The sequence below is a fragment of the Leptodactylus fuscus genome, chromosome 11 (genome assembly GCF_031893055.1).
Source record: "Leptodactylus fuscus isolate aLepFus1 chromosome 11, aLepFus1.hap2, whole genome shotgun sequence".
Classification (NCBI taxonomy): domain Eukaryota; kingdom Metazoa; phylum Chordata; class Amphibia; order Anura; family Leptodactylidae; genus Leptodactylus; species Leptodactylus fuscus.
Genome location: NC_134275.1, coordinates 75,300,158 through 75,372,246, shown reverse-complemented (window position 1 = coordinate 75,372,246; position 72,089 = coordinate 75,300,158). Strand labels below are relative to the sequence as shown.

Sequence of the window (72,089 nt, the reverse complement as noted above, 5' to 3'; positions counted from 1 at the left end):
ACGTACAGTGGCCACTTCTCTGCTCCCTCCCATGCAGTGGCTATGTCACTTGTCCCCCCTCCCCCCACACACAATGGTCCCTTCACTGGTTCCCTATATAGTATGGGGACTAGGGATTGGGGGCCATTGTATTGTGTGGGGGCAGTGATGGTGAATATCCTGTAGGGGAACATTAAAGTCTGTGGCATTAAATGGGAATGTTAAAGGGGTTGTCCAGTCTTAGCAGCTGCAGCAATGATGTAACACATATGATGTACATGATACATGTGTATCAGTTATATGTGCACCAGCTGATACATACAAAGAATACATAGCTGATATATACATGTTAGTAGACGTATGTATGAGAAATCAGTTAGACATAAGTAATCTGACATATGTAAGTTAGTATACAATAACACTTGCAAACTCTTGCTTTGTCAGGTCCGGAATCCGGTTTTTATACCGCATACTGCATTATCTTCCATAGTGGCACCACTACGGGACTTCTGTGCATCACTGCGATAAGGATATCTCGAGATACATGTCCCATATCGTCAAGTTATTCCACGCATATTGCATTCTGTTTCAAAGTGTTGCGAGAATAGTATCCCATACACCACAAATGCACATACTGAACGATATATATTGCCACATCGCTGTTCTCCTATACACCTTGCACTTGTCAGGTAATTGATCTGTAGGATTCTGGTATGTGATACACTGGGCAACACAGATTTTGTTTCCTGAACCCTTTTGAGTGTTTGTTATGTAATTTTAGCTGCTGATCATGAAAATCTCCTCAAAATTTTCCTGTCACGTACCGTTTTTCAGATATCTTCTATTTTAGCAATTTTTTTTCCATATTTTCAGGCTGTTTAAGTATTATTCACAATATATGTGCTGTGCTGTTGTGTAATTTATAGGCAAGCAAAGGCATGAATTCCTTGCATGGAACTGTTATAGACTACGCACCCCTACACATGTCTGGTTGCTGCCTGCAGAGGCTGTAATATCTGCTTGCAGAGATTCTGCAAGTTATTTCAAATATAAGCAGTTATAAACTACTCCAGTACAATCTGGTATAGCTAATATGTCTTGACAGTGTCAGAACAGTCACAGTAGTTTCTGTTACATTTGTGGTGAGTACAAGTTTAATCCTCAAAGACGCACAATGACGGCTGTTATCATGAAAGCCTATGAGCTGTACTTTGGATGCGAGATTGGTGATCAAGAAAAATCCTGGGCTCCTCACATCTGTTGTGCAAGATATTCTGTTGATCTGGCTGAGAAGTTCTCACAAGTCAATGCTGTTTGCTGTCTCAATGATTTGGCGAGAACTGAAGGATCATGAGACCGGCAGTTGCTTCTGTCTCACCAATGTCTCTGGTTTCTCTGCTAAAAATAAAAAATGCATTGACTATCCCAATCTGCCTTCAGCTATGAGCCCAGTGCCACATGATGACATTCTTCCAGTACCAAGGCCACCAGAAACATGGAGCCTCAAGACTGTCTTGTTACACAAGTGTTCATCCTTCACTACATGTTGGCTACAGTGCACACATAAAAGAAACATACAAGAACTTGGAACTGTTGTTGAAACATCAAGTATAAGCAATTACAGGAACATCTGTGGAGATTTGAAAGTAGTGGCACTGCTGTGTTTTGTTCTTTTTAAATCATAATGGCAACCAAAAACATCAAAATAATCCTGTCCAAAAGTTCACTTCCCCCAGTTCTTAATACCGTGTATTGCCCCCTCTAACATCAATGACAGCTTGAAGTCTTTTGTGGTAGTTGTGGATGAGGCTCTTTATTTTCTCAGATGGTAAAGCTGCCCATTCTTCTTGGCAAAAAGTCTCCAGTTCCTGTAGTAGTGCCACTACTTGTTCCGGCATTTCAGCAGCTCTCTGAGAAGCCATATAATGAGCGTGTTGTTGGCGTCGATGATCCCCCTGAGCTCCACTTGAGGAGAAGTCTGTTGACTTCTGGATACTTTCATAGCTGTCGTTGTTTTAAAATTTTGCGACAAAGTAGTTTTTCTTTTTCCAGGCATGTTTAAAATTGGCAGTTGCCGAAACGCCAGAGCAGACTGCCAACAAAACGCTCATTATATGGCATCCCAGCGAGCTTCTGAGATGCCAGAACAATCACGGGCATGGCGAGAGGAACGAATTCAACATCAGGACAGCTTTTGAGCTGCAGAAATGCCGAAGCAGGCGAACCATAGACGGCAGCAATTTGCTGAATATAGGTGGATCATCAACGCCAACAACATGCATACTAAGTTGTGGGCAGAGGCTAGTACTAAATAAGTATATACAGTGTATATACAGTGTATATATATATATATAATACATTATACAAAAACACAAAGTGAATCAAATATTAATATGTGGATATTGGCAACAAATGAAATATATATGTATGTAAAGTAGTGACATAGTGCACATATACTAAATGAACTAGAGGGTTAGTTATCCTGAAAATAGACCACAAAAGATAAGACAAACAACTGCTTTAGTATTACCTCTCCCTAATGTTCCGCACACTTTAATATCCCCCCACCCACAGGATATTAGACCCCATCCCTGCCCCCCCCCCACAATATAATGGCCCCATCACTGCCATACAGTATGAGGGAACAGTGAGGGGGCCCTTAAAAAAAAAAATAGGCAAAGACAACCCCCTTAACCTCTTCCCACTGGTGGTATTTTTTGATTTATGACTTTCATTTTTGATGCACCGCCTCCCAAACCCCATAACTTTTTTATTTTGCCTCTCGCAGAGCCATATGAGGGCTTATTGTTTGCAGGACAAATTATTCTTCATAATGATACCATTTATTATTCTGTACAATGTACTGGGAAGCTGAAAATAATTCAGAATTGGGTCGAATGGGTGACAAACTGCATTTGTGCACAGTCCAGCCCCAATAGTAATATTCCCATGACAAGCTTGGGAGCCTTCATAAGGTTCTAGGCTGCTATAGGAATATTTTGGCTCCTGCCTTCTTGCCAGGTCAGAGCTGGCATGCAACATCAAAGGTACAGGACCAGCCCTGGGGGCTTTTTTCTTTTTTTTTACTCTGGGGGGGCCACAGTACAGTACCCACGATCAGAGTTCACTCATGATCGTAGGCATTAGCTCTGGGTTTCCACTGTAATAGTACAGTGGATGTCCGGAAAGGGTTAAAGAGGTTGTCCATAAATTGAAGTGACTCCTGTGCTGTTACTCACCTGTCCCCCGCCTGTGTCTGTTCAGTCTCATGGTGGCGCCTCATTTCTAGAAATCTTATATCTAACTGGTCTCAGAGGTCACATGAGGTACAGGAATCCCAAAAAGAAGGCTCCAGGGACAGATGAGTGTTTCTTTTTTAAAAATATTTTTTCTTACACCCGCCACACAGGTTGCTCTAGTTTATCCACCTTTCTAATATTACATCAATCTTATATCAATGGGGGTCAGACGGCCAGGTCCCCTGTAGATCAGGGCCCTGGAGTATTATACAGTTTGTAACTCAGGATCAGTACAGGGTAAGTAATGTAATGTATGTACACAGTGACTGCACCAGCAGAATAGTGAGCACAGCTCTGGAGTATAATACAGATAAGTAATGTAATGTATGTACACAGTGACTGCACCAGCAGAATAGTGAGCGCGGCTCTGGAGTATAATACAGGAAAAGTAATGTAATGTATGTACACAGTGACTGCACCAGCAGAATAGTGAGCGCAGCTCTGGGGTATAATACAGGATAAGTAATGTAATGTATGTACACAGTGACTGCACCAGCAGAATAGTGAGCGCAGCTCTGGAGTATAATACAGGATAAGTAATGTAATGTATGTACACAGTGACTGTACCAGCAGAATAGTGAGCGCAGCTCTGGAGTATAATACAGGATAAGTAATGTAATGTATGTACACAGTGACTGCACCAGCAGAATAGTGAGTGCAGCTCTGGAGTATAATACAGGATAAGTAATGTAATGTATGTACACAGTGACTGTACCAGCAGAATAGTGAGTGCAGCTCTGGAGTATAATACAGGATGGAACTCTGGATCAGTACAATATATGAACACACTTACGGTGGTTTCATGGTAGTTGGCTGTTCATACAGCATTCTGTGATAAAGTAAGAAAATATAATTATGAAGTTAATAATAGATTTGCAAAGTAATTTTAGTGTAACTTGACTATCGACTAGGAGGTTGTTAGTAGATATGGGTGGATCAGTTTGGACTGAGCTGGGTTTCACCCGGTTAAGACTAGTTCACGCGGCGTTTTCTGGCAGCGGATTTTGACGCCGGCGCCAGAGCGTGCGCAGTAGCGATCCAGTGGAATCACTACTGCACATGTGTGGGATTTAAACACAACCCGCCGGTGAAAAGAAGAAAAAGGCGTGGAAGGAGGACATTGTTGGAAGAAGACACCAGAGGAGGGTGGGACCGAAGATGATGACCACCAGTGCAGAGCCCCTTTAATAGAAATAGAAACTCCAGCATGTACCTGTGTATTTTTTTTACTTTCACTTTGCTGGCAGGTGCTTTCTTCCTTCTCCTTGTCCTCAGGGAGCCATTGCAGGATGTAGACAGTAGGAGCTCATTTCTGTAGCAGGCAGGGTCTTTGTGCTGTACAGTCATAAGTTCCATCTTCTTGGCTTCATTCACCCCTCTCATTTGTGGGCAGAGAGGGCATCCAGAGAAGGGGGAGGATCCTAGACCAGTGTCTTCTTTTAATACTTGCAGGTACCAAGCTGGCTGCCGTCCCAGCAAAATATGCCTCGTTTGTCACTCTTAGCACGTGTCAGCGATTGTCAACCATGCCTTAGAGTATTCTACACTATGTTTTATAGATAGGTTCCTAGGAATCCTAAGAGTGTTCTACACTATCCATAAAACTCTTAGGGTTCCTAGGAACTTATGCTTTCAAGATGCGTTCTTAGGAGCCCTAAGAGTGTTCTAGGCTATGTTTTATAGATAGGTTCCTAGGAGGCCTAAAAGTGATATACTGTGTTTTTTTTAGGTAGGTTACAAGGAGCCCTAAGAGTGTTCTACGCTATGTTTTATAGATGGGTTCGTAGGAGATTTACTTTTTTGACCTGAAACTAATCAGGAACCTAAGTCAGCGAACCCCAACACAAAACAAATCATGAGAGGTTCGCCCATCTCTTCTTCTTAGTTTCACAAGAAATGGAAAGGAATATCAGTAGCTGCCGCTTGGGGTCAATCACTGCATTATATTCTTGTACTAACAAATACAGTATGTTAGTGTTATGGGGGTGCTCTGCTGCTCTTGATGTTCTGCAAAATCTTACCTTTTGAGAGAAATTTCCTGTAACAGATCCAGCCGGGAGGTGTTTGTTCTAGTCCTGAGTATAGAAAAGAGAGCATTAAAGATGGGGCTAAACAAGTAAATAAGTTTGAGCTGCAATACCAACAATAGCCATAGGCAGGAGTGGCGCTGTTCTGGAAAAAAGCAGGTCTTTATCTTCAGTGTATTTCAGTGTTATCCTCCTTACTTCCCATAGATAGATAGATAGATAGATAGATAGATAGATAGATAGATAGGAGATAGATAGATAGATAGATAGATAGATAGATAGATAGATAAATAGGTTTTCCACCTTCACCCTCAGTCAGTAGTCTGCAGAACAACAACTAATAGGGCATGATGGGAGTTGTAGTTTCAAAAAATCTAGAGAGACTCTCTTCACAAACTTAGAATACCCATGTAATGGAGAGGTGGTAAATATATGTGCTATACGTTGTGTAGAGAGGGCATTATGTGGGTGGTAGGGCATCTACAAGTGGATTCCAGGAACATTATTTAAACCAAATACTCACTGAGGATTGCAGAAAATGGCCACGTGAGAATGTATGCTGCGCCCCTTGACACTGAACCTAAAACAGCAAATGTCACACATAAAGAAAAAATATGGAAGAACATGGCTGATAATAGGGAGCCATAGATTGTATTCATCTGTCCTACAGTCGGCCTCTCCTCTCCTGACATGGCTGATAACAGATAGTAATAGATGGTACTTACTATGTCCTACAGTCGGCCTCTCCTCTCCTGACGTGGTTGATTACAGGGAATAATAGATTTTATCAGGTGGACGGTCTTCGGCTGGAACAGGTAATCTAGGACCACCTACCTGACAGCAGAGAATATACTTGTACAGAAATGAACAGCAACGATTGCTCAGGAATGGTGGGGAACAGAGAAAAACATTACAAATGTGCCAGAATCAGCAGAGGGGCGGCTGTTGTACGATGACAAGAGCTGGAGAAGAGGAAAGGTCCCCTTTAACCCCTTCACGCATTATAACGTACATCCACATGGGAGAATATGGTTACCACATCCCCATGTGCTGGTGATCGCAGGGGCTCAGAAGCAGAGCCCGTGTGATCACCATGGGAGCCCGGCTGTATCTGACAGCCAGGCTCCTGCTGCAACATTTTAGCCCCAAATGAAAAATTTGGGGCTAAAATGATGTTTTATTGGTAAAAAAGTAATTTTTCATTTTCATGTCCCAATGTTAATAAAATTTGTGAAACAGCTGTAGGGTCAATATGCTCACTAAACCCCTTGATATGTTTTGTGAGGGGTGTAGTTTCCAAAACGGTGTCACTTTTAGGGGTTTCCATTGTACAGCTACTTTAGGGGCTCTGCAAATGCAACATGGCGCCTGAAAACTATTCCAACAAAATCTGCCCTCCAAAACTAAATAGCGCTCTTTCCATATCAAGCTCTGACATGTACCAATACAGCAGATTACAACCACATATGGGGTATTTACGCGTTCATGAATAATTGTTTAACCACTGTGGGGGGCTTTTTCTCCTTTAACCCCTTGTAAAAATGAAAACTTTGGGGATAAAGTGACATTTCAGTAATTTTTTCGCGTACACATCCCAATGTTAGTAAGATCTGTGAAACAGCTATAGGGTCAAAATGCTCACTATACCCCTTGATGAATTCTGTGAGAGGTGTACTTTGCAAAATGTGGTCACTTTTGGGGGATTCCCATTGTTTTGGTACTCAAGGGCTCTGCAAATGAGACATGGCGCCTGAAAACTATTCCAGCACAATCTGCTTTTCAAATGCCCAGTGTCGCTCCTTCCCTTCCGTGTGCTGCCAACTGCCCAAACATCAGTTTACACCCACATGTGGGGGATTTCTGTGCCTGGGAGAAATTGCATGATAGACTGCCAAATGCAATTTCTCATTTAACCCTTTGTGAATGTGTTAAGTTTAGGTCTAAATGAATGCATTATTATTAAATGTTTAAATTCCACCTCCATATTATATTTATTCTTATGAAATGCTTAAAGGGTTAACAAACATCCCAAATGCTGTTTTGAATAATTTGAGGGGTGCCGTTTTGAAAAATGGGGTGATGGGGGGGGGGGGGGTTCGCCCTCTACCCCACTGTGCCAGTTGGTCATTGTTAGCATTATATCTACCTGTATATTCTGTGTATTGTATGTAACCCCCAAATTGTAAGTAACCCCCAAATGTAAAGCACCATGGAATTGATGATGCTATATAAATAATAATAATAATAATAATAATAATAATAATAATAATAATCATCTTATAGGCCTTTATAATTCCTTTCAGAACTGAAGTCGTCCCTAAAAAATTAGTTTGGGGAATTTTCTTGTAAATCTGGAAAATCGCTGTTACACTTGTCAGCCTTCTAATATCCAAAATAAATTAAAATACAATCAAAAGATGATGCCAATATAAAGCAGAGATATGGGAGATAATATTTATCAATGCAGTTAATATGACTATCTCTTTGAAAGCCAGGGCATTTCACATTTTGAAAATTGCATTTTTTTCCCAAAATTCTATCAAATTTCCGATTTTTTTTAAATAAATACAGAAATATTGATTTGTGTTTTCCACTGACATAAAGTATAATGTGTCACGAAAAAACAATTTCAAAATCACTTCTGTAAGTTAAAGTGTCTCAAACTTATTGCCATATAAAGTGACAAATGTCAGTTTTGAAAAACTAGACCTGGTCCGGTCCTGTCCGGGTTAATTAAGACATTGGTGGTCACACTGGTCATCAGATGTCTTGTGTTTGCGATCACCAATGATATCTACTCCTCTACAGACTCATCCAGGCCTGTATTCTGTTTATCTTTCCCACATCGGCCATCACCCGGACATGGCAGCCACCCCTAATGTGCAAATACAATTGTCTTATTGTACTGACAAGATGAGCTATTGATTCAGCAAAATGCATCAGGTCATTCCACCCTCCGGTCCAAGGTGAAGATGATATCTGGGATCTTTTATCTTGACAATAGTTTCATACCTGTGTAAGGGTTTCTGTTTGTGAGGTTTGCTTGGGGAACGGAAACCTAATTCATTTAAGAAAGCGGTTACCCGCGGATCCCATAGACTATAATGGGATCCTCTGGGTTTCTACCTGCAAAATACGGAGAGAAAAGCCCTGCTTTGTCTATAACCGGCCCTAGTTGTTGATGGATGGCTTTTGAACCCTGTTCCGTCTCCATCCAAAAACTTCTTTCTTTTGTATTCTGCATGGTCCAAAAAATCTGCATCTTTTGTAAAACTTCAGTGAATTCTTCTATTGTGCCCGCCAGGTATAATACTGACATCTGCTTTGTAGAAATATTTCTATCTGTAGGTCTCACATTCTTTAGTATTTACACGCCTTTCTTCAAACTCACGGGCAAAAGAATGTAAAGGAGATCTGACGTGTGAAGGTGATGGGGGATAAAGGAATACTTATAGGAGGTTTCCATAAGGGCTGAAGGGCAGAGCCTCCAATGCACAGCAGTTTTAGGAATTGGGTTGTAAAATGCTGATCTGTAGAGCTCTTGTGAGTTCAGTAAAACCTTTCTGGTTGTCCATTATTACAAGGTGACTGCAGCGGGCAGGTGTATTGTATGTTGGCGGGTGTATTGTATGTTATCATAGGGTCTGAGGGGGAGGAGTGTGACACAGGGACATTGTTTTGTGGATCCCTGAATTATGCTCCGCCCCCTTTAGGACCACAGTGTATTAGTTTTGCCTGGAGTGCGCCTTTAAGTAAATAGCTCCACTCTCACAGCTCCTTGCCGCATGAACTCACCAGCAGTAGAGCACCAGGACCACAGCACACATATAGGTGAGAAAGTAGAAACATTTCATCTTCCTGCTGCTTTTACCATCTGGAAGGAAAGAAAAACATTTGTGAGGATGATGGGAGTTGTGAGTGAGATCTTCACGTTCAACTGCTGCTCATGTACAACATTGTAGTCTACTGAGGTCTTCTGATGTCTGATTTCTCTGATGCCTACTGAAGTCCACTGATGTCTGCTGATATCTACTGATGTCTGATGTATACTGATGTCCACTGATGTCCGCTGATGTCCGGTTATGTCTGCTGATGTCTCTGTCAGGTGCTCTGGCAGGGTTTAGCCTCCTTATGGTTACTATGTTGCAATGTAAAGCATGGAGGAGAAACAGTGCAGCAGCTGAACCTCTGCTGAGACAGAAGGGGAATTTCAGATTAGATAAAACCCCAGTAGACAATAGAGCTATGATGAAGTCACTGACCATAGCTGTGTCCTATTGTAGCAGTGCTAACAACCAGCCAAACATCTTATTTTTAGGAATTCCACTTGGTGGGTGGGGTCTGACCTCTGGTAACCCCAATCATTCTGAGGACCATTTGGAAGTTAGGAAAAATCTCATTTCTAGTTTACTGTATTTGTACTGGTTTTGTCTTTGACTCCATTCTGCTAAGACTAGTAAAGTTATTATATAACCCACTATACCACCAGAGATTATCCTATCCTACTAATCCTATCCTACTAATATTATAAATGTTTGTTCCCTAATCACACCTAAACTACTGAACAGATATGTGTGAAATTTTGCACATATGTACCTTGGGTCCCAGAATGAAAGATAGGCTACTTTGTACATCCCTCGCTGCTGGTCTTCACGGCAAATTACGCCGATGTTCGGTCCGGTGTCTGCTTCAGGACCTGAGATGACGTCATCCCAGGCCCTTGAGAAGTAAGCCGATTGGCTCGTGATGCAGTGTGGGCGGAGCTATCGGTCCTGCAGCAATGTAAAGTACATGTTGTCAGGACTCCTAGGACTATAGAAATCTGACACACACATAGATAGGAACCCCGAGTAGCATAAAGGGTACTTTTTATCCCGGTAAATGACGTCACTACATGACTGTTAAACACGAATTTACACACACACACTACGTTTGAGGACCTTTGATGACATCACAGGCCCTTTAGCTGTCCCATTGGATCACGCTATGTGGTGGGCGGAGCTACACGCTAATTTGGGGGTGGAGCTAAACAGGAGGTAGTCGGACAGTGTGAAAGCATACACTGTATGTACTCTATATACTCTATATACCACTGTATACACTGTATGCACTCTATATACCACTATATACTACTGTATACACTGTATGTACTCTATATACCACTATATACTGCTGTATACACTGTATGTACTCTATATACCACTATATACTGCTGTCTACACTGTATGTACTCTATATTCCACTATATACACTGTATGTACTCTATATACCACTATATACTGCTGTATACACTGTATGTACTCTATATACCACTATATACTGCTGTCTACACTGTATGTACTCTATATTCCACTATATACACTGTATGTACTCTATATACCACTATATACTATTGTATACACTGTATGTACTCTATATTCCACTATATACACTGTATGTACTCTATATACCACTATATACTACTGTATAAGCATCTGCCACAGTTATTTTTGTGTTAATTTTAGTTGTGTTGTGCAAACCTGGATTATTAAACATTCTCTACATTCTGCTCTACAATACTGGTGGCCAATAATACAATGATGGTAACATTTCTATACTAAACTAAATATATATTTGATTTATCTATATTAGAATTTATAAATAGGGAAAGGTAATTTTTCCTATAAAAAAAAAAAAATTAAAATAAATGCTTATATACAAAAGACGAATCCTGCTGCTGTAGTGACTTTACATAGTGATCATATTCTGTTTGTATCATATAGTGGTTTTATCTGTAATCCAATGTAATCTCCTCAATGTGTAACAACCTCAGCTCTGCTACATCTGTGAGCTCCTCTAGTTCTGTATTTACTAGATATAGTAGATATAATAGATTTATTACATGTAATAGATATAACACATATAATAGATGTACTACATGTACTAGATATACTAGATGTACTTACATTTCTCCTTCATCATTCTGGCAGGCTTGAGGCTCTGTAGTTGTGACTGCACTGCTGTGAGAACATGTACTGAGACACATCAGGTGTGGGGCCGTCTCCAGTTTCTGGCACAGGGTAACCCTACACCTGCAGTCTGATGCATAAGCTTCTATTCACCTTTACTACAAGTGTTCTATGGGACTGGACACAATACTCACAAACATCTTTTTGCTTTATTCTGTGTAGAAATGGGTTTCGCTTGAATTGGCATCTTTTATTAAAACACCGGAAAACTTTTATTCCAGTCCAAATTGTTCCTATGATGGAGGAGTCATGTCAGAGGTCACTGACCCCTCCCTGGTCTCTGGTGTGTTTGTCACTCCATTGCCCCCCTTCCCATCCACTATGCATTCCCAAGACACAGGCATACCTTAAAGAAACAGGTGCTATATAGAAGACTAAAATTATAGCCTTAGCATACACTTATATTTCCACTCCACTCCCCTTTATCTAGTAAAATAGGGGGTAGAGGCTCCCTATAGACACCGTATCGTAAACCCTTCAGACTGAACACCATCTACATTTATACTGCATCATATAATACATTTGTTAATGAAATAGTTGCCCGCAGCTGGTGCATAAGAGTCCCCTGCATGGATCCTCTTACTAATGTGCAGGTAAATGCTTGGAATATCAATTTGGCATTAAATGAAGTTATAAAGAGCTGCTGTCCTGGGATAGCTCAATGAAAATAATGATGTATCTAGGCTGGACATGGGTAATGCGATGGACGTGATGTATCTAGACTGGACAGGGATAATGCGGTGGACATGATGACTGTTCATTGGTAATGCGGTGGAGGTATTGTAACTAGTCTGAACATGAATAATGCAGTGTACTTGGTGTATTTAGAGTGGACATGGGTAATGTGGTGGACATGATGTATCTAGGCTGGAAATGGGTAATACAGTGGATGTATTGTATCTAGACTGGACATGGGTAATGCAGTGGATGCAATGTATCTAGACTGGACATGGGTAATGTGGTGTATCTAGACTGGACATGGGTAATGCAGTGGATGTAATGTATCTAGACTGGACATGTGTAATGTGGTGGATCTAGACTGGATATGGGTAATGCGGTGGACGTGATGTATCTAGATTGGACATGGGTAATGCGGTGGTCATAGTGTATCTAAACTGGACATGTGTAATATGGTGTATTTAGACTGGACATGGGTAATGCGGTGGACGTGATGACTGTTCATAGGTGATGTGGTGGACGTGAGATATCTAGACTGGACATAGGTAATGCGGTGGACGTAATGTAACTAGACTGGACATGGGTAATGCGGTGGACATGATGTATCTAGACTGGACATGGGTAATGCGATGGACATGATGTATCTAGACTGGACATGGGTAATGCGGTGGACATGATATAACTAGACTGGACATAGGTAATGCGGTGGACATGATATAACTAGACTGGACATAGGTAATGCGGTGGACATGATATAACTTGACTGGACATGGGTAATGCGGTGGACATGATATAACTTGACTGGACATGGGTAATGCGGTTGACGTGATGTAAACTATGGAAGAACCCTGTAACTGATTGTGATGATGTCATATTCTATGGGAGGAGCCTGCACTTGTCTGTGAACAGTTTGCAGAGGTAATAATTCTTAAGACATGAATGAAGGACATTTATTGTGTATTCTTATGGGCTCGCTGACATTAGGGTCAGTTTCTGTAGAAACTCCTCCATCTCCATTTTGTAACATTGACTGGCAACTGAACTGTCTTTTCAGGTAAATTCTTAAAGAGGTTCTCTGGGATACATAATATAATGACCCAAAAAAGAATAAAATAACAGGGTGGCACTACTATTGTTCCTTGTATCCTTCTAGCACAAAAGATTGCAAAAAATGGCAGCAAACATATATGGACCAAACCTCTTCAGGCAAAGCCTAATAATAGTGGTGCTCAACATCCCAGAAAAAAATCCACAGTAACAGGCATGTATAGAGAGTAAAAAGGAGGCACTCACCGGGTGTGGGGTATCAGGTATGGTATATTATATTAAGAACTTTATCAATTGCAACCCTTTTTATGTTTTTAATGGATTGTATGGATTACTGTTTGGCATATGCATACCTTCCAACTTTCAAAGGACAGAAAGAGGGACAAAATGTCTGGTGTGCTATGCAGATGTAGCTCCACCCATTTCTATGTTGACTCCACCTATTCTCACCAATTTTTCTATGTGTACCCACATAGTATTATGCCCCCTTCATCTGCCACCAGCTTAATGCCCCCCTTTATCTCTCCACAGTCTAATGTCCCCCCCAAAGTTTAACATAATAAAATCACTGATACTCACCTTTCCTCGCTCCCCTGCTGCACAGTCTGCAGTCTCTTTAAGTGGACAGGCAGCTGCAGGAGCGATGTCAGTGACGTCACCACATTGTGCCTACAGCTCTTGGGGACGGACCATAGGGAGGAGAACAGAGATGAAGCAAGAGTTCTCTGAGGACGGCTCCTGCTTCACCATTGTACTTAACTCATCTGCCTCCTCTCCGGACGCAGATGAGTTGAATCTGGGACATGCCTCCTGCCGATCGGGACTGCAGGACTGGACCCACAATCCGGGACTGTCTCACAGAATTTTTTATAATGTATAATTTTATATATATTGTCAGGGTCTGGGGTTGCTAGGTGGGGTGGCATAGACACAAAAGTCCAGTTTCCTTTAGTCCAAAACAAAAGTAGAGTTTATTTTCACTGAAAAAGGTAGTGCAGCAAGAAAAGGAAACAATACAAGAATAAATCCCTGCCCGGCTAGGCTCTAACTAAACATAGAATAGGTTACCTCACCTAGAATAACAGAAATCAAAAAGCCAGTAGAATCATTCAGGACACAGCTCCAAAAATATGACCTCTCTGTCAGCTCTCCAGCCAAACTCTGCCCAGAGTCTGCTGCTGGAGCTGGCTTCTTAAGCCTCCTTGACGAGGAGACTCTCTGCAGCTGAGTCGCTGCCGGAACATCCCCAAAGTGTGGACTGGAGGGGGTTGGAATGACAGGTCCCACTACCAACCTACCTGCCATTCCTAAAAATCCAGCCCAGTACTGAACGTCTACCAAAATGCTCAGCAGACAAAAGTTGTCTGCTGAGAACAAACATTCCTTCTGGAGTTTTCTCATCTCACCCTCCTTAGTAGTCTGGGTGAGATGTACACCCCCTCCATTACCTGACCAGCCATGGGCTTACAATATATATATATATATATATATATATATATATATATATATATATACAAAAATGCAGGGCACGCTTCACACGGCACAAGAACATATGGAAACCCTAAAGGGCAACACTAATATGAATAAAAACACCAACTATGATATAAATTTAGAGGTTCTTTGTTATACACATTTGATCAAACAGTAAGAAGCCCACCTGCCATGACAAGGCGACCTCATTTAGATGGAGCGTGTGGAAAGAGACGACACGGCTGTGCTGCTTGCTAGACCTGGTGCTACTCACACACCCCAAACCCTCCATGAGGCTGTGCAGAAAAAGGGGTCCTGCAGAACTACCTGTTGTATGCGGGAGAGTCCTTGTTCTCTCCCCCGGGGCACTCCTTGTTGGAGAGGGGATCTCTCTATACTAAGGTGGTATGGATGTTGTTCAGGAGGCCCTTATGATGATGCAGGCAACGACTCAGGAGTCCAGAGTTTGAAGGGTAAACCAAATAACTTTTGTTGAACAATTTCAACAGAGGCTCCAGCAGCTTGGCAAGATGGTTACAGCGTAAAGTTCAATGCACCAAGTCTTAAGTGTTTAGCCAAGGCAAAATAGACACTGAAGTACTTGACGTACTTATCTCCTCTCCTCCACTCCCTAACTCAGCAGATAGAGGACTGTAACGGGCTATGGGCCCTGCCTGTCAGGTACCTCTGTAGCTCCTATTGGCACGGACACAAGTGCCTCTTGGGAATCCCAAAGTTCTCTCATTAACTCTGGGCAGCCTCTGCTCGAACCTTGGAATAAAGTGACTTCTTTCCTGAAGAGAGTCAGTTGACTGATGCTGGAATACTGCTCTCTGCAACTAGGTCTGTACTTCCAAATCACTGGACTTCTAGACCTCTTGACCGCTAACTACTGGAATAACTTTCCTACAGCTGCTAGAGAATATAAACCCTTTCCTAAAATCCTGCCCAGTGCTCTGTGATTGGTCATGAGGTAATATGTATCATTCAAACAGCAAAAGGTGCAAAGATAAGTGCGTATGTACAGTAAAATGGCAGACATATTGCTTTCACCATAGACACATAGACAGACCAGACAAATAAGACAACGCCAGAGTACATGTAACAAACACAAAACATATAACAGCATTGCTCTGGGATGCTGCATCTACAGTCATCTAAAGTTTTGAGAATGACCCAAATCTTCTATTGTCACATGATCTGATGCCCTCTGGTTTTTCTGTGTATTTGTCAGATGTTTTTATCACATACAGAAATATAATTGCAATCATATTATGAGTAACAAAAGCTTATATTGACAGTTAGAATGAGTTACTGCAGCGTTGCAATATTTGCAGTGTTGACCCTTCTTCTTCAGGACCTCTGCAATTCTCCCTGGCATGCTCTCAATCAACTTCTGGACCAAATCCTGACTGATAGCCGTCCATTCTTGCACAATCAATGCTTGCATTTTGTCAGAATTTGTAGGTTTTTGTTTGTCCACCCGTCTCTTGATGATTGACCACAAGTTCTCAATGGGATTAAGATCTGGGGAGTTTCCAGGCCATGGACCCAAAATCTCTCTGTTTTGTTCCCTGAGCCATTTAGTTATCACCTTTGCTTTATGGCAAGGTGCTCCATCATGCTGGAAAAGGCATTGTTGATCACCAAACTGCTCTTGGACGGTTGGGAGAAGTTGATCTTGGAGGAAATTCTGGTCCCATTCTTTATTCATGGCTGTGTTTTTAGGCAAGACTGTGAGAGAGCCGATTCCCTTGGCTGAGAAGCAACCCCACACATGAATGGTTTCAGGATGCTTTACAGTTGGCATGAGACAAGACTGGTGGTAGCGCTCACCTCGTCTTCTCCGAATAAGCTGTTTTCCAGATGTCCCAAACAATCAAAAAGGGGATTCATCAGAGAAAATGACTTTACCCCAGTCCTCAGCAGTCCACTCCCTGTACCTTTTGCAGAATATCAGTCTGTCCCTGATGTTTTTTCTGAAGAGAAGTGGCTTCTTTGCTGCCCTCCTTGAGACTAGGCCTTGCTCCAAGAGTCTCCGCCTCACAGTGCATGCAGATGCACTCACACCTGCCTGCTGCCATTCCTGAGCAAGCTCTGCACTGCTGGTAGCCTGATCCTGCAGCTGAAACACTTATAAGAGATGGTCCTGGCGCTTGCTGGTCTTTCTTGGGTGCCCTGGAGCCTTTTTGCCAACAATGGAACCTCTCTCCTTGAAGTTCTTGATGATGCGATAGATTGTTGACTGAGGTGCAATCTTTCTAGCTGTGATACTCTTCCCTGTTAGGCCATTTTTGTGCAGTGCAATGATGACTGCACGTGTTTCTTTAGAGATAACCATAGTTAACAGAAGAGAAACAATGATGCCAAGCACCAGCCTCCTTTTAAAGTGTCCAGTGGTGTCATTGTTACTTAATCATGACAGATTGATCTCCAGCCCTGTCCTCATCAACACCCACACCTGTGTTACTGGAGCAATCACTGAAACCATGTTAGCTGGTCCTTTTAAGGCAGGGCTGCAATGATGTTGAAATGTGTTTTGGGGGATAAAGTTCATTTTCTAGGCAAATATTGACTTTGCAATTAATTGCTGTTAAGCTGATCACTCTTTATAACATTCTGGAGTATATGCAAATTGCCATTAGAAAAACTGAAGCAGTAGACTTTGTAAAAATTAATATTTGTATCATTCTCAAAACTTTTAGCCATGACTGTACACTAAACAAAATACTTCCCAACCGTTCCGATTTCAGCAGGACACTCACGCTTTCCTACCCCAGTCCCGCAGTCCCGCACAGCTCCCTACATGTCCCGCTATGTCCCTTTAATGATTTACTGATCAATTAATCCTCCGATCACCGCCTGCTCTTATAACAGATAAGAGGCTGCGGTGATCGGAGGAACGCTTTACTATGGTTCAAGGAACTTGTGTGACATCACACGGTCACGTGACTAGGTGGGCGTGTCAGTGTCCCGTGCAGTGAAGAGATGAAGAGATCTGTGAAAGGTACTGAGAAGGGAGGGGGAAGGGGGGATGTGAGATGCAGGATGGGGAGAGAGAGTGTGTGTGTGTGTGTGTGTGTGTGTGTCTGTATGTGTCTGTCTGTTTGTGTTTGTCATTATATTGGGGTAGTGATGGAGGGGGGGCATGAAACTGGGGGCAGATGAAAGGGGATATGAAACTGAGGGAGAAATGGAGGGGGGGAGATGAAACCGGGGCAGAGATGGAGGAGGGGACATGAAATGAAGCAGATGAAGGGGGCACTTAAACTGGGGTACATTAAACTGGGGACAACTGGAGGGGAGTATTAAACTGTGGGAGTAGCTGGAGGGGGACCTCTCTGCCTCTAGTTGCCCCCAGCTTAATGTCACCCTCCAGCTACCCCTACGGTTTAATGTCTGCTTCTAGTTGCTCCCTGTTGAATGTCCCACTTCATCCGCCATTTATTTATGGCTCCTTCCAACTACTCTCATTGCTAATGTCCCCCTCCAGCTGCTCCAGTTTCATGTTTAAACTTGGGCACCAGGAGAGGGACTTAATACTGGGGGCAGTTAAGGGAACATTATAATGTGGGGACATATAATATACAGGTGACTGTAGGAGGATTATACTTTGTCAAGGGACATGAAAAATGAATGAGAATGGGCAGAGTCAATATAAAAGTGGGCAGAGCTAAATTTGCAGTGGCGCGCCTCTCATTTTGTCCCTCTTTCTGTGGTTCAAAAGTTGGGAGGTATGATATATATACTATATATTATGTATCTATGAAGCAGCTCTCAAAATTGCAGGTATCAGAAAAGGCCACAGGATGTCACTAGAGAACCTTGAGATGCAGATGAAGAGTGAAGAGAAGAACAACAGCCTTTTACCTGCCAAATCTTGGTGTGTCGGACTGCTCTGCATCCATGAGGGTTATACCCTAGGGGTTTGTGCTTCAATACGTATTCAGCAGCCTTGTGGTTATCAACCAGTCCAGGGGAGAGGGTCTATGTTTCAGGGTCCCTTAGAAGTATTCCATTCTGCGACCTGTATTTCTTAGAGTCCCTGGTCCTTAATAAGGGGCCTTGTCGCCTCCCAGGCCAGTAAAGGAGCTTTGGAGCAGGGTGGTTATGGCTAAGGGAGGCCTGGCCTACCTCCTTACATGACACCATGCAGCCCCAGCTCAGTTTCCTAAGATGGGTGCCTGGTAAAGATGAGCGAATAGTATTCGCTCGAATACCTCCCTTTGCATAGTTATTGGTGTACTCGGTCGAATACCACGCGGTAACTATTCGATTCCCCTCCCGCCTTCGCTGGCGCTTTTGTTTTACAACAATATCCTTTGCAGGGGAGGTATTCGATCAAATATACTCGCTTATCTCTAGTGCTTGACTATGGTGCATCATGCATCCGACCTCCAGAGCCCCACAGAAATGCAAACTATGTGGATCGGGTGTGCTGAGGACAAGACCCGTGAGCACTCTGATGGGTGCCTAGCCGCTTGCTTCAGCTGGTGATATGATGGGAATGGGGGAAAAACAGAACTTGAGATGTATGAGGCCAAAGCTAATATGGTGGAACAACAAAGTATTAGAGGTGTTATGGGGGAAAAGGTCTAAAACCAAATTAGCTGTGTGGAACAATATGGGTTGTCACATAATTTAGCATAATCTTTAGAAACATTGACAAATCTCTTTTTATCTGCCATGGCCGTGTCTCCATAGTAGAAGTTCTACGAATACTCTGTAGATGGCACCATGCCTCCAAAATAGGACCCCATGTAATAAAAATCACTCTTGTCCTTGAGGATGTAACCCACAAACTGAGCTCTTCTATTGGTAGATTCCTTTCTGGATGCTAAAAAAAATCCCCCAAAACATCAGTAAGGATCTGAACTCTGGTTTGGTCTCTAAACTTCATGTCTACACAGATGTAATCTGGAATGGAATCTCCTCATGGTGATGTCCTGCCATGTTCTGTAGGTCAAGATGTTCAGGAAAACTTTATTTACCCACTGTAAAGTTGGGGACGGTGCTGGCAGGGCCGCTATAACATCGGGTCAACGGTGAACTTGCATCGGGTCCTATGGTAGTGGGGCCCTTTTAGACAGCAGGACAGTCCTGCATTTGTTGTCCTGCTGTCCAGGGAAATGGGCACTTGCTGCACCAACTCCTCAGCATCCGGAGGGCACTGATGAGTTGAAGCCAATGATGAAGTAGGGAATTGTCCGCTCCCTGCTTCACCACTGGCCGCTGTCTTTGCTCTAGTTATGACGATGATGGAGGCGCGATGTAGTGACGTCACTTACATAGCGCCTGTTACTCCTTAAAGACTCCAGAGAGGAGTGAACAGGGGAATGAGGAAAGGTGAGTAGAGATGAGCGAACACTAATCGAAACAGCCGTTTCCAATAGCACGCTCACATGGAAATGAATGGAAGCAGCCGCTTAACCCCCACGTGCCAGCTACGTCCATTCATTTCTATGTGAGCGTGCTATTCGACACTTTTCGAATAGTGTTCGCTCATCTCTAAAGGTAAGTATTAAGGTTTGTTTTTCTACTTGATATATACAGTTGGGGACATGAAACTGTGGGGGCAACCTGAGTGGTAGGGGAACATGATACTGTGGGTGAAACTTGAGGGGTGGGGGGACATGACAACATGGGGGCCACATGGGGAGGACATGACAGCGTTGGGGTAACTTGGGGAGGACACATGACACTGTGAGGACAACCAAGGGGGTGAGGGAAAATGATTCTGGGGAGAGTACCTTGGAGAGGGACATGAAAATGTGGGAGCAACCTGCGTGGGGAATATGACACTGAACGAGCAACTTGATGGGGACATGAAACTGTGGGGGAAACCTGGGGGAGCATGACACTGAGGGGCAACCTAGCAGGGACATTACACTGTGGGGGCAAGCTCAAAGGGACATGAAACTGTGGAGGCAACCGGAGGGGGACCTCATCAGTGTAGGGGAACATGATACTGTCAGGTCAACCTGAGGGGTAGGGGCACATGGTACTGTCATGTTTGGGGAAACAAAATACAGTGGGGGCAACCTGACGGGTGGGGAAACATGATATTGTGGAGACAACGTGAGAGGGACATGACAGTGTGTGGGAAACCTGGAAGAGAACATTATGAGAGGCATTGTATTGTATGGGGCCACTATGGAGACATTATTCTGTGTGAGAGCCACTAAGGGGTTTTATACTATGTGGGGGCCATTGAGGGGGAATTATAATTTGTGCAGGTCAAGTATTTCTAAGTGGTGGTGTTGGAGGACCCAGCAATGTGATAAAACGGCTTTGGGCGCTGGGCTGGTCAGTCATTACATTGTAAGATTCCTGGCACCAGATCATGCAAAACATCTCCATTTTATGGGGATATTGTCATTCCTTAGGGAGAGACCACCTTGTAGGTGTGTGGAGTCTTACAAAGTCATTTTCGCTCCACTGTGGGGGATTATGGGAAGAATATGCAAATATGTTTCCCAAGATGTAAATAGGGAAACCGGTACTCTGTATGCTGTAATCTTGCATCATTGCAGCAAAGGCTTGTGGGAAAGTCGGGCATGATGTTCAAGGGAGCTTCCTATAGAGGGCAGCATACAGAGGAACTGTTTCCCTATTTACATCTTGGGAAACATATTTGCATATTCTTCCCATAATCTCAATTTTAGTTTCACAAGTATTTATTTATTGAACTATTGCAGTATCGTAAAACTAAGTGAGCAATAAAACCATAAAAAAGCGTAGAAATGTGATGAAATTCAAGTACAAAGCTTCGAAACTGCTGCACATACAAGGTCAGCAACAGCATAAAATAAGGGAAGGGTGAAAAGATAAAACTAAAACCAACTTAGGAAAGGGCATGTGAGTGGTGTGTAGCGTTACGTGCATATGGATAGGGAGTTGGTATAGGAATAAGTGTTCCACCTGGAAAAGTGTGAGAGAATCCACTCAATCCAGTTTCCCAATCAGAGTTGAAGACACTATGGCAGACCTGGGCTGCTAGACCTGTTAACCCAAAGCACCCAGACCCTATCATAGAGTGGGCGAGTATCACAGATAGTGGCATTCATTTTTTAACATCTCAAATTTATTGAGAAACTTAAAATTCCAAAAAAATCCCAGGATATATCCCAGGATGGTGCCGATGAAAACTGAAACACACAGCACAAAAAATAAACCTCCATACAGTACTGATTAAAAAAAATATAAAATTTATGGCTTCTGGAATTTAAGACGTGAAAAATATATATATTTTAAGAGTAGTGTTTATGTGCAAAATAGTAAAACAAAAAATACCTCACTATTCAATTTTAGGGTTGAGCGATCAGAATTGGAAATGTTCGGATTCCGATCGGTGATCGAGTAAATTTTATGATCGCAATTGAAATTCCGTTCCCGATCTTTTCCGGCGGGATCGAGGTCGGAGGTTATTTCTCACAATGCTTGGCTACTGGCCAGTCATTGTGGGAAAAGCTATAGTATCAGATGAGCGAGTACTATTCGAAACTCCCGTTTCGAATAGCACGCATCCATAGGAATGAATGGAAGCGGCTGTCTCGCAGACTTTGCCGGCGTCCGGCTGCTTAACTCCTTGCATGCCGGCTGTGTCCATTCATTCCTATGGATTTACCGCAGCCTGCCACTCTTCTGCTTCGTCCCTGTTTTACCGTATACTCAGCTCTGCTACATCTGAGATGTAACAGGGCTGAGTATACGGCACAGCAGAGAGGAACCGTCACTTCCTGCCTGCTGTGCCGTATACTCGGCCCTGTTACATCTCAGATGTAGCAGAGCTGAGTATACGGTAAAACAGGGACGAAGCAGAGGAGTGGCAGGCTGCGGTAAACCACTCTGCGCTTTTGTGAGGACGAGGAGGAGCTCACCATATAAGCCATGGCTGAAGTTCGCGAGTAGATAGACAAGTCAATGTACAGTAGTATCTATCTACTCGCGAACTTCAGCCATGGCTTATTATATGGCGAGTTCCTCGTCATCCTCACAGCAGTGCAGAGTGGTTTACTGCAGCCTGCCACTCTTCTGCTTCCTCCTTGCTGTGCCATATACTGGACTCTGCTACATCTCCATAAATGTAGTACATTGCATTGTAGTATCTATCTACTCCTTTGCTTCATCCCTGCTTTACTATATACTCAGCTCAGCTACATCTGAGATGTAGCAGAGCTGAGTATATAGTAAAGCAGGGATGAAACAAAAGAGTAGATAGATACTACAATGCAATGTACAGTTATGAAGATGTAGCAGAGTCCAGTATATGGCACAGCAAGGAGGAAGCAGAAGAGTAGATAGATACTATGTACTCGCGAACTTTGCTCTACTTACCTGCACAGATCTGCTGCCGCTCCCCTTGTCTCTCATTGACATGGCTTCAGAGCACCCTGCGCGCCCCTGCCTCCCTAGACTAGTGTTAGAGATGCTGAGAGAAGGCGGGGTTTGTGGCTTAGGAAAGTGTGGGTGGATACTGGGAGGGGAGATGTGAGTGATGCACTCACGTCTCCCTGCCCACATTCTACTAAGCCACAACAAGCCCCGCCTACTCCCATCATCTCTAACACTAGCCTAGGGACGTGGGGACGCGCACGGTGCTCTGAAGGCATGTCAATGAGAGAGGACCTGACTGAGAAGAACGGGGAGCGGCAGTGGAACTGTGCAGGTAAGCAGACACCAGGGGAGCTAAATAGCTGAGGGATTTTTTTTTTTTTTTAAAATCACTATTCAGCGTGGAATCCAAAAATTTAAACAATTTTTGGACTCCATGCTGTGTAGTGAATAGGATCGTTTAAAATCCAATCTTCGATTATTAAAAAAAATCCCATTGACTTGCATTAGGATCGGAATTGGAATTGGGTTTGAATGGAAAATGATCGGAAATCAGCTCAACCCTATTCACGTTATTAAAATCAATATTGTTTTCTTTATTTATATGTAATAGTATATCACATATATTAGACACTCTGTATAGGTACACTGTTATATGTACACTGCTCAGTACACAACATTCCTGTAGACAAACTGTAAATATTAACACATCTAATACAATAAAAAATAAAAATATTTCTCAATATTTTCAAAAGTTCTAATCATAATAAAAGGTGTCAAAATTATCTCTGTATAAAAGACACACACACTTATGGAAATACGGAACAAAAATGTTCTTGAAAACTTAATTTATAGTATACAGTATAAGGTTGTGTGGTTTTTGTAATAAGCTCTTGGTGCTTCAAGCTGGAGTAAACTAGTCAGTAATATAAAGTGGCTTGAGTGGAAGAGTTTGTAAGAGCTTCTTGTGAGGCTCAGAAACCCCAGTCTTGGGGCAATATATAATAGCTTGGTGGTTGTTACCCCCTTACCTGGGTTGGCGGCTGCCAGATCAAATGATCATGTGTATATTCAGTCCCCATCATTGCACAGTGATCAGTGGAGAATTGGGACAATGCATCCCTTTGTGGGATGTGCTGCTGACAATGACATTGAAGGGCTTGTCCAGCTGAGGTCAGTTTTTCACAAATGATTTAGAGTGGGTTAAAAACTGAAAATAAGTTATTTCTACGATCTCCTGCACCGCCACTGCTTACTGTGCATAGGGTTAAAAAGCAGAATTTGGTCCAGGACCAGATGGTTGGGCGCCGACATTCCAAAAAGCCTGTCCTAGCTTTTTCCCTATTCATAAGAAGAATGGAGGAAACTCAACTGACCGGAAGTTCTAGAGTGGTTAATAACCTGGTAAAATCTGTAATAATTATAGGTATAGCTGAGGGTAAGACTGTTCATTCTTCTGTTTCAACTTAGGAACAGAACAACGGACTGAACAGTAAAGATGGATCCATCTAATAATGGAGGGTCCTGTGGACAATGATACAATGTATCAAGTATCTTATGTTCTCCATCATTTCTCTGGGTTCTCGGTGCAGGACTTTTTCCTCTGCTATTTAGATGAAGTCTATGATGGCAGCCTTCAGCACTGGTGTGAACATAGCCCAATGTTCCTATCTAATACAGTATTTGTTACATAACTATTATGTTATAGGTTTTTTTTTTTAAATACAAATTTTTATTAATTTTCAGTAATAAAATTAACATGTAACAGTATGTAAATACATTAAGCATGTACATCGATAGAAAATAATCAGTCCATAAAAGTTAAGTTATAGTTTTTGTGCCTGTTTCTTTCGTTTACTACATGGACATGTTAGACCATAATGAGCGAAAATTCCCTGATGTTATGTTTAGAAAAATGTAAATGAAAAAGCAAATGTGGGTCATTGTATTTGTTTTCTACATAGTAACCCATAAATTTACATGGATATGACTCCTCAGATCCCTGCCTGACAGCGTGAATCCTCTAAGGTCATCCTCCTCCACAATACATTAGATTCATGCGTGATACTTGACAACATTGAAAAAAAAAAAAGGCAAAAAAACTCTCCATAACCATTCAGAATGTCTATTTTATAGTTAAGACAAGTTCCATCATGTCCAATCTGTAAACCAACCAATTTGATCCAGTGCAAGGTGAAAAAACCCCTACAAGACTCACACCAAAAATTCCCTCCCAACTCCAAATATGGATATTGAATTAAGTGACTACATCCCTGAATCAACACCTTAGCCCAAAAATTTCTAGGATATCTTAAAGTGAAGGGGTCAATTTTTTCCAAATTTTTAAACTTTTAAAAATAAGTATTATTTTATTCTTAGTACGGCCACAGTGGATTGTCAGCTGTTTGAGACAGAGACCTCTATCCTGTAGTGTGTCATCTCTTGAGGGAAGGGGTCCTCTATCTTGTACAGTGATGATTCTTGGAGGGCAGAGGTCCTCTCTCCTGTAGATTGCCAGGACATGGACCTTTGTCCTGTAGAGTACCAGCACTTTGGAACATGGACCTCTTTCCTGCAGTGACAGATCTTGAGGACATGGACCCCTCTCCTGTAGAGTGACAATTCGTGAGCACATGGACCTCTTTCCTGCAGAGTGACAACTCTTGGAGACATGGACCTCTTTTCTGTAGAGAGACAGATCTTGAGGACATGGACCCCTCTCCCGTAGAGTGACAATTCATGAGCACATGGACCTCTTTTCTGTAGAGTGGCAGCTCTTGGGAACATGGACCTCTTTCCTGTAGAGTGCCAGTTTTTAGGGGTTTGGACTTCTCTCCTGTACAGTGTCAACTTTTAGGATTAAATTCTCTCTTGTATAGTGCAAATTCTTTTGGCTACGTTTCCGCTATATAAATCGAGATTATTTCTATGAAACTCTCAATCACTTGTCCGTTTATCCACATAGGGCATTGTAACAGTTTTAATTTCAGTATTTTTTACCCCCCACCCCCACCCCTACCCCTCCAATTAACCACCATCAACTATGGAATTTTAGTGTTGTTCTTCGATCTTCAGACAAAGCTCGTCTGTTCCGGATCGCGTTGTGATTTTTTGGAACAGCAACAAATCTTCTTCTCTTAAGGACTGCTGGAACCCCAAACCCGTTGTCCCAAAGATATTCAGGAGACAAAATTTTAGTTGGTTTGTGATAAAGGAAATATTTGTTCAGGTAGCTCTCGTCATGCCAGACGGCCTCAATATGGTTATTCTTGTCGGTCATCATCTCATTATGGCAAAAATTGGTCAACTTATAGACCTCTTCTACCTTACCACCAAAATATCCCCCCGCATAATAAAAATCTCCCTCATCAGGGGGAATATAAGCGGTAGACTCTTTCCTCCTCTCATATGTGAACTGCTGGCGGGTTGCACGATAGAAACCAGGATGTAAGGTGCCAAAAACATCACTGAGGATCTCCACCCCAACATCATCGCTGAACTTCATGTCCACATCTACGCACACCAAGTAGTCTACTTCGTTGATAAACCTTTGCCGGGAATAGTCTCGAATCATTTCCATGCGTCTCATGGATACTTCCTGCCATCTTTGGTAGCTGGGAACCTCTAAAAGCACAAGCTGTCTTCCTTCGGGGAGGGTGATATTTGTGATATCATTGGGGCGGTCTGTAAACACGTAGTAGTTGACCTTATGTCCCACCATGAAGAACTTTTCGGCCGTCTCAATAAAGGTCTGTACAAACACTGTGTACCTGAAATAGTAAATATTACATAATAGTCAGGACTTTAGATGACTTTCGGTGTGTGATGTTTTTACAAGAATTCATAGAGTAAACCTAGGTAAAATGTCAAATGACTTTACATATAATCTGTAAGGCTTAGTTCACATGGAGTTTTTTGGATCGGAACCTGAGGCGGCCTCCGCCTCAGGTGCCGATCCATAAAGCGTGTCGCAGAACTCAAAGTCAGTGCACGGCCCCGGCATCCAGCCGCTCACCCTCCTCCGGATTAGGCTCAATGAATGGGCTGAGTCCGGAAGAGGGTTTGTCTACAGGCCGAATCACTTGGTGACTCGGCCTGAAGAATGAACACTCCGGCTCCCGGAAAAAGCTCCTGCACGGTTCTCATTGATTTCAATGGGAGCTGTCTTTTTGGTCAGGGTTTTGAGGCAGATACAGTCTCAAAACCCTGACCAAAAAACTCCATGTGAACTAAGCTTAACACTGGTGGTCCATGAACATTGGCATCTCAGTCTCCCAAGTGATCACAGACTGAGTTATTCCATTCTCGGCCATGTTGTCCCTGCCTGACTATTAAATGGATTTACCTTTTTTTGTATTCTATTTTCTGTACATATTTATGGGGCTATGGGTATTTGCACCAATATCTCTTCCCCCGGGGCACATAATGGGAATGCCGACAGTGCACTGAATCCAGTGCACTGTCGCCTTTCTAGCAATATATAAAACCACATGTGCCCGAGGACATGAAAGGCCCTCTAAGTAGTGATCACTTATAAATATGAATAAAATAAGGCTTTGTTTGGAGTCTTCATAAACAATTATGTAATGGTCCCCTCAGTGCCCCCATAGTCAGTGTAATGGTCCTGTCACTGCCCCTGCATGTAGTATAATGCCCCCCACAGTGTCCTTCACATGTAATATAATGGCCTCCACATGTAAAATAACTCCCTCAGTGTCATATCAGCCCCCATGCAGTATAATGTCCCATAGTGGCCCCTCCATACAGTATAATGTCCTACAGTGGACGCTACATTAATAAAATTAAAAAATACCACATATATAGGGATTTTCCAACAATTTTGGGTTTGAGCAAATCCAAATTTTTCTAGGGCTCAGCCAAACCCCAAATTTTAGGGGGGTTCATCAACCATGAACTACAGTTATACTCTGGGTTCTCTTCAGACCCTCAGATTACAATAGTAGTTCATGGCTGACAAACCTCATAAACTGCAATTAGGGTGCATATCTCCAGGGATAGTTGGACGTACTCCGAGGGGTATGCATACCATACCGTGAGAACCAATGCTTTACAGCACTGCCATAACCATAGGCAGCAATAGTCTGAAGAAGACTCATTGATGTCTATGGGAGAATTATTAGACATGCTTTGAGCAGGGAGTGGGAGTAGATACAGTGTGCAATCATCATGATGTAATGAGGTGTCATCTATCAAGGTGTTATCTTCGATGATAATCCTGGCTGTTGTATCTGTGATGTAAATAATGTGACTTGTCAGAAAACCCCTACAGAATGTGTGTCAATCTATTAGGTTTAATGGCCAGAGTGAAAATTGCAGGATATCGTCTTTTAGAGAAACATTACTGTTTCAGCTCCCTCCCCCAAGGGAGCAACAGGGAAACTGTATATTGAGCCTTATCTGTAATACTATAATCTCAGTCTACTTTATCTGGACTTCTAGTACTACTACAGAGCCATCATTAACTTTAATACCTTCTAATAATAATGAAATGACTCTGCTCTCCCTGTCCCAGTCTATATGGCAAAGCTGACACATGAGCTACAGAAAATGGGAAGATAACCTAGTGTGTGCTTTGTAGGTGGAGCTTAAAGTTGGTGACATTACATACATAGTAGCCAACTGTCCTGAATTGTAGGATGCCGTACTCATCTGAAAAGAGTGCCTGGCTACAGAATACTGCCTAAAAGTGGGCAATCTTGCTCAATTTAAGGGTCCATTTGGGTCACCTATGTGTTTTACAGGGCCACCAAGTGCGGGAGGTATTATTATTTCAGGATGGCATACACCCTAGGGATCAGTTCCCCTGTAGATTACTGTGGCCCCCGACTCGTGTGTTATAAAACATACTTACTTTTTGATGGCAAACACAGTAATTCCTACGCGAACGTTTCTCTGATGAAATTGAGCATTCAGTATGTCGATATTGTAACTGCCTTCCCATACAATTGGTGCAAACCAGGGCGTCATCATCAGGACATCGGTCCGCCTTTAATATAAAAAAAAGAAAAGTAGTGAAAGTGGGCTAATAGAAAGTGTCAACAAGTTGCTGTTGATGGATCTGCCATTTTTATTGTGCTTTGATGGATAATGTTGCTTTACTGTAAACTGGGTTTGCATCTGTATCCTAAAATATTAATCTCAGGTTAAAGATGGCTGGTCTACTTGTTGATGGTTTCCATATGACACTTTTTGCTTATAGTTCAAGTTTTTGGTTTTTTTTCTCTAAAAAAAATGGGTTAGCACTGGTAATAAAGAATTATAATGGAGGTTTTGTATTAGACGTTCACGTAGCCAATCACTTTAACCCTTTAATGACGCACAGTAGATTGGTTGTTAAGGCTCAGCGACATCTTTCATATTTTCCATTTCCATCTTTCAAAACTCATAACTTTTTTTTTTTTTTTTTTTTTTATCTGTAGCAATGTGAGGGCTTTTTTTTACGTGGCGAGTTGTACTTTCATTTGGCACCATTTCGGGGTACAGATAATGGAGGTCCATGTTAAAATCCTACAATTCTATCATTTTTTGTGTTTTGTATTTACAGCCTTGACTTTGCCTTTTGACATGGCAGCTTTGTCCGGCGGGTCATTACATCACGGCGATACCAGATTTATATTAGTTTTATTTTTTTTTAACCCTTTTGTTAAAGAAATGGAATGTTTCTTACATCTTGTCCGGCTTATATTGATAAATTGCTTTTTAGCCATGTGTTAGCTTTTGTAGCTTTTGTGTATAGTCTTGCAGAAATTGAGCAACATCTGAGAAAGAAGAGAAGGCTATGTGTGCAGAATGCTTCAAGGTTATAAATGGCGCATTCCACAGATGAGGACTTTGTGTAATTATTTGCTTTGGTTTTATTGAAAGTCAATAATATCGTCATCCGGAGCGACTCCTTCATAGTGGAACATTCTGTACTAGAAGAATTCAGCTGCAACTTTTTTGCATGTTTATTACAGCCATGGCCATGCATGTGCATTGCTTTATCACATTGTCAGCTTTTGGATCACTATTGTCTGACGATTATTTTGAGACATTTTTTTATTTTTTAGATTTTTAAATTTTTTCATTATTTATTACAATTTTTATTTCTTTTATATGGTGCGAGCCCCAGACAATACTTTTTATAGTTATTTTTAAAGCGTACCAAAACTCTTGAACAACTGATATTTTTCTGCCAGTATTTGTGTCTAATACATTTTGTATTTTACTTTATTAATTTTAGCTCATTTCCATGAAATCCTAGTCGGAAATCCATTTTCTCTCCCTTCTTCCCTGTTCCCCTCTTCCTCGCAGTACATGGGACATGTTTGCTGATAAGTATGGGGGGGGGGGGGAGAGGGGCAGGTTTTCTGATACAGGTGGCGGGTACTTCAAATAGTTGTCTCAGGCCCAGGGGTGAACCTACCCCTTTTGCCGCCCGAGGCGAACGACAGAAAGCCGCCGCCCCCCCCCCGGGAGGAGGGGGCGGAGCGGAGGAGGCGTGGCAGACCGTGAAGGGGCAGGGCAAAGCAAAGGGGCTGGGCTTAGCAGAGTTCGCAGGCAGGGAAAGGACCTGCTCTCTGCCTGAGCGTGAGGGGAGGCTGCTGGAGCAGCGCTGCTTCAGTGGCCTCTCCAATCCACCGCTCGGTGCTAAGCCAGTCCAGGACAGCTTGTCCTGGACTGCCTTAGGTAAACCAAAATGCCGCCCTCCCTGGTGCCCTGACATAGCTGCTTAGGCCCCATTCACACGGGGCACGGGACCGTGTATTTTGGTCCTGATTTTGACGCGTCAGAATAGGACCAAAATGCGCCTGCTGCGACTGTCGCGGCTTATGACAGTCGCGGCTTCCCGCTCCAGAGTAGGCTGAAGTGAATGGGCCTAGTCCGGAAGGTGCTGTCGCGAGGTGGACGCCGTGGCTGAAGCAGTCGAGGAATCCGCCTCAAGAAAGGACAGCTCGCTTCTTTTTCCGCTAGCGGGAACAAACCGCTAGTGGAAAAAAGAACGCTAGCGGTCTGCATAGACCTCTATTGTGAGGGGGCGGATTTTGAGGAGAATTCAGCGCCAAAATCTGCCCCCTCTTGCCCTGTTTGAACAAGCCATCAGTGTTTATAATCTTTAGAACAGTGATCCTGGTGTCATATTAGCAATAAGATTCTTGGCTTTCATATGCCACCTGGCAGTTCTAGCTATAACCAACCCTGAGAGACCACCAATTGAAAACACATCCATTTCCATTGCTGACATCTTGGCACCAGATACCATAAGACATGGATTCCTTTATCGGTCAGAGATGTTTTGATAGATACCAATTAAAATCAGAGTAGGACTGGGAATGTCTAGGGCCTACCAGACCAGATTCTACGAGCCCACCATACTGCTGTGTACAAGAAGAAAAAAAAAAAAAAAAAAAAAAAATCATGTCACTTTCCCAACCTTTTTAGATTTATCATCATTTACACCACTTATGACCGTAACTTCCCTTTTTATTTTTTTTTACTGCCCCCCCCCTCCACACAGTATACTGCACCTTCATTAGCCCCCAAGCAGTAAGTGCCTCTTTACAGGCCCCATCCAGTAACTGACCCCCATAAAGTGACCTTAGGTTGCTACTAGCAGGTACCGGCCACTATTAAAAGGGTTGTCCAGGATAAAAGCTCATTCCTAAACACCTTCCCCACATCTACTCTCTAAATAACATAATTTATCAAAAATGTATATTTACCCATATCCCTGGGGCTGTCAACTGATCTTCCCGGGGACACTTAATGGTTATCCGGTGAAATCCGTTTCTACTACTTCCCCCGATACACTCAAACACACTTACCTCTCTTCCTTCCAGGCTTCTTCCTGTGGGACGGCTCCTCCCTGTTTTCTGACTGCCGGTGCGGGCTGTAGACCCAGCGCTGCTCTGTGCAGCCAATTATCCACCTCTACTGTGAATGCGTGGGGGCAACATCAGAGACCTGTGCGGTAGAGGTGGATTGTCGATCACAGAGAAGCACTGAGTCTATAACATGCGCCAGAAGTCAGAAAAAAAAAGGATGGGCCGTCCTGCAGTAGGAAGACTGGAAAGAAGACAGGCAAGTATGGCAACGTGAGGGGGTGGGCTGAGTTAGTTGAACCAATTAAACAAATTATGAATATGCCAGGAGCTCCCACAGACACTCAGAAATCACTGCAAAAGGTATTTTGGTGCATGTATTAACCCATTAATAGCACTAACAGTCCTTAAAAAAAATAAAATTGCCCAGAAAACCCTTTTAACTTGCCACTCCCCATTGCTGTCCATGGCCCCCTCTACTTCCAGAAACTGAGACAGGTGATTAATAAACTTCAGCTCAAAAAAAAAAAAAAATCACCAGGTCCAGAAGGCTTAAAAACCAAGTTTTACAAGACCTTTAAGGACATCTTAGCTCCCCTCACGACTGAGGTATTCACTGAGTGTCTTTCCTTCAGCACCCTGACAAATGAGGAGGTCTGCTCTGATCATCCTGTAAAATGGATAAGATCTAACCCATACTGAGAATTGCTGTCCCATAGTCAAGTCAAGTGGAAGGTTTCTTACCATACGAGGAGACAAGTGGGGTTGTGCATGTTCAACCCTGTAGTATTTCTTTAAAGGGATCCTATCATTCAGATGGAAATTTTTGTCCCTAACACGTCAGCATAGCCTTAAGAAAGGCTATCCGTCTCCTACCTTTAGAAGTCTTTGCGCCACTCTTCCGTAGAAATCCTTGTTTTCACCGGTATGCAAATAAGTTCTCTCGCAGCACTGGGGGTGGGCCCAAGCACTCAAACAGTATTGGGGGCGTCCCCAATGCTGCGAGAGAACTCTCCAGTGATGCCTCCATCTTCTTCGGGAACTTCCTCTTCCTGTGTCGTGTCTACTTCCAGCACAGGCGGTGAAACTTGTAGGCCTCAGGCCGAGCCGACTGCGTATGCCCACAGGCCACAAGAAAATGGCTGCTTACTTACTGTGTAAGCGGCCATTTTTCTTGTGGCCTCGGGCATGCGCAGTAGGCTCTGCCGAAGGTCCGCCTCCAGTGCTGTTAGAGAACTTATTTGCATACCAGCGAAAACTGGGATTTCTACGGAACGGTGGTGTGGAGAAGACATCTAAAGGTAAGAGACAAATAACTTTTCTTAAGGCTATTCCGACGTGTTAGGGACAAAAAATTCCATCTGAATGATGAGCTCCCTTTAAGATTGACATTGGAAACCTCTGAAAAGAGTGGGTTCCTCCATGGGTAGCATGAGGAGCCTGAAAGACATGGTTTCAGCTTTTCTTCAAGGAATGGGAGACAGTAGGGCAAATGAAAGATCTTGGCACACCACATGACTCCAGCACATTCTGGCTTATTCTGTCCTGATTCTGAAGGTCGTTTGATGGTGGGGTCTAGGAATGTTGGGGATCAGGACTCTGTTGAAGAAAGTTTTTGACAAGAGGGTTCTGTCGACTCATTTTCAGAGCCAATTAGTGCTCAAGGATTGCCCAATTCGGGATCTGGGGGTTGAGTTGAGACTTTTGAGTCTTGAAGGAAATGGGTTGTCCCCTGAAAGAGTGTGGAAATTTGCAGGAAAGCATGGAGCTTTATTGTCCCTTTAATACACAGGTGTAGAGTTCCTTCAGTTGGTCGGTCTCTCTTATGCGGTTCGGAAACATGGAGCATTCAGAAACCTGGGAGTTTGAGACTGGTGCAATTTATTGCTAGTTAGTCGGGTGGTTAGGTAGCACACGTATAAAAAAAACCAACAAAAAACTTGAGTCTTCAGTAGTTGATACCTTTTTTAATGGCTAACTAATAATGATGACAGATTACAACGTTTCAAAGCTCTCGGCTTCTTCAGGTATACCTAAGAACAATTTCTGAAGGCTGCATATTTATGTACAAGAGGGACACATAGGGATAGAATTCTAGGAGGGAGGGTAGAAGAAGGTTATTGGTTATATAACTAAACAATTCATCAGTTTGTAATGTTCTTATCAGTTCACAGAGTGTCTTTATGGCTGGCTGTCTCAGTTCAGCGATTTCTATAAGATGCCATGAAATATGCAGCCTTCAGAAATTGTTTTTAGATCTAGCTGAAGAAGAAGCCGAGAGCTTCGAAACGTTGTAATCTGTCATCAGTATTAGTTAGCCATTAAAAAAAGATCAACTACTGAAGACAAGTTTTTTTATTTTTTTTTTACCCACTGGCTAACACAGTACAAAAACAAACATTTTCCATGTGGAAAGCACAATAGAATCAATGCAGTGGAAAAATCTCCTGGTGGATGAGGTGGTTAGGAACATCCTTGGTGAGCTGGTGCTCTCTATGAGAAGTTTAGTACTGGCAGGACTTTTCTTTCGAGGAGGTTCTCCTTTACTTATCTTAGCCCATTAACAGGCTGGTGTGAACACTGTATAGATTTTGATTACTACAGAAGGATGTAGAGCCTGCAGGTGTTGAACTTGGGCCTTTATGTAAATTATATTGATGCAATTTGATTGTATAATCTTTTTATTTGAATAGTAGTTGTAGATAGTCAGGTGTATAGGCGTGTCAGCTATTTAGTTATAAGAGTATATTAGTCAGGTAGGGAGGGGAAATTCTGCTAATTATTTTCTTTAATGTAGACTTTGGACATTAGACCAGTGCCAGGGTTGAAATATCAAATAGTTTTCGCATTCTGAAATTATCAATGTGAGTGAAACTAGTCTGGGTGCTAGCCCAGGTGTCTACGTGGAAATAAACTACTGCACCTTCCTTGTCGAGAGTTAGTATACAAAAGTCTTTTATTCACCAAGGAAGGGGAAGGGGGATCTTGACTAGGTGCATCTTGCTCCTTTTCTCCTTAGGGGGTTTTTTGGTCAGGATTTTGAGGCCTTATTTGCCTCAAAATCCTGACCAAAAAGACGGCTCCCATTGAAATCAATGGGAGCCGGTCAGTTCTTTTTTTCCAGGAGCCATTTATTCCGGCTGAAGACACTCCCTCCTTACTAGGCCCATTCATTTGGGCCTAATCCAGAGCGGAGTGTGCGTGACTGGATGCTGGTGCACTGCACCGGCATCCAGTCGCAGCTACCCATATTTTGGTCTGGAACCTGAGGTGGCCTCCACCTCAGGTTCCGAACCAAAAAACCCTGTGTGAACTTACCCTTAACTGGTAAACAGGTTAAATTCTATCCTGCCTGTGTATAATGTGGTTAGGCTGGTTATGGTACTTCGGAAAACTGCAGAATCCCCACTATGGTGGATAAAGATTATTACATGGTTTGAAGCTTTACCATCCTTTTACTTTATTATTATGTACTATCCTTTTACTTTATTACTATAAATCATTCTTTTACATTATTATTACTATTATGCACCATCCTTTTACTTTATTATTATGCACCATCCTTTTACTTTATTATTATGCACCATCCTTTTACTTGATTATGCGCCATCCTTTTACTTTATTATTATTATTATTATTATTATTATGTGCCATCCTTTTTTTACTTTATTATTATGCGCCATCCTTTTACTTTATTCATATGAACCATCCTTTTACTTTATTACTATACACCATCCTTTTGTTTATATTTCATAGTATACTATTTTTTTACCCATGCACCTCTAGAAGCCTCTCTGGGTTTTATACCCATTGATAGTTACCGGTACCTCAGCTATTCAGTATACTTTATCTAGTGGTCACTCAGTCCTTCCATTGGATCTTTTCTTCCCTATTTTATAACTTACATAGAGTTGACTATAAATGTAACGGTGCTATATATTTATATATTTCACTTCTATCACGTCTGCCTATATTTTTGTACTTTTTCAGCAACTTTTGAAAAAGGCCTAGGTTTAGCCAAAACGTCACATTGTCACACTCCTTCCTCTCTACTGTTGTAGAGGTTGTTAATTTTTGGATATTACCAACTCTCTGTTCACATTATAACTACGTAGACACTATTGCAGTGATGGTGAACTTTTTAGAGACAGAGTGCCCAAACAGCAGCCCAAAACACATTAATCACAAAGTGCCAACACGGCAATTTAACCTTAATATTGTGCGGATCTACAATATAAATATCGAACGGGCCCCCCTACACACAGTACAATGTTCTCCACAGCGGCCCCCACACAGTATAATCCGTTCCATAGTGGCGCACACACAGTATAATCTGCTGCAAAGTGGCCTACACACAATATAATCAGTTCCACAACTGTGTGCCATAGGTTTGCCACCACGGCACTATTGTAACAACATTGTTACACAACATTCTGTGAAATCTTTGAGCACGAAATAAAATGCTTTTGTAAACTTACATCTTATATGTACAAGGCGCGTACAGCAGATTATAAGTTCATACGGCGGAAGAGATTTCCACTGTGTGGCTTTTTTGCGTGGCTAGCTGGGACGGGATGCCGATGCAGCACATCAGCATTCCATTGTGTTATCCCGCTCTTGACTAGGCCCGAATGAATGGGTCTAAGCAGGAGGGTGTCTCGAGCCGTGGATGCCGTAGCTGACTCGGCTGCGGAATCTGCGGGAAGATAGGGCATGTCGTATATTTTTCCTGCTAGCTGGTAAAAAAAAAAAAAAAAAAAAATCACTAGCAGAAAAAAAACTGCGAGTGACTCCCATTTAATGAATGGGAGGCATTTTTGCAGGCAGATTCTGCGTCATCCACAAGGCTCTCCATAATGCTGAACCTTACTAGATTTCCTCCCTCATCTCTGTCTACCATCCAACTGTGGTCTCCGTTCACTCAATGACCTAACACTTACATCCTCTATTATCAGAACCTCCCCCGCTCGTATACAAGACTTCTCCCGAGCTGCACCACTACTCTGGAATGCTCTACCCCGGACAATCAGATTAACTCCCAATTTCTACAGTTTCAAGCACAAACTAAAGACGCATCTTTTCAGACAAGCCTATCACAATTCCTAATGTAAACCCTTCCGTACTGTAATTAGAATCCCTAAAATGAACCCTCCTCTGTCCCTGCTCCCACATTACCCCACATGATAGGATTTCAGGGTAACTTTATATGTCCAGGCACCGTCTGCATATTAAAGGACACGACTGGTGACGGCTCATACAGTTTATGGTTTGTGTAATGACAGTCACCTCTATTACAAAGTTGTCTGAACACTGTATAAGCAATGCCACCCCTGCTACCTCTTGTGTCACCCCTCTACCTCATAGATTGTAAGCTCTTGTGAGCAGGGCCCTCAGTCCCATTGTGTGAAGTGACTATCTCTTTGTAATGTATCTTTTTGTCTATACTTGATCCCTACAAATTGTACAACGCTGCGGAATATGTTGGACCTATATAAATAAAAAAATATTATTATTTTGGATATCAGTGAAAAACCTGCTATTAGTTGCTATGGGATGAGGTACGGGGCCCTGGACAAAATATTGCATCGGGTCCACAAGCCTTTAGTTACGCCACTGAGGATAAGTAATGTAATGTATATACACAGTGACTGTACCAGCAGAATAGTGAGTGCAGCTCTGGAGTATAATACAGGATAAGTAATGTAATGTATGTACACAGTGACTGTACCAGCAGAATAGTGAGCGCAGCTCTGGGGTATAATACAGGATAAGTAATGTAATGTATGTACACAGTGACTGCACCAGCAGAATAGTGAGCGCAGCTCTGGAGTATAATACAGGATAAGTAATGTAATGTATGTACACAGTGACTGTACCAGCAGAATAGTGAGCGCAGTTCTGGAGTATAATACAGGATAAGTAATGTATGTACACAGTGACTGCACCAGCAGAATAGTGAGTGCAGTTCTGGAGTATAATACAGGATAAGTAATGTATGTACACAGTGACTGTACCAGCAGAATAGTGAGCGCAGTTCTGGAGTATAATACAGGATAAGTAATGTATGTACACAGTGACTGCACCAGCAGAATAGTGAGTGCAGCTCTGGAGTATAATACAGGATAAGTAATATATGTACACAGTGACTGCACCAGCAGAATAGTGAGTGCAGCTCTGGAGTATAATACAGGATAAGTAATGTAATGTATATAAACAGTGACTGCACCAGCAGAATAGTGAGTGCAGCTCTGGAGTATAATACAGGATAAGTAATGTAATGTATGTACACAGTGACTGCACCAGCAGAATAGTGAGCGCAGCTCTAGAGTATAATACAGGATAAGTAATGTAATGTATGTACCCAATGACTGTACCAGCAGAATAGTGAGTGCAGCTCTAGAGTATAATACAGGATAAGTAATGTAATGTATGTACACAGTGACTACACCAGCAGAATAGTGAGTGCAGCTGTGGAGTATAATACAGGATAAGTAATGTAATGTATGTACACAGTGACTACACCAGCAGAATAGTGAGCGCAGCTCTGGGGTATAATACAGGATAAGTAATGTAATGTATGTACACAGTGACTGTACCAGCAGAATAGTGAGTGCAGCTGTGGAGTATAATACAGGATAAGTAATGTAATGTATGTACACAGTGACTGCACCAGCAGAATAGTGAGCGCAGCTCTGGAGTATAATACAGAATAAGTAATGTAATGTATGTACATAGTGACTGTACCAGCAGAATAGTGAGCGCAGCTCTGGAGTATAATACAGGATAAGTAATGTAATGTACTGTATGTACACAGTGCCTGCACCAGCAGAATAGTGAGCGCAGCTCTGGAGTATAATACAGGATAAGTAATGTAATGTAATGTATGTACACAGTGACTGTACCAGCAGAATAGTGAGCGCAGCTCTGGGGTATAATACAGGATAAGTAATGTAATGTAATGTATGTACACAGTGACTGTACCAGCAGAATAGTGAGTGCAGCTCTGGAGTATAATACAGAATAAGTAATGTAATGTATGTACACAGTGACTGCACCAGCAGAATAGTGAGCGCAGCTCTGGAGTATAATACAGGATAAGTAATGTAATGTATGTACACAGTGACTGTACCAGCAGAATAGTGAGTGCAGCTCTGGAGTATAATACAGGATAAGTAATGTAATGTATGTACACAGTGACTGCACCAGCAGAATAGTGAGCGCAGCTCTGGAGTATAATACAGGATAAGTAATGTAATGTATGTACACAGTGACTGCACCAGCAGAATAGTGAGTGCAGCTCTGGAGTATAATACAGGATAAGTAATGTAATGTATGTACACAGTGACTGTACCAGCAGAATAGTGAGTGCAGCTCTGGAGTATAATACAGGATGTAACTCAGGATCAGTACAGGATAAGTAATGTAATGTATGTACACAGTGACTGTACCAGCAGAATAGTGAGCGCAGCTCTGGAGTATAATACAGGATAAGTAATGTAATGTATGTACACAGTGACTGTACCAGCAGAATAGTGAGTGCAGCTCTGGAGTATAATACAGGATAAGTAATGTAATGTATGTACACAGTGACTGTACCAGCAGAATAGTGAGTGCAGCTCTGGAGTATAATACAGGATAAGTAATGTAATGTATGTACACAGTGACTGTACCAGCAGAATAGTGAGTGCAGCTCTGGAGTATAATACAGGATGTAACTCAGAATCAGTATAATATATGAACACACTTACGGAGGATTCATGGTGTTTGGCTTTTCATACATCATTCTGTGAAAAAGAAAATATAAGTATATAGTTAATAATAGATTTGTAAAGTAATTCTAGTGTAACTTGACTACTGAACAGGAGGTTGTTAGTAGAGCTGGTCGGATCAGTTTGTACCGAGCCAAATTCCATCCAAATATTCCAAATTGTTCGGAATGGAGATTTGTTTCAGATGAACTAAAATAGCAGCTGCATTATACTCTGGAGTCGAGGAGGCACAAGAGGTAGCGGAAGGTGAGCATTATGGTGTTTTATGTTTGTCACCTCCCCTGGGCCTCCACCTATTATATTGTGGGGTCTGAAGAGATTATAGAGTATAATAATGACACGTTGTGTTTACTTTAGGGGGATATAAATGGGATGGATAGGTTTCCAGGAGCCCTATGAGTGTTCTATAGCAGGGGTCCACAACCACCGATACACGGACCAGGACTGGGTTGTTGGGGTTTTTTTTTGCCGGTCAGCAGGGAGAGGCGTCCGGTTGCCCTTAGTAGCCATGGCTCCCAGTACAGCACATTATGTAGGGTGGGTTGGCAATCCGGCTACAGTGCCATGGCTCCGGGCATAGCTCCTGGCAGGGACCTGCTCTACAGCGCTGTACACAGAGGTCCCACCACCAGGCCCCGATCTATAGTGCTAATATAGGTATAAAAGGGACAGAAAGTCTGCAGAGGAAAACTATTGACTTTCTGTGAAAAGTTCTGCGGAAAAAACGTGATGCGCTGCTGCCGCCGCAGGCTGTTCTCCATTGCTTATTAGCTGCTATGGCCATGTGGGGCCTTAAGCCTAAGGTGTGATTTGTACCAGACTTGTTCGACCCAAAATGAATCAGTAATTCGAGGTACTTAACTCAAACCAATCTTGAGAAGTTTGCCCATCTCTAGGTCTTAGTCTCTCAAAAAATTGGAAAAGGTTATTAGTAGCTGCCTCTAGGGGTCGGTCACACACTCACATATCATTATACTATAAGCATTATGTTCTATGGTCATTTGAAGGTTGACTCTTCTACCACATGTTAAGGGGGCACACTGCTGCTACTGTTTATTTTCAGCAAAATCTTACCTTTCGAGAGAATATTCCTTTAAGTGATCCAGCCGGGAGGTGTTTGTTCTAGTTTTGAGTATAGAAAAGAGAGCATTAAAGATGGGGCTAGACAAGTAAAAGAGTCTAAGCTGCAATACCAGACATAACCATAGGCAGGAGTGGCACTGTTCTAGGAAAAAGCAGGCCTTTATTTTCAGTGTGTTTCAGTGTCACCCTACCTCCTTCCCATAGATAGATAGATAGATAGATAGATAGATAGATAGATAGATAGATATTAGTATTAGATAGATATTAGTCTGCAGAGCTACAACTAATAGGGCATGATGGGAGTTGTAGTTTCACAAAAGCAGGAGAGCATAGACTCTCTTCACAAACTTAGATCTCCCATATAATGGAGAGGTGGTACATAGTAGAGAGGGCATTGTGTGGGTGGTAGGGCATCTACAAATGGATTCCAGAACATTGTGTAAACCAAATACTCACTGAGGATTGCAGAAAATGGCCACGTGAGAATGTATGCTGCGCCCCTTGACACTGAACCTAAAACAGCAAATGTTACAAATAAAGAAAAAACATGGATAACAGGGCTGATAACAGGGAGCAATAGGTTGTATTCACCTGCCCTACAGTCGGCCTCTTCCCTCCAGACATGGCTAATAACAGAAGGTAATAGACTGTATACACCTGTCCTACAGCCGGCCTCTCCTATAACCTTTGGGAGCCCCTGTTGACGCATAGAATTCTAGCTAAATATGTATTCTTTGTATATTTGGTGATGGGTCACTTGCTCTTGATGAATGGTTTGAGGACCTTGTTCCGTCTCTGTCTTAGCAGATTTTTCCAGCTACTCCTTTGTACGACCTTTCTCCAAAAACGTCCCTCTTTTGTATTCTGCCTAGCCCAAAGAATCTGCATCTTTTGTAAATCTTCTGTGAATTCTTCTATTGTGCCCGCCAGGTATAATACCGACATCTGCTTTGTAGAAATATTTCTATCTGTAGGTTTCACATTCTTTAGTATTTACACGCCTTTCTTCAACCTCACGGGCAAAAGAATGTAAAGGAGATCTGACGTGTGAAGGTGATGGGGGATAAAGGAATATTACTATGTATCCACTTGGTTTGACTTTGTCATCGTGCTGTCCAGCACATTTATCCCTTTATTTAGTATCCTAATACCTAGCGACAATCTATAGTGTTGTCCATTTGGCTTGACTTCATTACTATGTTATATATGATTTGTTGCGGTATATGGCATTTCTCTATACTTGTGATACTTACCCATGTATACTTTTATATACCCATCTTAGCCGAGACTCCAGTCTGATGGAATGTTGTCCTCCCTTGTGTATTCTTTTAAACATTGATGTATAAAGCTTTTGTACTTTGATTATATTTGGCTGCCCTAGCCACTTTGTTCTCGTTCTCTGGTTGTCCTTTTTTGGGGGATAGAGATTGACACAGCTGATTTGGTTTTCTGTCTCCCAGATGACAAGCTGGAAAGATTGCGTTCCCTGGTTGAACACTTGGCTGCGGCAAATAAGGCTACTTTGCATCTCCAAGAGGACTTGTTGGTTTGGCATACTTTTAATGGCAGGACTTTGTGCCAGAAGGAGGAGGTGTTTAATGCGGATATCTGCTTGTTTACAGATGCGGCCAGTGGTGAGGAGTTTGGGGCAATCTTTGGGGATGAGTGGAGGAGAAGGTAGTGGCCCGTGGCTTGGGTCAAGGCTGGATTGGTTAAGAACATGTCGCTGCTGCTTGAGCCGTTTCCTATTGTCTTGGGGGTGTAGTTATGGGGAGAGAGAATGGCAGACAGCAGGAGAGAATGGCAGTCAGTGGTTCAGGTTGTTAATGGACAGTCGTCTTCTTCCCTCCTGGTCCTTGATTTGCTTCGGAGGCTTGTGCACCTGTGTCTGCAACATAACATCTGGTTTAGGGCAAAGCATGTTCCCAGAGTGGAGAACAAGATGGCTGAGGCTGTCACATTCCAATTTCCAGGTATTTCGGCTCTTTCATCTGTTGGCTGGCAGGGAATGTTGGATCTGCCCAGCTACATTATGGATCCTGGTCGAGAACAGCTGCTAGAGCTCATTCTCGCTTCTGTATCGCAAGCTACATGGAGAGGCTAGCCATCTCTGGCAGAACAATACCCGCAGATGATGATGCTTTCCTGGCTTTTGCCTTGGAGTTTTTGTCTATGTTGAGGAAGAGATGAGTTTTGCATAACGTGGTGTTGCAGAAGTTGGCTGGAGGGGCCTTTATGTTAAAATTGTTTGGTGAAAGTGACATTACAAAACATTTTGTTGTTCGACAGGTATTGAAGGGGTGGTGGAAGAAGAGTTTTCTCAACTCTTCTTCCACCACCCCTTCAATACCTGTCACAAACAAATATCACAAACGATGCCTGTGATATTCCTTAGTTTGTTGGCGGTTCTGGAGGTAGTTTGCAGGGAGTCATTTCAGGTTCTGCTGTTTCGTGAAGCTTTCTTGCTTGCCTTTTTTGCTGTGCTGCTGGTGGGTGAGCTGGCAAGTCGCAGTGAATCAAAACCATGGGGTTTGTTGGACAAGGACATGATGATATCAGATGCGGAAATGAAGGGGTGCATTAGACAATCTAAAGAACACACGTTTGGGAGGGGTTGTTGGGTTACCGTTAGAGCCATTGGTTCTCTCTTCTGTCCGGTTAGTATTGTCCACGAAAGTGTGTCTCAGCACCCAACAAATGGTAACTTTTTGGTTCATGGTGATGGTTTGCTGTTGACTTAGTTTCCATTTTTGTCGATGTTCCGGTCATGCTTGGTGGAGCTCGGTTTGGAGCCCAGGGATTTTGGAATGCACTCCTTCCAGATCGGGGCGGCTACTACTGCAGATGCTTGCAGTCTGGGTGAGGATGCTGTTAAAAGACTGGGATGTTGGAAATCAATGAATCCTATATCCGCACAGATTTACTGACTCTGTAATACTTGTTTGTTCTATGATTTATTCACCCGGTTTGAGCCTTAGTCAGTCACCGTTTTTTGTTGATTTTCTCCTCTCTTTATTTCCAGGTCTTCCTTCGACATCTGTTTGGCTTATAGACCAATATTAGGCAGAACAGAGAGCTGGCATTGTTCGCATGGCATCTCTCTCGGACTTAGCGATGTTGAAGTACACTGGCGAGGCAGCCGAGGGCTGTGTTGGTGTCAGATTCTGCCTGAGATAGTGGCAGTAAGTTGTAGGTCTCCTGGCCTGGCTGTAGTTCTGATTCATGTCGGGGGGAATGACCTGGGCCAGGTCAAGTTAGCTGAACTGATAGTATTGATAAAACAGGACCTCCAGAGAGTTTATGATCTCTTTGGTCAAGTGGTCCTTGTATGGATGGAGATTGTGCCAAGGCTGCAGTGGCAGGGAACCTGGGACTGGGCGGCCATTAAAAATGCTTGCCGGGTGCTTAATGTCCGAGTCTCTAAGTTTGTCAGGTCCCTCGAGGGTTTGGTGGTAAGGCATAAGGAGCTGGAGGGGGATAATGCCAATTTATTGCTGAGAGATGGGGTGCATTTGAACCCCATTGGTAACAACATATTTTACCTCGGGATACCGGATGGTTTGGAGAGGGCTTTGGTTCTGTTGGGTGGGGTGGGTCGCAGGCAGGTGTAGGGGATACATTGCCAGCTCTGTGGCAGGATACCATGCCCCAGAAAATATGGGAAAGATGTTCCCAATTGCCTGCTGTCCTCCAGCGGTGACATTCGGGAAGAAGAACAAGGAGAAGAATTTGTACAGGAAAGGTTGTGGTTAAAAGTTTGGTTTACGGTTAAGCGGTTTTACAAAAGGTTCATAAAGCTGTGGCCTTAACCCACAAATAAAGGTGCGAGTATGTTTAGTTCAGGGAAGGTTGCGCAACATGGCACATAGGAGGTAATGGAAAAGTGGTAGGTCCAGTGAGCCATGGAGGGGGGGGGGGGGGGGAGATGGAAGAAATACAGGCCAGGAGAAGTATACGCTCCACTCATTCTGAACGTAAAAGTCGTTCAGGATGAGCACGTACAAACCAGCTCCCATTCACTTGAATGGGTGCCGGCATACGAGCGCTACCCATTGAAATCAATGGGAGGCTTTTTTTCCCCTATTGCTTTCAATGTGATACGCGCGTATGCTGGCACCCATTCAAGTCAATGGGAGCTGTTTTTTACCTGCTCATTCTGAACGACTTTTACATTCAGAATGAGCGGATCGTATACTCCGTGTGAGGCTTCCTAAAGGTGAATATATATGGTGTAAAACCTTATGCTGGTCAGAGGTGACGGTGATCGACTCACCAGCCTAAAATGACTGAGAACAGATATTAATAGACTGTATCCATCTACCCTACAGTCGGCCTCTCCTCTCCTGACATGGCTAATAATAGATTGTTTTCACCTGTCCTACAGCCGGCCTCTACACTGCTGATATGGCTAATAATAGATTGTTTTCACCTTGCTCTACAGTCGGCCTCGCCCCTCCTAACATGGCTGATAATAGACAGTAATAGATTGTATCCACCTGTCTTACAGTCGGCCTTTCCTCTCCTGACATCGCTGACAATAGGGAGCATTAGCTTGTATAGTAAAACTACAGAACAACTCATTTTTTCACTCTTGTGTCAGGGAGGGGAGGCTGTTTAGTGACCACTTCTGTAATATACTTTATTATCCTATGTAACTTCATGTTTAATATAGAACAGGCTGTAACCTTCTCCTTACAACCTTCTACCTGAGCTGTTACTAGAGAAAGTACACGGTTGTATTGAGAATATGCAGAGATGATGCATTTACCACAGTGGGGGATGGTCACATCAAATGGATGTAGCTTTGGGTTGTTTTTTTTTTACCACCTAGTAGAAATTCTCTGCTTTCGTCTTATGCAAATACAGAAGTCCTCGCTGTAACAGATATATCACTAGTGAAAACCGCAGTTGGGAATTTGACTATAGTATGAAGCTGTTCATGCCGCTGATATAATGCTGCAGATATAATCCCAGTTCTGGCTGTTTTTCTCACTAGTGAAGTCTCTAATTCTTTTACAGCACAGAATAGCTGAGAACCTTCTTATGTTACCAGATTAAAAAAAACAAAAAAAATAAATAAAAATCAGTCTGTAGTTATTATAAGCATTTACTCCTTCACATGGCTGTATCTCCGGTTATATAACCAGAGATACAGCCATGTGAAGGAGTAAATGCTTATAATAACTTTACAGACTGATTTGTTTTTTTTTTTTTAAATGTTGACCCCCTATCCCCGACACAATAATAAAAATAAATATAATGGGAGTAACACTATAAACACTCCACACAAGATGGACACTGTGTTATGTCGAGTCTGAGGGGGCATTGTTTATGGATCCATGAATTATGCTCTGCCCCCTTTAGGCTCCAAGCACACAGAGTTTTCTGGTGCACATTCTAATGTGAAATCTATGCGGGGGAAAAAAAAAAGCCCCTCCCATTGACTTCAATGGGTTCCGCGCGGAAAAAGGAACCCACTGAAGTCAATGGGAGGTGTTAGAGTTAAGTCCTCCATCTTTGTATTTTGTGAGCCATCTTGTAACCTTTTTCATATAAACTGTATACGTATGTCTGTTTAAAGTTCAAGAGGCCCTTTTGGGTGGTTAAGGAATGCTGTGTGGATGAATCCTTATCTTTGTCTATCTCAAGGGTCTCATCTTCTGAAGATGCAGCTGACTATTTGTATATCTCATCTCTTTTACTTGATGTATACACTTAGAGTGTGTAGAGTGTATATACTTAGAGTTTATGTAGCCTGTTCGTTATCTTCAAGGTTGGAATTGATTGGCACCAGCATGTAATCTTCTCTATCTTGTCATGATATATACATATAGACATAGTGTGAGATGTTAGTGCACACATAAGTATTTTGAAACTTTGTGTTTAAGGACAAAGTCCATCCTAGTATGGAAAGCTATAATGAGATGTAAATTACATTAGGCCTTTAGCCAATAGTCATGTGCCAGGTTTATGTTAAAACTGTACAATGTTATGTCATTGGAATAATCCAACCTACTTTTGTCTGTTTTGTATAAAACTGCCTCTTCGCACCATTAAAATTAGAACTCACTTGATACACTATCAGCTGTGTGTGTGTGTATTCTCCAGGCTAAAGGATGAGTGAGCTCATCCAGGCCTGTTATTTAATTTGGAGCTCTGCAACATACTCTATTATGGGGACCGCTTGATGTCTCTAACAGAGGCTTTATTTCCAAGCGGATTCTGCATCAGAATCCATGGCAGAAAACTCCATGTGCTTGGAGCCTTAGGACTACAATGTATCAGTTTTGCCTGGAGTGCACCGTAAAGTAAATTGCTCAACTCTCTCTCCTGCCACATGAACTCACCAGCAGTAGGACACCAGGATCAGGACAAACATGTAGGTGAGAAAGTAGAAACATTTCTTCCGCCAACTGCTTTTATCATCTGGAAGGAAAAAAAAACATTTGTGAGGATGATGGGAGTTGTGAGTGAGATCTTCACGTTCAACTGATTTTTATTTACAATGTTATAGTCTACTGATCTCCGCTAGTGTTAGTTGATGTCTGATGATGTCCGCTAGTGTTCGTTGATGTCTGATGATGTCTGCTAACGTCTACAGATGTCTGCTAATTTCTGCTAACGTCTACAGATGTCTGCTAATTTCTGCTGACGTCTACAGATGTCTGCTAATTTCTGCTGACGTCTACAGATGTCTGCTAACGTCTACAGATGTCTGCTGATGTTTGTATTAGGTGCTCTCACAGGGTTTGGCCTTCTATTGCGCGCATAAAATGGAACCCATTGAAGTCAATGGGAGTCTTATGCGAGTTATTGTGCCAGAATCAGCGCCACATTACTCCGTGTGAATGCCCCCTTAGCAGAGTCTTATACGACCGTAATGCTGTTGATCATCAACATACACTCCACAGATGCCCGTAAACTGCCGCACTCCCCATAGAGTTCTATGGGCGAGTCCGTGCAGTGCCATGAATTGCGGCCATTACAGACATGTTCTAAAAAGTGCGGACCTCGGTTGCGGCCCGGCACACCACGGATAAAATATCCGGTGGTGTTGAGTATAATGTGTCCACAAATGCTCCTCAATTGCGGACCATTTGCGGTCTTAAACTACGGTCGTGTAAGACCAGCCTTGTGGTTACCATGTTGCAGTGTAAAGCATGGAGTAGAAACAATGAAGCAGCGGAACCTGATTTCAGATTAGATAAAACCCCAGTAGACAATACAGCTTGGTTGGAGTCACTGATATAACGGTGTGCTAATGTAGCAGTGCCAAACAACTCATTTTTAGGAATTCCACTTGGTGGGTGGGGTCCGACCTCTGGTAATCCCATTCACCCTGAGGACCCTTTTGAAGTGAGGAAAATGTAATTTCTAGTTTATTTTACTGGTGTGGTCTTTGATTCCATTCACATACAAAGCTGTTTTCAAACTGGTTTTCCTGGGAAACAGACTACAGTATTAAGTCACCCCGTTGTCAGTCATGTGATGTAACAGCTTCTATATACAATATACTTCTGACTGTAGCTTTAGAGATCAATAGAAAGATATAGCATGAAGTATATAAGGGGGAAAACTTGGTCAGTGTGGACTTTGAGGCTCTGATGTGGTCTCCTCTGATGGCCTCAGAGCCCAGTCCCGTCTCCCTCCCATTTTACTGTACATTGTGTGATCATATAAGCGAGTCTGAAATGTGATCTCCATTTGGGATTGTAAATAAATTGTGCCGGATCTATCAGGTTCTGTTCATGCCAATGCCCGCCACTCATTCGATTGTCTCACGCTACACAAAGGGACCTTTGTTTATGAAAAATAAAGTTATAATTTCCTTAAAGGGACACTCCAAGCATAACTAACACACTGTGTAGTGTTCAGATGACTAGGGACATAATTATCTATTAGACCAGCGAAGATATAAGATAACCCACTAGACCACCAGGGATTATATCAACCACTAGAACACCAGGGATATTATTACCTATACACTAGTAAAGGTGTCATCCCTGTCTATTAGGTTAGGTTTTAACTACTAGATTCCCAGGTACATAATTACCCATAGGATATTATATAGTCCACTATATCACCAGGGATTAGACTAAACCCATAGGATATTATATAATGCACTATATCACCAGGGATTAGACTAAACCCATAGGATATTATATAATGCACTATATCACCAGGGATTAGACTAAACCCATAGGATATTATATAGTCCACTATATCACCAGGGATTAGACTAAACCCATAGGATATTATATAATCCACTATATCACCAGGGATTAGACTAAACCCATAGGATATTATATAGTCCACTATATCACCAGGGATTAGACTAAACCCATAGGATATTATATAGTCCACTATATCACCAGGGATTAGACTAAACCCATAGGATATTATATAATCCACTATATCACCAGGGATTAGACTAAACCCATAGGATATTATATAGTCCACTATATCACCAGGGATTAGACTAAACCCATAGGATATTATATAGTTCACTATATCACCAGGGATTAGACTAAACCCATAGGATATTATATAGTCCACTATATCACCAGGGATTAGACTAAACCCATAGGATATTATATAATCCACTATATCACCAGGGATTAGACTAAACCCATAGGATATTATATAATCCACTATATCACCAGGGATTAGACTAAACCCATAGGATATTATATAGTCCACTATATCACCAGGGATTAGACTAAACCCGTAGGATATTATATAGTCCACTATATCACCAGGGATTAGACTAAACCCATAGGATATTATATAGTCCACTATATCACCAGGGATTAGACTAACTACCAGAGCACCAGGGACATAATTAGACTAGTAAACGTACATAACACAATAGATCACCAGGGATTGTATTAACCACTAGATTCCAGGAACATAATTACCCATAGGATTAGTAAGGATGTTATATAACCCACTAGATTGTAGGGACATAATTTCCCATAAGACTAGTAAGGGTATTATGTAACATATTAGTCCACCAGGGATTGTATCAAGCACTGGCTCATAAAGGACATAATTATCCATTAGACTAGTAAACATACATTACACCAGGGATTGTATTAACCACTAGATTCCCAGGGATATAATTATCTAGTAATATATTCAGGATATTATATAATCCACAAGACTACCATGAATTCTATTAACCACTGGATTACCAGGGATGTTATTAGTAAGCCTTGAGGCTAATCGCTATCATTATTATTGTTGTATTACTACAATTATTATTAAAGGGATGTTGAGCCCAGAAGATTGTTGTGGACACTGCTAATTTACAGATAGGCTGAGTTTTTTGGTCAGGAATCCGCCTCAAAATCAGCCTCCAAAAAAGCTGTTGGAAGGCTTTTTTTGGAGGTGGATGCCTGACCAAAAAACTCCATGTGAACTCTGCCTTATAGAACAGCCCAGCTTGGCTCAGGGATTTCTGATAGGAAATATACAGCGAGGGGCATTTCTGAGTGGCCAGGTATCTGTCAGGTCATGTCTGTCACATCAACTAAGCCAAAATACGTTATTTATAGCGCCTTACAAAAGTCTTCACCCCCTTAATATAAATCTGTTTGTTTTACCCTACCAAGCTGGAAAACTGACTTGGTCTTATCTGTAGGGCGTGAAACCTAAAGCAGCATTGCATTGTGTGTCACCATTACTCATATAGGCTATGTGCAGCCCGCTATCTATGTGACCTTTCTGCCATTGTTCCCCTAATAGCTCGGAGTTCATGTCACATTTACACAAGCAGGTGTAACAGGTGAGTGATTTTTTTAAAGTAAATGTTAAAAATTAGAGATGAGCGAACACTGTTGGGATCAGCCGATCCGAACAGCACGCTCCCATAGAAATGAATGGAAGCACCTGTGACGCTGACTTTGCCGGCTGGCGTCACAGGTGCTTCCATTCATTTCTATGGGAGCGTGCTGTTTGGATCGGCTGATCCCAACAGTGTTCGCTCATCTCTATTAAAAATATGTTCAGCATTTTTTATTTATTTCCATGTCAAATATTTCTATCACACTTGGGTCCAAAAAATAAAGCAATACATTTTAAAAGAATAAATTTTTGGAATTTTTTTGCAAATTGGTTTCTATTTATAGGAATTGGTTTAACATAGAGATGAGCGAGTACTGTTGGGATCAGCCGATCCGAACAGCACGCTCCATAGAAATGAATGGATGCACCTGGTACTTCCGCTTTGACGGCTGGCCGGCCGCTTAACCCCCCCGCGTGCCGGCTACGTCCATTCATTTCTATGCGAGCGTGCTGTTCGGATCGGCTGATCCCAACAGTACTCGCTCATCTCTAGTTTAACAGAACGTTCGCGGCCCCTCTGTAATGCACATCTTCTATTTATTTATTTATTTATAAAGGAAAATCACAAATTAAATAAAATAAAAATGATTTGTATTTATATATAATCTATTTTATATAAAATAAAGAGCAGGTCATTTATAATAGGAAATAGGCCTAGAATGGCAGTAGAAGAGAATGTTCTTTGCGTCTCTCTAGATACAATTGTTTGTTAAAAATAAAGTGATTAAAAATGACAATAATAAAAAGGATTCCATAACGCTTAAAATGGTAAAATCGTACACTAAACATATATGTGCTCTAACGATATATGTGCTCTAAAGATATTATCTCTCTTATATATATTAACAATCCAGTCTGTCAGCAACTTGTATGGATGGAAAATGTCCTTTTATTGGAAAAAGCAGTAAATGGATGGAAAATGTCCTTTTATTGGAAAACTTTTTCCAATAAAAGGACATTTTCCATCCACGCAAGTTGCTGACAGACCAGATTGTTTTTCTATTGCAAACCCTTATGCCTGGAGAGGGGTTTCTGCCGTGCAATTTGTGGGATAATCCCCAGATTTGCTGGTGCTGCTGCAAATATATATATATATATATATATATATATATATATATATATATATATATATACATACACACACAGGTAGAATTTATAAATTGGGAAATGTAGCAGGGTTTATACTACAGCAGACAGCCCTCAGTAAGAATTTTGTATTTCTATAGCATAATATTTGCTGCGATCCGCTGGCTTCCATGCTATGAATCCTGCTGTTGTAGTGACTTTACATAGTCATGCTCTGTTTGTATCATAGTGACTTTACCTGTAATCCAGTATAAACACCCCCTGCGTAACAACCTCAGCTCTGCTACATGTGTGAGCTCCCCTACGTCTGCATGTACTAAATATACTAGATGTAACATGTACTAGATGTAATAGATGTACTCCATATAGATTTACTAGATGTACTATATGTAATAGATGTAACACATGTATTATATATACACTAGATGTAACACATGTACTAGATGTAATAGACATAACACATATAATAGATATACCGCATGAAACAGATGTACTAGACATAATAGATATAACCCATGTACTAAATGTGCTAGATATAATGCATGTAATAGATATACTAGATGTAATAGATATACTACATGTACTAGATGTACTTACATTTCTCCTGCTGCATTCTGGCAGGCTTGAGGCTCTGTAGTTGTGACTGCACTGCTGTGAGAACATGTACTGAGACACATCAGGTGTGGGGCCGTCTCCAGTTTCTGGCACAGGGTAACCCTACACCTGCAGTCTGATGCGTAATCTATTCACCTTTACTACAAGTGTTGTAAGGGGCCGGACACAATACACACAAACATCTTTTTGCTTTATTCTGTATGGAAATGGGTTTTCTCTGAATTGGCATCTTTTATCAAAACACTGGAAAATCTTTTATTCCAGCCCAAAATGTTCCTATGATGGAGGAGTTATGTCAGAGGTCACTGACCCCTCCCTGGTCTCTGGTGTGTTTGTCACTCCATTGCCCCCCTTCCCATCCACTATGCATTCCCAAAACAGAAGTGAAACAGGTGCTAAATAGAAGAGTCAAATTATAGCCTTAACATACACATATAGCATTACCACTCCCCTTTATGTAGTAAAATAAGGATAGAGACTCAGTGACCTGTAAATATCAGCACCGTATAGTAACCCCTTCAGACTGAGAACTACATTAATATTGTAATGCATCATCTATTGGAACAATTGTAAAGGTAATAGTCGTCCTCAGCTGGTGCATAAGCGTCCCCTCATGGATCCTCCTACTAATGTGCAGGTCAGTGCTAGGAAGATCAATTGGGCATTAATTGAAGTTACATAGTAGATGAGGTTGGATGAAGACATCAGTCCATCAAGTCCTACCTATATGGAATTATTACACCAAAACCAAAAACGTCACATTAAGGCTAAGGCTCCAGTGGGCGGAAACGCGGGAAAAAAACGCAGCGTAATAAACCACAGAGAAAATGCTGCGTTTTCTGTCGTGGGAAAAAAACACGCATGTACATGTGCTTTTCATTGCGTTTTTCAGTTTTGTGCTGCGGAAAAGTTTTTGCTCAAGTTTCTCATTTGCAATAAAGGTAAATTTAGGCTGGGGCTCCACAGGCCAGAAAAGTCGCGGGAAAAATCGTACAGTACTTGCAAAGTGGATGGGATTCATGCAAATCCCATGCCCACTTTGCGGAAATAATCGCAGCGCGGACACGCTGTGATTTCCAAAACCGTTGCGGCTTTGAAAATCGCAGCATGTCAATTATATCTACGGAAACGCCGGTGCCTTTCCTATAGATATAACTGTAACAGAACGTCAGCGGAGGAAAACTCTGTGAACTTTCTGTTTAAATTGCTGCGGCAAGAACCACAATGCATTCATACTGCGGTTGTTCCCGCTGCTCTTTAGCGCGGCGGTTCCAGCCATTGGGGCCATAGCCTCAACCAAGCAAAACAGTGAGTTTTCGTCTGCAGATTTTGATGCTTTTCCGTGGCGTTTCTGCGGAGTTTCTGCAACACATTTATCATGCTGCGTTTTTGCCGTGGTTTTCACACTTTCCATAGAAATCTATGGAGGGAAAAACTCAGTGTTACCGCAACTATAATTGACATGCTGTGTTTTTCAAACATGCTAACGCTTTTGAAAAACGCAGCTGTTCCGCTGCGTTTTTTTCCCGCAGTGTGGGGCTAGGATTAAACAAAATTGTATTCACTTTGTTGGTACTGTAAAACTGCTTCCGCAATGCCCAAAAATGCTGTGTTTCTGCCTAGCGGGGCCTTAGCCTTAGGCTGAAGCCCCATGTTGAGAAAACGCATCGTTTTTGCCACGGTTTTTATTATCTGCAAAGTAAGAAAACTAACCTAGCGTGAACCCATTCTCAATAGGGTAGGTAAGCAGGAATCCGCCTCAAAATCAGCCTCCAAAAAAGCCTCTTTTTGGGAGGCTTGGCTGATTTTGAGGTGGATTCCTGACCAAATTCCTGACCGAAAAAAAACTCTGTGTGAACTCAGCCTAAACCCTTGGCACCAATCTTACTAAATGTTACGTAATTATGTCAATAGACCAAAAATAGCATAGACTAAAATAGATACAGGGAGGGAATGACACAGAAAATGAAGACAAACCATTAATGATATATAAAAGTTAATGTTTTATTACAAAAAAATAGGTCTGTGGCGTAAATCAATAAGAAAGGTCTATAGTCATGGTATAAAGGACCAAACAATACTAGAACTGCCTATTTCACTGCAATGCCTTCATTCAGGGACAGTTTCAAGAACACTCTGCGACTGAGACTGCAGACAGAGCGGCAGGGGAGCGAGGAAAGGTGAGTATCAGGGTTTTTTATGTTAAACTTTGAGGGCAAATTGAGGGGGAACATGATAAAAGGGGCAAATGAAACTAGAGGCAGATGAAGGGGGGACATAAAACCGGGGGAAGAGATGGAGGGGGGGCATGAAACTGAAGGAAGAAATGGAGGGGGAACATTAAACTGTGGGCAGATAAAGGGGAGACATGAAACTGGGGCAGAGATGGAGGGGAACATTAAATTGGGGGCAGAGATGAAGGGGGGACATTAAACTGGGGGGATATTAAGAGGGACACTAAACTGGGGAAAACTGGAGGGGGACATTAAGCAATGGGGGTCACTGGAGAAGGACAGCAGTAGCTGGAGGGGGACCTGTTTTTCTTCACTTGCCCCCAGGTTAATGTCTTCCCCCAGATACCCCTACAGTTTAATGTCCCCTTCCAGCCACCCAAGTTTAAAGGGAATCTACCATTAAACTCCTTTTTTTTCTAATTACCACGTCGGAATAGCCTTAGGAAAGGCTATTCATCTCCTACCTTTAGACGTGGTCTCGTAGAAATACCGGTTTTAACCGGTATGCAAATGAGCTCTCCGCAGCAATGAGGGCGGGCCCCAGCGCTGAAAGGCCGATGAGCGCATCCCCACTGCTGCCCAGAGCTCTTTCCTGCGCCGCCTCCTTCTTCTGCAGCAACTCCGCCTCTTCTGGCTTCTCTTGCTCTTGTAGTTCTATAGAGGAGCATAGAGAGGCCACCCCAAAATGGCCGCCGGCCAGCTCCTGTATTGAACTGCAAGAGCGGCTACCCCAAAATGGCAAAAAGTCAACGTAGAAATGGGTGGAGCTAAATTTGCTACGGCGCACAGAGCACGCTGTATATTGTGACCCTCTTTCTTGTTCTTTGAAAGTTGGGAGGTATGGTATTAGTTCACACCGTTCATCAGCTTCCCCCTCCCCCAGGATTTGTCAGTTGTTGCTTCCTCATAAAGATTTATAACACCTACAAACAGGTAAGATAATGTAGGATAAACTTTACAAGATAATTCAGGTGAGTAAAATCAGCTCCACTCCCATTGAAGTCTTTTTTTTTTCTTTTTAAGCTTGTGAGCCCCATATAGGGATCACAATGTACCTTTTTTTTCCTATCAGTATGTCTTTGTAGAATGGGAGGAAACACGGGGAGAACATACAAACTCCTGTAACTCATTTAACTCGATGTAAATCATTTAATGCTAGATTTTTTGATAAACGGATTGAGCAAGTTGTTATAATTTCACTACCTGATAAATATTTAACAGTCAGAACATGCAAAAGCAGGTTTGGAGAGACCTAACTACATTTTCCATGATTTTTATTTCAAATTTTCAAATTTTTCCCAATTATTCCAGATAGTTTAGAAATTCTTTTTTAATATTCATTATATAGCTAGATATTTATTGATAACGGAACTATTTCTATACAAGAGAAAAATATTCAATATCTCTCATATATTGTGAAGGTTGTACATATATGAATCACAAAAACATTGTTATCCTTAAAACTAAATGCAGTGTCATTATTTATGTTTGAAACTGAATGATATTGTGTGACAAGATGATGCCTGCACCCTGGAGGTGACCCAGAAATAGAAAATCAGTAATATCTGGATACGTGTATGATATGCCTTTCTGACCCAAGTTGAAGCTAAAATCAAATGTCCATGCTGGCATCGTGTAATCCATTGTTGTCTGGGGAGACATTGGTCCCACTCCAGCTGATTTGATACCCTCCGGCTGGAGACAATGGACTTTAAGTAGGGTTGAGCGATTGGGATTGGAAAAAATCGGATTCCAATTCCGATCTTTTCCCGCAGGATCGAGGTCGGAGGTTATTTCCCACAATGCTTGGCTACTGGCCAATCATTGTTAGCTTTCCCCACAATGCTTGGCCAGTAGCCAAGCATTGTGGGAAATAACCTCCGACCTCCTGCGGGAAAAGATCGGAATCTGATCTTTTCCAATCCCGATTGCTCAAGCCTAACTCTAAGGTATCTGATGCCAAAAATAGATAACCATTTCAATAGGATCAATACAAAGGAAAAAGGATGGTGAACGGACCCAACCCCCAGGACAACCCCAAACAAAAGGTGGAAAAACCAGTTGGATTAGATTCTAGCAAAGACAGTAAATCAAATGACCCCCAGGTCCTCATACACCTTATTTCTGTCAATTATAGAAACCTTGGATTCCTCAATAAAGGACGTGTGTGTCACGTGCTCTTACGGAGAGAGGAACTGGTATCAATGCTCTTTGTCTGATGTTATTTCCTCGCTGCGTGTACACAATAGATTCCTAATTTGGACAGCGACAGTCACTCGGTGTAGAACTACAGAGACAAATCTCTCTCTCTCTTTCTCTCTCTCGATCTCTCTCGATCTCTCGATCTCTCTCTCTCTCGATCTCTCTATCTCGATCTCTCTCTCTCGATCTCTCTTTCTCTCTCTCTCTCTTTCTCTCTCTTGATCTCTCTCTCTCTCTCTTTCTCTCTCTCGATCTCTCTCTCTCGATCTCTCTCTCTCAATCTCTCTCTCTCTCGATCTCTCTCTCAATCTCTCTCTCTCTCTCTCTCGATCTCTCTCTCTCCATCTCTCTCTCTCTCTCGATCTCTCTCTCTCTCTCGATCTCTCTCTCTCTCTCTCGATCTCTCTCTCGATCTCTCTATCTCTCTCTCTCTCTCTCTGTCGATCTCTCTCTCGATCTCTCTCTCTCTCGATCTCTCTCTCTCGATCTCTCTCTCTCGATCTCTCTCTCTCGATCTCTCTCTCTCTTGATCTATCTCTCTCTCTCGATCTCTCTCTCTCGATCTCTCTTGATCTCTCTCTCTCTCTCGATCTCTCTCTCTCTCTTGATCTATCTCTCTCTCTCGATCTCTCTCTCTCGATCTCTCTCGATCTCTCTCGATCTCTCTCTCTCGATCTCTCTCTCGACAAAATTCTGGTCCACATTTTGAAATGCTCATGCATTAATTAAAATATTGGATTCATTTTTGTGGATCTTGACTTCATGTGTGAAAGATAGCATGGAGAGGGGTAAAGGACCAAGGGTCCGCTGGGGAAGAACCGCACTCACTGGTGCCTGCAGGAAGAAGGTGAACCAGGATCCAGATAAAAACGATTTATTGAATGATTTAGAATACAGCATACAGCACGACGCGTTTCGGGCCTGACACTGGCCTTTTTCAAGTGCAAAAACGAGAGCTGTAAAATGGTACAATAGAAGACGTAAGGGAGTGAACAACGGAAATTAAAAAGGGAACCATCAAATTAAACAAATAGCATGGACATGTCACCAGTAGGGTTGAGCGATCGTGTTGGGAAAAGATCGGATTCCGATCGGCAAACGAGTAAATTTCTCGATCGCGATCGGAATTCCGAACACGATCTTTTTAGGTGGGATCGAGATCGAGGATTATTACCCACAATGCTTTGCTATTGGTCAAGCATTGTGGGAAAAGCTAACAATGTTAGCTAGGTCCCATAGGAATGAATGGATGCAGCCGGCACACAGCCTTAACCCCCCTGCGCGCCGGCTGCGTCCATTCATTCTAATGGGAGACTAGCTAACATCTCTAGTAGCTACTTACCTGCACAGATCGCTGGTCCGGTCCCCGCTGTTCTTGGTCCTCTTCGCCTTGCTGCCCCCACCTCCCAGGTTAGTGTTACAGACCTAGGAAGAAGGCGGGGCTTGTGGCTTAGGAGAGTGTGGGCGGGTACTGGGAGGGGAGACATCACATCTCCGCACCCTGTACCCACCCACACTCTCCTAAGCAACAAGCCGCGCCTTCTTCCTAGGTCTGTAACACTAACCTGGGAGGCGGGGGCTGCGAGGCAAAGAGGACCGAGAACAGCGGCGAGCGGACCAGCGATCTCTGCAGGTAAGTGGACACCAGGGGGGACTAAGTAGCCAGAGGATTAAAAAAAAAATCCTCTGGCTACTTAGTGATTAAAAAAATCACCACACAGCGTGGATTCTAACAATTAAAGCGTTCAATTGTTAGATTCCATGCTGTATAGTGAATAGGATCGTTTTTTAAAATCCGATCTCCAATTAGTAAAAAAGTCCTAGTGACTTGCATTGTGATTGAGATCGGGTTCGAATGAAAAATGATCGGAAATCGGATTTCAAAATCGATCCTGAAAAGTCAAGATCGGCTCGACCCTAGTCACCAGAACCAGCATATCACCCCAGCCCTGCAGATAGATAGGTTACTGTCACCAGACCCAGCATATCACCCCAGCCTTGCAAATAGATAGACTGGTTCTGGTGACACTAACCCTGCAGGTAGATAGGTTAGGGTAACCTGAATGAAACGGGGTTTTCCCCTGGTAAATTGCGTCTACATTGCTAAATAACTATTTATTATTTTTTGACCAATATGCAGATTAGCTTTTTGGAGATGATGGAGATGAAGATGTTGCTGCTTACCTCTGGAGGAGTGTATTGCTCCAAAAAGCTCATTTCCAAATTGCCAAAATAGCAATATCTTGGCAATGCAGTTTAATAGCCTAGACAGACAGATGCTGTTGAACACGACCTTTCTAAATATTTCTGTTGAGATATTACAATAGAGGTGTGAACATGGCCAGATATTTATACTGCACAAAGGGAGTGCACTTATACCCCACAATGAGACTGTGATACAACTCCTGACCTTTGTCTAAAGACATAACTATCTCCCGTTTGGTTGTCAGATCTTCCATCAGCTCAGGTAGACCACCATGGGAAGTCCCTGTGTGCCATGTTATGCAAATCTCTTCCTGATCTTGTGGTAGGACACCCTGTATTTCCAAAACCACGGTCCAAACACATCACCTTCTGGTTGCACCTTATATATGACATTTTATTTTTCTGAGACCTGAGTTCTATAGGAGATAGGATAAGATCAACATCTGAGATCTAAGGAAAGAAATGAGCTTTTAGGACATTATGGTATCCAAACAGGACAATGGAAAACTAAAATCAGGACTTTTCCACAAGAAGATGATCACAAATAGTCATTTCAGGTGGGGGAGGCACTATTCACTCTCCTTAAGCTTGGTGTCTCCAAAGGACAATATTTGAGGTCCAGGAGGAATTGTTCCTCAAAGGAGGGAATTGAGGTGGAAGTCAAAATTCTGAGGGAGAGGTTTCAGGAATGGGGTAATCGGACAAAGTCCTTAGAGATGCCTACAAGACTGCTAAGTGACAACACAAAAGGCCTATTAGTTCATCTGAAGAGGAGGAGACGATTGATAAGAAGGTCATGGGGACCTATGGACATTGACTAATTGATGAGAATAAACTGCCACAAAGTCATTTACATGTTACCAGCTTAGAATATTCATGAATTGCAGCAATACAGGGGCTATCTACATAGCAATGTCGCCATGTCCACTTATCTATGTAAGCAAAACAGAGAGAGAATTAGGGAGGTGCATAAGAGACCTCATAAATGATGTCCTCAATTTTGGCCAATACTTTATACCTAGTGCATACAGCTTAATTTATAATGTTAGATTTTGTATGTGCATGATCTAGCTATGTTATATTTTTAATTCAAATATCTTTAACACCACTAGAGATGAGCGAACAGTGTTCTATCGAACACATGTTCGATCGGATATCAGGGTGTTCGCCATGTTCGAATCGAATCGAACACCACGTGGTAAAGTGCGCCAAAATTCGATTCCCCTCCCACCTTCCCTGGCGCCTTTTTTGCACCAATAACAGCGCAGGGGAGGTGGGACAGGAACTACGACACTGGGGGCATTGAAAAAAATTGGAAAAAGTCATTGGCTGCCGAAATCAGGTGACCTCCATTTTAGACGAATAGTGGATTTCAAATCCGGGTCATATGAGAATGTGAACTTTGTGACTATGAGACAGGGATAGCTGTACAGGCAGGGATAGCTAGGGATAACCTTTATTTAGGGGGGAATGTTATTAAAAATAACTTTTTGGGGCTCTATCGGGTGTGTAATTGTGATTTTTGTGAGATAAACTTTTTCCCATAGGGATGCATTGGCCAGCGCTGATTGGCCGAATTCCGTACTCTGGCCAATCAGTGCTGGCCAATGCATTCTATTAGCTTGATGAAGCAGAGTGTGCACAAGGGTTCAAGCGCACCCTCGGCTCTGATGTAGCAGAGCCGAGGCTGCACAAGGGTTCAAGCGCACCCTCGGCTCTGATGTAGGAGAGCCGAGGGTGCACTTGAACCCTTGTGCACCCTCAGCTCTGCTACATCAGAGCCGAGGGTGCGCTTGAACCCTTGTGCACACTCTGCTTCATCAAGCTAATAGAATGCATTGGCCAGCGCTGATTGGCCAATGTATTCTATTAGCCTGATGAAGTAGAGCTGAATGTGTGTGCTAAGCACACACATTCAGCTCTACTTCATCGGGCTAATAGAATGCATTGGCCAGCGCTGATTGGCCAGAGTACGGAACTCGACCAATCAGCGCTGGCTCTGCTGGAGGAGGCGGAGTCTAAGATCGCTCCACACCAGTCTCCATTCAGGTCCGACCTTAGACTCCGCCTCCTCCGGCAGAGCCAGCGCTGATTGGCCGAATTCCGTACTCTGGCCAATCAGCACTGGCTAATGCATTGTATTGGCTTGATGAAGCAGTGCTGAATGTGTGTGCTTAGCACACACATTCAGCTCTACTTCATCGGGCTAATAGAATGCATTGGCCAATCAGCGCTGGCCAATGCATTCTATTAGCGTGAACTGAGTTTGCACAGGGGTTCTAGTGCACCCTCGGCTCTGCTACATCAGATTGCTACATCTGATGTAGCAGTGCCGAGTGTGCATCAGATGTGTAGTTGAGCAAAACTGACTCAGCACTGCTAAGTCTGCATTCGCATAGGAATGCATTGGCCAGCCTTCGGCCAATCAGCGCTGGCTCTGCCGGAGGAGGCGGAGTCTAAGGTCGGACCTGAATGGAGACTGGTGTGGAGCGATCTTAGACTCCGCCTCCTCCAGCAGAGCCAGCGCTGATTGGCCGAATTCCGTACTCTGGCCAATCAGCACTGGCCAATGCATTTCTATGGGGAAAAGTTAGCTTGCGAAAATCGCAAACTGACAGGGATTTCCATGAAATAAAGTGACTTTTATGCCCCCAGACATGCTTCCCCTGCTGTCCCAGTGTCATTCCAGGGTGTTGGTATCATTTCCTGGGGTGTCATAGTGGACTTGGTGACCCTCCAGACACGAATTTGGGTTTCCCCCTTAACGAGTTTATGTTCCCCATAGACTATAATGGGGTTCGAAACCCATTCGAACACTCGAACAGTGAGCGGCTGTTCGAATCGAATTTCGAACCTCGAACATTTTAGTGTTCGCTCATCTCTAAACACCACGTGGCCAAAATTCCAATTTATATATATATATATATATATATATATATATATATATATTTGCTACACCAAAATATTTTTTGGTTACACTTATCTTACGTAGAGATTTGGATTTATTTTTCATGAAATAATACAACATATTAGAGATATATTTTTTTGTGCACTGAGCTACCGTATTTTTTGGACTCTAAGACGTACTTTTTTTCTTCCAAATTCCTCCATACAGTCTGAATGTGGAGGTGGGGCGGAGGAGCGAGGTCACAGCATTGCCCTACTCCTGCTGCCGCCGGCTTCTTGCTGCGGTAGGATTAGGACGATGTCTGGGCCCTGGGCTTGGAGGAAACAGTCATGGTGGTGTGAATCCATCCCAGCATCCGCCATGCTATTAACAGCAGATGCCGGGTCTGTAAAGATAATGGCGACCGTTCTGCTGCAGAGCATTCACCCTAGCAACCGAGTCTCTGCTGTAATGTACAGCGGAGACCCGGAACTAAAGCCCGCGATCAGAGTCCACTCTGATTGCAGGCATTACTATTTGTAAGCCCCCCAGAGAGTACCAGAACTGCCTCCAGGACCGGTCCCCACCGACCCCGTACCTTTCTTGTTGCAGGATGGCTCCTGCGTGGTGAGATAGCAGGAACTTTCCTGTTACTATAACAGCCGGGAGCCTACTGAAGGCTCTCAGGCCTGTCATAGGAAAATTACTATTGTGGCTGGTCTATGACTATCATTTAAATCTGAAACATTCTACAAAATCAGTCTAAATGAGTCTTTTATCTAAAGAGTATAAGTGGTCACTGATATATTAGAAGAGGAAATAAAATTATTTCTGAGATAAAATAGAATTACCGTATTTTTCGGACCATAAGACTATAAGACGCAGGTTTTAGAGGAGGAAAATAGGGAAAAAAAATTTTGAAGCAAAAAATGGTAAAATATTTAATATATGGGAGTTGTAGTTTTGCAACAGCTGCAAGGCCACATTGACAGGTGACCCTGCAGCTGTACGGGGACGCATAGAGTGTTTTTTTCGCGGGGCCAGCTGTACTTTTTTAGTTATACCATTTTGGGGAATATCTATTGCTTAGATCACCTTGTATTGAAAAAAACCCCGGTGGTTTATGATATATATATATATATATATATATATATATATATATATATATATGTATGTATATATATATATATATATATATATATATATGTATGTATATATATATATATATATATATATATATTTTTTTTTTTCTAGGGACAGGAGGTGATTTAGAACTTTTATTTATATTTTTAAAGCTTTTTTTTTTTTTTTACTATTTTATTCCCCCCCGGGGACTTGAACCTGCGGTCACTTGATTGTAAGTCCCATAGACGGCAATACAACTGTATTGCCGTCTATGGGACATTCTGTATATTAGTATTACGGCTGGTCATAGACCCAGCCGCAATACTAATACAGCAGTGACAGGCCTGGGAGCCTCATTAGGCTCCCGGCTCTCACCCGAACAGGTCGGCTCCTGCGATATCGCCGCGCAGGAGCCGGCCTGCAACTTTACAGGTACGGGGCTGGTGGGGACCGGCCCCGGGGGAGAAGGGGCCACCGATACTGACCCGGCATCCGCTGTACTAGAGAGGCGGATGCCGGGGAGGGATAGATGCTGGCACAGGTGCCGGGCCTGAGACATTGCTGCGCTCCACTGTCCTGCATGAAACCAGCGGCGGGGGGACGGAGGAGCGGAATAGCATCGCCCCTGCCGCTGCTGGCTTCATGCAGGGCAGAGGAGCGCAGCGATGTCTCAGGCCCCGGCGTCTATCCCTTGCCGGCATCCGTCTCTCTAGTACAGCGGATGCCAGGCGCCACATTCGGACTATAAGACGCACCCTTCTTTTCCCCAAAAATTTTGGGGAAAAAAAGTGCATCTTATAGTCCGAAAAATACGGTAAATTGTTCATAAATGTAACAATAACTGACACAAGTAAAATTTTAAAATAAAATTTTAAGCAAAATGATTTCCTTACTACATTTTTATGGATTAATTTTTGCTCTCGACTTGCAGAATATGAGATGAGCTGCTCTTTTGATCTCTTGGTTCCTCATACTATAAAGAATGGGGTTAATTAATAGAGATGAGCGAACAGTGTTCTATCGAACACATGTTCGATCGGATATCAGGGTGTTCGCCATGTTCGAATCGAATCGAACACCACGTGGTAAAGTGCGCCAAAATTCGATTCCCCTCCCACCTTCCCTGGCGCCTTTTTTGCACCAATAACAGCGCAGGGGAGGTGGGACAGGAACTACGACACTGGGGGCATTGAAAAAAATTGGAAAAAGTCATTGGCTGCCGAAATCAGGTGACCTCCATTTTAGACGAATAGTGGATTTCAAATCCGGGTCATATGAGAATGTGAACTTTGTGACTATGAGACAGGGATAGCTGTACAGGCAGGGATAGCTAGGGATAACCTTTATTTAGGGGGGAATGTTATTAAAAATAACTTTTTGGGGCTCTATCGGGTGTGTAATTGTGATTTTTGTGAGATAAACTTTTTCCCATAGGGATGCATTGGCCAGCGCTGATTGGCCGAATTCCGTACTCTGGCCAATCAGTGCTGGCCAATGCATTCTATTAGCTTGATGAAGCAGAGTGTGCACAAGGGTTCAAGCGCACCCTCGGCTCTGATGTAGCAGAGCCGAGGCTGCACAAGGGTTCAAGCGCACCCTCGGCTCTGATGTAGGAGAGCCGAGGGTGCACTTGAACCCTTGTGCACCCTCAGCTCTGCTACATCAGAGCCGAGGGTGCGCTTGAACCCTTGTGCACACTCTGCTTCATCAAGCTAATAGAATGCATTGGCCAGCGCTGATTGGCCAATGTATTCTATTAGCCTGATGAAGTAGAGCTGAATGTGTGTGCTAAGCACACACATTCAGCTCTACTTCATCGGGCTAATAGAATGCATTGGCCAGCGCTGATTGGCCAGAGTACGGAACTCGACCAATCAGCGCTGGCTCTGCTGGAGGAGGCGGAGTCTAAGATCGCTCCACACCAGTCTCCATTCAGGTCCGACCTTAGACTCCGCCTCCTCCGGCAGAGCCAGCGCTGATTGGCCGAAGGCTGGCCAATGCATTCCTATGCGAATGCAGAGACTTAGCAGTGCTGAGTCAGTTTTGCTCAACTACACATCTGATGCACACTCGGCACTGCTACATCAGATGTAGCAATCTGATGTAGCAGAGCCGAGGGTGCACTAGAACCCCTGTGCAAACTCAGTTCACGCTAATAGAATGCATTGGCCAGCGCTGATTGGCCAATGCATTCTATTAGCCCGATGAAGTAGAGCTGAATGTGTGTGCTAAGCACACACATTCAGCACTGCTTCATCAAGCCAATACAATGCATTAGCCAGTGCTGATTGGCCAGAGTACGGAATTCGGCCAATCAGCGCTGGCTCTGCTGGAGGAGGCGGAGTCTAAGGTCGGACCTGAATGGAGACTGGTGTGGAGCGATCTTAGACTCCGCCTCCTCCAGCAGAGCCAGCGCTGATTGGTCGAGTTCCGTACTCTGGCCAATCAGCGCTGGCCAATGCATTCTATTAGCCCGATGAAGTAGAGCTGAATGTGTGTGCTTAGCACACACATTCAGCTCTACTTCATCAGGCTAATAGAATACATTGGCCAATCAGCGCTGGCCAATGCATTCTATTAGCTTGATGAAGCAGAGTGTGCACAAGGGTTCAAGCGCACCCTCGGCTCTGATGTAGCAGAGCTGAGGGTGCACAAGGGTTCAAGTGCACCCTCGGCTCTCCTACATCAGAGCCGAGGGTGCGCTTGAACCCTTGTGCACACTCTGCTTCATCAAGCTAATAGAATGCATTGGCCAGCACTGATTGGCCAGAGTACGGAATTCGGCCAATCAGCGCTGGCCAATGCATTCTATTAGCCCGATGAAGTAGAGCTGAATGTGTGTGCTAAGCACACACATTCAGCACTGCTTCATCACGCCAATACAATGCATTAGCCAGTGCTGATTGGCCAGAGTACGGAATTCGGCCAATCAGCGCTGGCTCTGCTGGAGGAGGCGGAGTCTAAGATCGCTCCACACCAGTCTCCATTCAGGTCCGACCTTAGACTCCGCCTCCTCCAGCAGAGCCAGCGCTGATTGGTCGAGTTCCGTACTCTGGCCAATCAGCGCTGGCCAATGCATTCTATTAGCCCGATGAAGTAGAGCTGAATGTGTGTGCTTAGCACACACATTCAGCTCTACTTCATCGGGCTAATAGAATGCATTGGCCAGCGCTGATTGGCCGAATTCCGTACTCTGGCCAATCAGCACTGGCTAATGCATTGTATTGGCGTGATGAAGCAGTGCTGAATGTGTGTGCTTAGCACACACATTCAGCTCTACTTCATCGGGCTAATAGAATGCATTGGCCAATCAGCGCTGGCCAATGCATTCTATTAGCGTGAACTGAGTTTGCACAGGGGTTCTAGTGCACCCTCGGCTCTGCTACATCAGATTGCTACATCTGATGTAGCAGTGCCGAGTGTGCATCAGATGTGTAGTTGAGCAAAACTGACTCAGCACTGCTAAGTCTGCATTCGCATAGGAATGCATTGGCCAGCCTTCGGCCAATCAGCGCTGGCTCTGCCGGAGGAGGCGGAGTCTAAGGTCGGACCTGAATGGAGACTGGTGTGGAGCGACCTTAGACTCCGCCTCCTCCAGCAGAGCCAGCGCTGATTGGCCGAATTCCGTACTCTGGCCAATCAGCACTGGCTAATGCATTGTATTGGCTTGATGAAGCAGTGCTGAATGTGTGTGCTTAGCACACACATTCAGCTCTACTTCATCGGGCTAATAGAATGCATTGGCCAGCGCTGATTGGCCGAATTCCGTACTCTGGCCAATCAGCACTGGCTAATGCATTGTATTGGCGTGATGAAGCAGTGCTGAATGTGTGTGCTTAGCACACACATTCAGCTCTACTTCATCGGGCTAATAGAATGCATTGGCCAATCAGCGCTGGCCAATGCATTCTATTAGCGTGAACTGAGTTTGCACAGGGGTTCTAGTGCACCCTCGGCTCTGCTACATCAGATTGCTACATCTGATGTAGCAGTGCCGAGTGTGCATCAGATGTGTAGTTGAGCAAAACTGACTCAGCACTGCTAAGTCTGCATTCGCATAGGAATGCATTGGCCAGCCTTCGGCCAATCAGCGCTGGCTCTGCCGGAGGAGGCGGAGTCTAAGGTCGGACCTGAATGGAGACTGGTGTGGAGCGACCTTAGACTCCGCCTCCTCCAGCAGAGCCAGCGCTGATTGGTCGAGTTCCGTACTCTGGCCAATCAGCACTGGCCAATGCATTTCTATGGGGAAAAGTTAGCTTGCGAAAATCGCAAACTGACAGGGATTTCCATGAAATAAAGTGACTTTTATGCCCCCAGACATGCTTCCCCTGCTGTCCCAGTGTCATTCCAGAGGTGTTGGCATCATTTCCTGGGGTGTCATAGTGGACTTGGTGACCCTCCAGACACGAATTTGGGTTTCCCCCTTAACGAGTTTATGTTCCCCATAGACTATAATGGGGTTCGAAACCCATTCGAACACTCGAACAGTGAGCGGCTGTTCGAATCGAATTTCGAACCTCGAACATTTTAGTGTTCGCTCATCTCTATTAATTAATGGTGTAAATGCCGTATAGAGAAGGGATTTCAATTTATTTTCATAAGGCGTATTACCCCCAACTGGAAACATATATATGGCTATTAAGGGTCCATAATACATACACACCGCAGTCAGATGGGAACTGCATGTAGAAAACGCTTTTCTCCGTCCATCATTGGTTGCAATTTTGATGATGGCGACAAATATACAGATATAGGATATTATAACAAGGATAAAAGGCAAAAAGGCCAGGAGGATGGAGAGAAAGAAGTCTTCAAAAACCACTTTGGATGTATCGGTGGAGGACAATTCTAAGATGGGGCCAAAGTCGCAGAAGAAATGGTCCATTTCATTGGTTTCACAGTATTCAAGTTGTCCGATCAAGAACATTTCACTAGGAATCAGGACGATCCCAATTGCCCACGGCCAGAAAGCAAGATGGAAGCAAAGATTTTGGTTCATGAGGCCAGAATATCGGAGGGGGTGACATATGGCTAAATATCTGTCAAAGGCCATGGCTGTCAGTATCAGGGACTGTGTGTATGTGGCGATGCAATGGAAATAGTACTGAATGAAGCAACTGGTTTTTGATATGGTTGTCCCTTCGAGCCACGTCACCTGCAACATTTTTGGTGTGATGTTTGAGGTGAGGAGAAGATCGGCCATGGCCAAGTTTCGGAGGAAGATGTACATGGGGACATTAAGGTGATGACAGGTTGACACTAATGTGACGATGAGGCAATTTTCTGCTACTATTAGGACATAGACCACAAGAAAAATACAGAAGACGAGGACTTTGATGTGGTGGAAATCATGGAATCCTAGGAGGATAAATTCTTGAAAGGAGGTTTGATTGGTTCCGCACATCCTTCAAAAATCCTTGCACTGGCCTACAAAAAAAGCCCCACCAAGATGTTAATTCACTTTTTCCATCTTCAGGTGATCTGGTTGGTTTGACTTCTGTAGTCCACAGTCACCAACCCAAGGCCAACCTAAGGACTCACATAAGCCTACCTCTACAGACCAGATATTTTTGGGTCTGCTGCTCTAAGTTTAGTGTTCCAGCCTCTTATTTTTTTACTTTTTTTGTTTTTACAGACTATCTTCTGATTTATCTAAAGTCCTATCAAAATATGTTTAAAGACTTGAGCCAGAGTCTCTACAGATGCCAAGGACAAATTGTTCTCTGGGGTCTTCTTAGTCTAGATCACTCTAAACTGAATCTACTACTTCTTTAAAAGATATACTCCCAAACAAACTTACAATATAAGCATGAGATCAATAATTATTTCCTTCATTGTAAGTAGATGTGCTAGATAGATAGATAGATATGGGATGGATAGATAGATAGATAGATAGATAGATAGATAGGAGATAGATAGATAGATAGATACATAGATAGATGGATATGGGATGGATAGATAGATAGATAGATATGGGATGGATAGATAGATAGATAGATAGATAGATAGATAGATAGATAGATAGATATGAGATAGATAGATAGATAGATAGATACATAGATAGATGGATATGGGATAGATAGATAGATAGATAGATAGATAGATAGATAGATATGGGATGGATAGATAGATAGATAGATAGATAGATATGAGATAGATATGAGATAGATAGATAGATAGATAGATATGGGATGGATAGATAGATAGATAAATAGATATGAGATAGATAGATAGGAGATAGATAGATAGATAGATAGATAGATAGATAGATATGGGATGGATAGATAGATAGATAGATATGAGATAGATAGATAGATAGATAGATAGATGGATATGGGATAGATAGATAGATAGATAGATAGGAGATAGATAGATAGATAGATAGATAGATAGATAGATAGATATGAGATAGATCAGATATAGGAAGAATCACCTTTTCCTATTAATTTTTGGAACATTACAAGGAAATTAAGTTGTTCTGTGTAATAGAATAAGAACTTGAACAAGTAACATCGGAAAACACATTTTTGGCATATGGATTACTTATAGTGTTTTATATGTAACCTTTTACGCTGATTTCACTCAATCAGATTTTCTCTATCACGTATAGCAATCTCATTTATAGTTATTTTCCTTCTGTGCCATTAGCTTATGCAACTCATATGAAAACATGAAAATTCACTCGGAAAAAATTAATTATGAAAAGTATTGTTGGAAAATATGTTGTGATTTAAAACAGTTGCTTTGTTAACAGGTTTTCAGCTTGGCTACACTAAATTTTGTTGCTTCTTGTGCGAGTGGCACAGCAGAGATAAGACAAATCATTATATCAAGAAGGAACGGGCAACACGTCAATCACCGACACCTGGACAGAAAAATGTTGTGTATGCTGTACTAGTCAACCCTTGCAGTATTATTCTACCTCCTCCTCATATAAAACTGGGGCTTTGCAAAACCGTTATGAAAGCAAAAGATAAATCTGGTTCGGGTTTCCAGTATTTGAAAGAAAAATTCCTTCCATCGACCAGGGAAAATGGAATGGATGGATGCTTACTGATTACTGATGGACACTAAAAAGAGACATTGCTGATGTCCAATACAGAAGAAAGTCAAAAATTGATATGTTTTAGATAACTTGAGTATCAACAAAGATAACATACAGTATATACTCGAGTATAAGCCGAGTTTTTCAGCACAGTTTTTGTTCTGAAAAAGCTCCCCTTGGCTTATACTCGAGTCAATAAGTTTTCCCAGTTTTTTGTGGTAAAATTAGGCTTATACTCGAGTGTATACAGGCAAATGTAGAATTGTTTTAACAATTAAACTGTGCGTCACAGAAAAACTATATGCGATGGAGAAAAACTAATTACATATTTGAATGCAATGGAGAAAATATTATTGCGATCACCTATTTTACTTCATGTGCCAAAATCTATCTATCTATGACATATCTATCTATCTATCTATCTATCTATCTATCTATCTATCATCTATCTCCTATCTATCTATCTATCTATCTATCTATCTATCTATCATCTATCTATCTCCTATCTATCTATCTATCTATCTATCTATCTATCTATCTATCTATCTATCTATCTATCTATCTATCTATCTCTCTCTCTCTCTCTCTCTCTATCTATCTATCTTTCTATCTATCTATCTATCTATCTATCTATCTATCTATCTATCTCTCTCCTATCTATCTATCTATCTATCTATCTATCTATCTATCTCCTATCTATCTATCTATCTATCTATCTATCTATCTATCTATCTATCTATCTCCTATCTATCTATCTCCTATCTAACTACCTACCTCATATCTATCTATCTATCTATCTATCTATCTATCTATCTATCTATCTATCTATCTCCTATCTAACTACCTACCTCATATCTATCTATCTATCTATCTATCTATCTATCTATCTATCTATGAAATCTCAAATAAAATTATGAAATTCAGTCACCCTAATTTATATTTAGGTTTTTGCAAAAAACATAAATACAATTTCTTAAATTCATTAATTCTTAATCCTGATCTATACCAGTGAGAGTGAAGTAAAATTCAGCAGGGTCTTACTTGGCTTTGGATCCTGGCGTTCTTATATGAGAAAGTGTATTGGGTGTTTCATTGCATCCCTTTTATAGACGCCTCGGCATATAAACAAATCTGTCATCATTTCCATCACAATCCCCAGAGACTTCATTAAAAGTTCACAAAAGTAAAAAAGGAAACAAATCTAAGAAAACTGTTATTTAATGATTTGGATAAACAAGTAATTTTTGCATCTGGCGGGGTCACAGGTGTTCTGTTTCCACCCGACTGTCTCAGCTTATGTAATAAACAGCAGTAAATGTTAATTATTCAGGATGTCCCCTCCCTTGTATGGTGCATGTGTATATCTCATCTGTATCTTATATCTTGTCTATGAATTAATAGATATTAAATATATATATATATATATATATATATATATATATATATATATATAATATATATCTACATGTGGGAGGGCTACATTGAAAGCAATGTTTTTTTGTCCACAGAAAATGGCCGCTTACACAGGAAGCTGGTGTAAGCGGCCATTTTCTTATGGCCTCTTACACAGTAAGCTGGTGTAAGCGGCCATTTTCTTGTGGCCTTTTACACAGGAAGCTGGTGTAAGTGGCCATTTTCTTGTGGCCTCTTACACAGTATGCTGGTGTAAGTGGCCATTTTCTTGTGGCCTGGGCATGCGCAGTCGGTTTTGCCCGAGTCCTGGAAGATTGAAACCCAGGATGGAAGAAGACACAGGGAGAGGGCGTTCCAGAAGCAGATAGAGGCATTGCTGGAGATTTCTCTCGCAGCATTGGGGACACCCCAGTGCTGTTTCAGTGCTGGGGACCGTCCCCAGTGCTGGGAGAGAAGTAATTTGCATACTGAAGAAAACCAGGATTTCTACCAAACGACTGCCTGGAGAAGACATCTGAAGGTAGAAGGAAAATAGCCTTTCTTAATGCTATTCCTATGTGTTAGTCAGAAAAAAAGGGTATCCAATGATAGGATCCCTATTAAAACTGGATCAAGGATTGTGACCTGATTGTGAAGTGCGGGGAGGTGACCACTGCATGGGGGGGGAATCTTCTGATTGAAAGATTGGCGCGTTGTAATCCATTCTGGACTGCAAATGAAATTGGATGTCCCATCCCAAGCCCAGGGTGGCAAACGTTGTGGCTAAAAACCAAAAGAAGGTGTTTACGTCACACTGGGCTCTGAGCCAGACAGCCAGCTACAGGTGCTCCATTTGCCACATGGCTGGGGAGGCTGGAAAGACGGCTGGGGAGGCTGGAAAGGAGGTCTGTATGCTTCAGTGATGTGTCCTGGAAT

General features: G+C 42.6%; 2 protein-coding genes across 2 annotated transcripts in view; both read right to left on the bottom strand.

The window, feature by feature from the left end:
* LOC142185498 (histo-blood group ABO system transferase-like) overlaps positions 1-4,106 on the bottom strand; it is an 8,947-nt gene extending 4,841 nt beyond the window's left edge. The window contains exon 1 of the mRNA XM_075260927.1: positions 4,072-4,106. Coding sequence (XP_075117028.1) covers positions 4,072-4,106 — 35 coding nt within the window. The remainder of the gene's footprint in view (positions 1-4,071) is intronic.
* Positions 4,107-25,866: 21,760 nt separating this feature from the next.
* Positions 25,867-52,135, bottom strand: LOC142185228 (histo-blood group ABO system transferase-like). Its single transcript, XM_075260520.1, has 7 exons — positions 52,046-52,135; positions 46,864-46,942; positions 40,973-41,029; positions 40,508-40,555; positions 39,413-39,448; positions 28,715-28,849; positions 25,867-26,612 (listed from the first exon to the last, which is right to left on the bottom strand). Exons 1-7 carry the CDS (start codon positions 52,059-52,061, stop codon positions 25,880-25,882), a joined length of 1,104 nt encoding a protein of 367 aa, XP_075116621.1. The 5' UTR covers positions 52,062-52,135; the 3' UTR covers positions 25,867-25,879.
* Positions 52,136-72,089: the final 19,954 nt, after the last annotated feature.

What these genes read in the sequence shown, in the direction of transcription:
- LOC142185228 (XM_075260520.1), bottom strand. An exon ending in ATCCTGGTGTCCTACTGCTG is followed by an intron (nt 41,030 to 46,863) that starts GTGAGTTCATGT and finishes TTGCTGTTTTAG; the next exon opens with GTTCAGTGTCAAGGGGCGCA. An exon ending in AAGGAATATTCTCTCGAAAG is followed by an intron (nt 39,449 to 40,507) that starts GTAAGATTTTGC and finishes TCTTTTTCACAG; the next exon opens with AATGATGTATGAAAAGCCAA.